Below are 60,948 nucleotides of genomic sequence, written 5' to 3' on the forward strand. Positions count from 1 at the left end.
CAGCCTGTAACGCCCGTGTGTGGTCTCTGATTCCACCTCTAGATACTGCAGGGAAGACTCTGTAATTGAAAAAGCCTGCCCAAGCAGAAAGTCTGCCTTGTTTAATAAACAGTGTCCTCTGAAGAAGTTCAAAATTTACCAGAGGAAACATACAGCCTCCCATGTTCCCATCAGTGTTTTAGAACTAGCTGAAACAGATCTAGGTTCCAGCTGCATTCTTTCCCTTACAGCTCATTTACCCATGCAATTTGGCAGCTAAGTAGATGCTAGAATTAAACATGCCTGCCATCAATCCAATGGTCAGAACTTTTTTGGCTTCAAGGTAAATGATCGATGTGCTCTTTCTTTATCCCTTTTTCTTCATCGCCACCATCTCTAATCATGCTTAGGGGGAAAAAAGGAAGAAAGAAACAGAGGTGTTTATCTTCACTCAGCAATTTCGTGATTTCTATCAGATGGTAGGAGCAAAAATAATAAGTTGGAAGATTTCAAATGAAAAAGTTATAGAGCAGAACAAAGGCAAGATCACATGGTTGCTAACGCTTTTGGTAAATGTTGGGATGTGGGAATTATGCATGAATACCAAATTCCCATGATAGGAAGGTGAACAGCTCGTTTAAGGACTGCAGATTCAATGCTGGAAATCACATTACTCTGAACAGGTATACAGTATTATATTCCAATTGAAAAAGGAATAGCATGTGAAAGCACTGGGCAAAAAAGGTAGCAGAAGACTATTGCATCTTTAATAGGATTTTTGATTCAAATGTGCTGAGCCAAACCATTTAAAATTGCATTTGAATAGTAAACAGATAACATCATCATTTAAAAAAAAAAAAAAAAAAACCTGCCCACTTGTGCCAGATCAACAGAGGGCCTACAAAATAAAAAGGGGGAGAAGGAGGTATCAGCTCTGGATAGAAAATAAAATTAGATGTGACTTCTCAGCCATGAGGCCTTCTTCAGGCCTCAAAAAGATAAATCAATGTGAACACCACCCTTTGTTAGCACAACTCCAAGATTTCAGAGCCTGGAGGTCCTTCCTCTTCAAAGTATCATTATCAAAAGTGGACTTAATTTTGGCGACGATTTATCTTGCTTCCTCCACAAAATTGTTTTAGTCTTATTCATCAATTTGCATTATTGGTATTGAATATGTGAGATCGGGAAAAGGGAAGGAGAACATATGATCAGGGGTGGAGAACAATGCAACCAGGGGCAGACCCTCTAGCATTAAAATGCCCATGATTCAAGTGTAGAAGGTGTCTGAGGAAGCCCAATGAACCATAGGAACCAGTGCCCCTGCTCGCAAACCCTCTGTTTCCTCCCAAATGAATCTTTCTGTCTGGCCAACTTGCTGCCTAACTGAAGGCTAGGCAGCTGGTTTTGGTGTGCTGACTTCCCTACAGTCTGTGTTTTCCTAAAGTCATTTTTGAAACAGTATTTCCCCATGCAGAGCACGCAGATCCAGTGCTCTGGGACCTTTGTCTACTTTAATTAGCATTCTTCATGAGAAATTCATACAGAAGAGAAAGAATTCCTTGAGTAAGTGAAAGCATAAATGGCTGTCAACTGAGAAATTCCTCAGATTTTCAGTGGAACTTCTGAGCCTAGGATTTTCTGATCTGCTCATTAGGCAACGTCATTTTTCTCTTCTCTGCTTAGAGTATCTCACTGGCTTGCAGTTAAGGCTTATGTCCTTGAGAAAAGCATCACTATTGAGGGTTGGAAATTTACTGGAAAGACTGACATGGAGGTCTCTGGTGTATCTCAGGCAGAAGACACACAGTCTGAAGCTTTGGGAAAACTATAGCTTGCCCATGAAACAGACAGAAGCATGATCAGAATCAGCACAGCAGAGACATGAAGTCATGTTTTTCTTACATGATTTTAACAGGGAAGAATAAATCTGACTCCATATTGGAGTCACATGCTTCTTATGCACACTAAGTGTCAAAATATGCTGGTACCAGCTACTGGGTGGTACCAGGTATCCACCTAGTTTAGAAACCTAATGAATTTCCTGCTGGATTAATCTTTCAGGTCCTAAAATATATTCTTCAGAGGCTGATACTTGGAATCACAAGAGTTCATCCAGCCCAGTGATTTCTATTCCAATAGATTCTGGATTCACTTGACCCCAGAAACACCTACAAAAGCAGCAAACAAGAATCAGTATTGTTAACAAAAGCCCCTTAGTGGGCATTAAGCATACAACTTGCACTAGTCCTTAATCCATCACCTAATTACCAAATAAACCCCAACAGTTGAACCCTGCACTTGCTTTCATGAAGTCTAAAGATACTACTTCCTAATGATGGCTCAGTCAGCAAAGAACCCACATGAAATGCAAGAGACCTGGTTTCTATCCCTGGGTCAGGAAGATCCCATGGAGAAGGAAATGGCAACTCCCTCCAGTATTCTTGCCTGAAGAATCCCATGGACAGAGGAGCCTGGCAGGCTACAGTCCATGGGGTCACAGAGTCAGACATGACTTAGCAACTAAACAACAACAGAAGAGGTATAAAGAGTATTGTATTCCAATTTTGTCATATATATTTTATTTTCAGCCCCACAAAACACATTCAGGCTCTGTGTTGAAGAGCTATAGGGTTTAGATCAGCATGTGTGTTCCATAGAATGATATCATTCCCAAGGAGGCAAAATTTGATTCTTGAGAACACAAAATCCTTATATATTACATTGGTTTGTGGTCCTCTAAAGGGCCACAGTACATAAACAGATACATAGCATATCCATGGTATTAAAATTTTATGGAGATGGGGAAGTAATTAGAAGGCGAAAAAAATGTCTCCAAAGGTTTCTTAGAACAAAACAATTAAAATGTTTAAAAATGTCAGGAAGTTGAAGAACTTGGGTATAGAAAAATGCAACCATTTGTAGCTACAACTAAGTTGTGCCTGTGTTAAAATATGGTATGGCCATAATGTTTCAAGACAAAGCATAAATCTAGGTATTTAGAAACAATTTCCCAGTTTTTAAATGTTAGTTTGTTTTGAAAGAAAATCAACAAGAGCCCTTTGTACTTTGTAAGCCAAAGAAAATATATCTCCAGGGCCATGTGGCCCACCAGATGTCGGTGTACAGTCCATATCCTCAGGGGAAATTTGAAGGAATGGTTATGTCCTTAGAGCATTTGGTGGTTACTAATCAGTTAAATTAGACAAAGAGCAAAAGCATTATTCATGTTGTACTCTTTTAAGAAAAATGTTCACCCTTTACTCCATAAGTGAAACCATTTGTCCACTGGCAAATTTTAAGAAACATTTTTCTGGCTTCTCAATATTTACCAAGGTGTCAATAATCTTTGCAAAGGGGCCTTAGTCATTCCAAAGCTATTTTAAAATGAACAGAACAATTCTCCCATGAGAAGCATGCCTTGATCCATTCAAGCTTTGAAAGTTCTGCTTTTCAAACTAGCAAACCCAGCTCCTGCATAAGAAGAGATTTGTTTATTCTGCTTATCTCAAGCCACAGAGAATACTGTCCCTGTCTTTAAATGGTCAGATTTTTGCATACCATATCTTAATTCTGCATTAGAAAGATAACTCCAAAAAGTTAGAGACTGTTTACTGAAGTTGTTATAGTCACACAAAAGGATGTTAAATATTTGATGATAATCTTCCCGCTCTTTGAATTAATATGAGTGCCAATCTAAACAGCACATGTTGAACAAAAATTTTATTTTAATTGCATTTCCCATGTTCCCTTCCCTTCACATATATTCTAAGAAGAAAATTAAAGTCTGCTCTAAAAAGTATGTCTTCCCGCCTCTAAATGACATGAAGACATTAGTTTTGCTTTAATCACTCTTCATTTGAGCAGCTTAGGAAGGCTCAGCATGAATTTTTTATGTATCAGATCTCTTCCTCCACCTCCTCAATCCTTTCCTGCTGTTTTCTGCGTTTCTCCCCCCATTTATCCAAGTCATCCTTGACTTTGGATAATCTGTTTCCTCCAAGATATTTGATGGGTTTGTAAAGTCTTTTTACTCCCAGTTCGCTGGAACACAATGCTGAGTATATAGGAATATTGGTAAACTCAGCAATTCAACAGGCAAAAATAGAAAGTGTCAAAGTCTTGGAGGATTTGGGAAACTCCCCTGATGCATTCCCACTGGGCTCCAAGAGGCCCTGACGAGTCCGAGGAGCACTTTCATATCCAAGATGGACAAGAACTTTGTTATTTCCGTTGTGTGCTCACCTAGAGGAGTTGAGTTTGGGAATTAAAATTTAATAAAGAATGAAGTTTGAAATTCTGTACCGTGTCTAATACTTATAAATACACTGCACAGATATTATCTGGGTATTATAAATAATACATGTAATGTTGATTAAAATTTTGATGTAAATTTCTAAAAACTTTATTAAAGTTGTAAAATAACTGACATGGGCTGTTTACAGTTGGGTGACAACTTAATTAATCAGTTGCTGTCTCCCCTGCAATAAAGATGAGAAGTACACATTCTCCACTTTATATTTATCCCTGAAGAACGAGCCAGAAAACACAAAATTATCTCCCTTTCAAAACACCAAATTACCTTCCTTTCAAAACAATGTGAGTATTAACTGTGAAGCATGATGGTACATAATCTTTGCCTAGACCAATAATTAGTCTGGAAAATACGACTCTCTGACATTCGACTGGTGAAGAACTAAGGGGCTAAACAGGGAACACTTATGCACACTCAGTCCAGAAATGATCCTTTATGTCCTGATACAGAGAAAATTTTCAATTTTCAGGTCACTAAACAATTTAATTCTGTGTTAGAGATAAAAATTAAGAGCACAAAACATTAACACAGAGGAAAAAAAAACTATATATACAAATACATTGTACACTGCTAGTTGCAAAATTCTTGCTTAATGAGACTTTTACCTTTTTAAATGAGAAATCCTAGAGCAACACTGAAAATATGATGATGTTGAAACTAATATAGATAGTTGTTTGTTACTTTATTATTGCCTTTTTCCAAGAGTTTTGATACAAATAAAATGCTGTTGACTTAGGAATTATAAAATACTAGTTCTTAAGGGAAAGTGTCATCATTGAAGCAGGATCCATCCATTCATTCATTCATTTATTCAATAAGCTTACTACAATAGTAGGCATCAGGAGAGTTATGAGGGTCAACTAGGTGCAATTCCACTGAAAGGAGTTTACAAAGTAACAGGCAAGATGCATCATGGACACAGAAAACTTTGTAGCACAGAGACTGAACCAAACACACCTGAAATGAAATGCCCCCTCCATTTGACCTCTCTGATGCTCAATTTCCTCATCTATAAAGTATGAATAGCAATATTACTTACACTGAAAATTTGTTATGCAGTTTCAGTGAGATAACTCATGATAAATATGGAGCTCAATATCAAATATATATTAAGTTCTCTACAAAAAGTTCATTCTTCTTCATCCTGGAATTGTAGTGCTATTGAGAATGTGGTTGTTGTCCAAAGAAGTAATTGCCAGGTCTTGAGCTCTTAGCATATCACGAGGAAAACCTGCTTAATCAATACCCAGATCTACATCCTTTCAAAGCACCATGATTATCCTGGCTTTCCCTCTGGGCTCAGCCATGTATAATAACTATCTCCTTAAACCTTCAAATCTGATTCATGTTGCTGTCTACCAGCATTAAACAAGAGACGTGAATTCACCATTAAACAAAATAAATATGTGCTTAGGGTACAAAGGGAAGGGAAGGGAGGCACCTCGGAGCTTTTCTCCCTAGCTGACGTGTCCTTAACTCTTTCACAGTCAATCTCAGCTTTACTGGGGTTTTTTCTTTATCATTGTCTTTGTCATGTTTAACTTTATCTTGCTTTAAAAAAAAGTTTTGGGGGACATGGTGAGTAATTAAAGTTTAAAATTTTGGTTTGAAGGTGTACTTAGACATAACGTTGTTTCCATTTCATGAAATGAGAGTTTCCACTCCCCTTTGTTTGTAAACACAGCTGGCTGGGTCTGGCTAGCATTTAACTCATCAGCTGATTGTGTAACCCGTACTTAAGCTTCTTATTGTAAGTGATGGAAGGGTAAAGGAGAACCCTTGCTGATCTGGTCCTGGGGCATCACTTGACCTTCCTCCAGCTGTGTTGTCAAACATGGGGCTATATAGCCTCTCTTGTCTTGACCAGAGATAATTTAAAATCATGATAAAGATTTTCCCATATACATGTGAGTCTGACTCTTCTTGCCCAGAGGGAGGACTGCATTCACTGTTTTCATGAAGTTCAAATTTTCAAGGACCACTCAACATTATCCAATCCAACTGCCTGTTGGAGGTCTAAATCCCCTTTCTCTTTTTGGTTGCCTTATAAACTCTCAGCTAATCCTGCTGTGTTCTGCTCTTTACTGTTACTACAGCATTTTGAAGTGCCTTTGAAGTCCCTCTATTGTAGCCCTAACAGTTTATCCTGTCACTATCAGTTTATGTCTTTATCCCTTCAAGATTACACCACACTCATCTTTCTGTCTTTAACAATTGACTCACACATACAGAGTGAAGTCGCTCAGTCATGTCTGACTCTTTGCGACCCCATGGACTGTAGCCTACCAGGTTCCTCCATCCGTGGGATTTTCCAGGCAAAAATACTGGAGTGGGTTGCCATTTCTGCTTAATAAATATTTGGAACAAATGAATTAGTAATTTAATTCAAAAATCAATCAAAGTAGCTGAAAGCATATTTAATGCTTTTTATCAAGGTTCTAATTAGATTGAGCCCTAAGAGTCTAGTCAATCACAGAGATATTCTCTTAGCAAAATCCCTTCATCACTGAAGTTTCAAGACCTGAAAGTCCAAGTTTGATGATTGATAAATCTCAGAAGATTCATAGTGTCCAATATATCCATCCTCTCAGACAACATGAAAAGCAGTTAGAATATCCTGGGTCACTCAGATTGCCACCTTCTCTTGTAGTTGATTCTGATGACATTAGTTAAATATCAATTTACCTTAGAGTCTCATCTTCAACTATCCCACCTTCTGCATTTCTTTCCAGCAAAACAGGTCAATGCAACTGTCTATTGTTGCAGATTTTTATCAGTTCTCCACATTTTCGTGTCCAAGGGACAGCTCTCAGTCCTCATGTGTATCTAAGCGCAGGATGTGGCATAGTTTATTACTTTCTGCTCCTTGAAACATTTTCTTCATTTAATCACTTCTTTTTTGGCTGATTTCTCCTTATTCCCCCTACCCTCCAAACACAGGAAACTCTTCCCTATCATCATTCACTTTAGACATCTCATTTATTCTCATGGTCTTAAATACCAACTATATATGGAACCTGGAGGAGGAAATGGTAACCCACTCCAGTATTCTTGCCTGGGAAATCCTATGAACAGAGGAGCCTGGTAGGCTACAATCCATGGGGTTGCAAGAGTCGGATATGACTCAGCAATTAAACCACCACATGTAGGTAAAATATCTCCACCTAGACACCTAACGGGCATCTCTAACCCATCATGTCTAAAACTAAACCTCATTCTTCCTGCCTCATCATAGCAACTCTCTTCTTTTTTGTGATTACTCAATTCAAACTCCTTGGAATCACCCCCTTACTCCTGTCTTCCCCTCATCTACTCTCCTCATCATGTCTATTCTAACTGTAAATCTTATTGATTCTACCTCCAAAATACATCCAGCATCGACCGCTTCTCCCTACTTCCACCCTGGTCCAAAAAGCATCACCTCTGGCTTAGATTATTATGATAGTTCCCTAGCTAGGCTTCCTGCATCTGTCTGTCCTCCCTCTAGAGTCTATTCTCAACGTATTAACAAACAAAATGATACAGTGAACTAGATGATGTCACCTTGCTGTTCAAACCTTCTGACAGCCCCACAACTCATCAGAACAAAAGGTGATATTTTTACAATGGCCTCTAAGACCCTGCAAGATCTTGTTCACTGTCACCTCTCCACCTCTATAGCCTCATCTCCTACCATCACCTCCTTACTCTGTCCCAGCCACACTGACATTCTGTTCTTCCTGAAAGTGTGTCTAGAGCAAGATTTGCCGACTGTGGGTATTTGATAACTATTTGTGGAAGGAAGGAAATAAGAAAGGGAGGGAGGAAGGAAGGAAGAAAAGAAAGCAAGAAGGAAGGAAGGGGAGAAATGGAAAATTGTTCAAACACAAACACAAAATGCACTCAAAAGCAAAGTGGCTGTTTCTAAAATAAAACGCTCCATTATTTTAATAGTCAATAGAAATACTCTTTAGAATATGTCTTAGCAGAATTTGGATTTTGATACTAGCTTTAAGACTAAATTGTGGGTTTGTAACCATCCTTACTATTCAGGGTTTTCAGAAAATTATTTAAGTGTCCAAAGGCAAATGGAAGGTTCACATTATAGATCCTCAGAATGATTTCAGAAATAATCAAGGCATTTTATAAAACAGGAAAAAATATTCTGAAGGATTATGTAGAGGAGCACAGACCTTTATTTCATGGACAAATCAAAACTGCAGTGCTGAAGAAATTGATGTTACGTCAGGGAAGAAGTATACAACTTAAGGGGAAAAAAAGAGGTTAAGAGAAGACAAATGAACAACTTCTGATATCAGATAAAGAATTCAGAATAAGTATCTAGAAATTTGTAGTTGACATAGACTGTGTCAAACCTCGCAGACGGACTTTAAAGGCATTCTCATTGTGCTACAGAAAACTTGTATCTAGATCTGTGAAAGTTCAGTTACTGAAATCTTAACAACCTTGATACTATTTTAAAAAAAAGCATCATGACCTCAAATCTCATAAACTGGGGAAATAAAGTAAACATGCGGTCTGAACAAGGAACTGAGAGATTCTGCAAAGATCCAAGACACTGTGAATAGATCTCTACTGAGAATGAGAAGCAAAGGGCTGATGTCACCTCTTGAGGGACAAAATTAAAAGTGACTTTTCAATATTTGATGTAATTGCTTAGAGGGCACCTACTATGACACAGCATCACAGTGGCTCCTTGTTTCTGTCTGTCTAGTCCACTTAAGTGGTTTATCCAGATAACTAAAGCTTACATGATTAGGTGTCAGCGTTTTGCTTAAATATGCCTAAAGTATATTAGTTCCTTGCCTACATTTTCGAGCAGAATTCACTGAACATAATTTAACTTATTTCTGATGGCTTAGCTGTTGTCAAGGAGACATTTTGATGTGTGTGTACTCACATGCACACGTGCTCAGTTGCTAAATCATGTCTGACTCTTTGCAACCCTATGGACTGAGCCTGCCAGCCTCCTCGATCCATGGAATTTCCCAGGCAAGAATACTGCAGTGGGTTGTCATTTCCTTCTTCAGGGGATCTTCCCTACCCAGGGATTGAATCTGCATCTCCCGCATTAGCAGGCAGCTTCTTCACCACTGAGCCACCAGGAAAGCCCACAGTTTGACATAGCAATAAAGAATTGGACTTTTTCCAGCTTTATTAACATGTAATTGACAATTAAAACAGTAAGATATTTAAAATATACACCATGGTGATATGATATACATATATGTGATATAAATACACATTGTGAAAGGATTCTACCATCTAATTAATTAACATATGCATGTTGGGGGGGTGGTTTTGGTGAGAACATCCAAGTTCTACTCTCTTAGAAAGCTTTGATTATATAATACAACTTATATATAACAAAATATCATGTAATAAGTTATATATAGTATGTAATACAAGATATACAATGTTAGATAGATATATAATGTTACCAACTATAGTCACCATGTAATATGTTAAATCTGCCTCATTATAAGCCAAAAAGTTTATACCCATTTACCAATCTTTCTCTATTTCCTCTACTTCTGATAAACCCCAATCCCTAAGCTTTTGGCAACTGCTTTCTACTCTCTTCTTAAAAGTTAGACTTTTTTTTTTCTTTTTTTTCTTTTTTTTTGGTTTAGTATGGTTTATTAAGATGTGCCTTAGTACAGACGCTGGGGCTTGCCCATGGTGCTCTTAATGTACAAGACCCTGATGTTCTGCCAATTTTTCTTGAGCAATGACACCAGGAAGTTGACAGCTAAGTGGATGTTGTACACAAGCTCATCATGTGTCATCTTCACGTGGCCAACAACCACTGCCAGATACAGCACCTTCTTCATCTGGAACTTGATCGTGGACTTCATCAACTTTGGCCACCATGTTCTCATTGTGGGTCAGGAAGGAAGGGAACTTGCCAGCCTTGTTCAGGCCTGGGCCCAGGATTCAGGGGATCTGCTTGATCAGAGACTCTGAAGCCAAAAAGGCATCGTATTTCTTGGCCAGATTCTTGACCAGTTTCTTATTCTTGTTGAGCTTCTTCAGCGCCTCAATGTCCATGTGGGTGATATCCACAGCCTTGGTCTCATCACAATGCTGCTGGTCCCCAAGACACACATGGAGAACTTGGGGCAGGGAGTGGACTTAAGCCTGATGGTGCCCGAGAAGCGTTTGTCCTTCTGAGGGTCATAGTTCTTCAGACTGATCTGAAGCTCCAGAGTCTCCAAAAACTTCCTGCACTTGCACTGGTTCCCGTGCAGGACTTCCCTCACCGCCTCGTAGAGGGTGTCGCGGGAGACTTTGCTGCTCGTGGTTCCCTACACTGCGATAACCGGAAAAGAGCTTTTTTTTTCTTTTTTCTTTTAAGAGTCCACATATGAGGATTTCCCTGGTGGTCCAGTGGATAAAACTCCATACTTCCAATGCAGGGGGCTGGGTTTCAAACCCTAGTCAGGGAACTAGGTCCCAAAGGCCCCAACTGAGAATTCACATTCCACAGCTAAAATCTGGTGCAGCCAAATAAATAAACAACCTTTTTTTAAAGTCCACATATGAGTGATATCATGCAGTATTCATCTTTCTCTGTTTAGTTTCTCTTAGCATAATGCCCTCAAGTTTCATCCATGTTGTCATAAATGACAGCATTTCTTTTTTTATGGCTATATAAATTCCACTGTGTGTATATATATATATATCTTTCTTATCCATTCATCCACTGATAGATCCTTAGGTTTCCATGTCTTGACTACTGAGAAGATACGCATGAAGTAAGGTGGCTCAAGAAGTTGCCAGGATCTGAAAGGATACTTTGCAACAAGTAACAAAACAAAAGTTTCCACTAAAAATAATGTCTCCAATTATAGAAGGTTCCTGATGGTTTATTGATTCACAGGACATCCAGTCAGAGGCTGGAGATGCCACAAGCAGGTCCCTCAGAGGGAGTGAGGAAGGAAGGGCTCATCCTTGATGCTTAGGATTCTGTGACCAAAAAATGTCCAGATGCCACCAGGCAGAGAAACTCAAGTTGTTGATACATTTCCAGCCCAGGTCTGAATGAGCTCAGAAATTGACCGAAACTGAGGGTGGAGGAGGGAGACCAAGGAATCAACCTAGTCAACTCTCAGGAAGGCACAGGTGAACATAATACTTCTTCCCATGGTCCAGCATCTTGAAAACTGTGGCCCTGCTGATAAAAGGTGGTATCTCCCTGAAAAGGAAATCAATTAGTACATGCAAACAGGGTCTACGCCACTTCTCAGCACACTGGAGTGGGCATTTCTCCACTACATGAGGAACAGGAGCATAGCATTCACCTCTCTATTCCACTAAACAAAACCCAACATGTAGCTTTGCTTAAAGTCCCTTCAAGACTAGAACCCTCTGGGACTTAACTGGTGGTCCAGTGGTTAAGACACCATCATTCTACTGCAGAGGGCGCAGGTTCCATCTCTGGTCCTAAGGACTAAGATCCCACATGCCCTGTGGCTTGGCAAAAAGAAAAAAATAAATAAATAAGGGAGAATGAAAGTTTAAAAAAGAAAAAGACTGGAGCCTTGTCACTGCAGGCCCCCTCTTCTCCATCACAGCACTTTCCACTGCCTCTAATTCACATTAATCCATCTTGGCTCCAATGTAAGTCATGAAGTCTTAAATCACAGAGCTTTTCACCATACTTTCAGTCTGGCAATCACCCTGTCTCTGTGGATAATTCTACTTTTTGAATTCTGCAAACTTCATCTGTGCAGTCTTTTGCAGGAACCCACACCTCATTTGGTCCTCATTACTGGCAAATATCAAACTGGGAAGATGTGTTGGCAACTCTCGCTGGATTTCTGGCTCCATGCAAAACCACTCATTCCCATAGTGCCTGGATATCGTCCCCAGGTGCCAATCACATTATCACAATGGAACCCGTCATAGACTCGAAGTCTAGTGGGGGAAATGCCCAAGAACTAAGGCAACATTTTGCAGTCTGATGTTTATTTAGCCCATTCTAAGGTATCATCTACCTGCTATTTCCTCCTATCCTGGGTCTCCCCTGGTGGCTCAGTGGTAAAGAATCTGCCTGCCAATGCAGGAGATGTGGGTTCAACCCCTGAGATAGGAAGATTCCCTGGAAAAGGAAATGGCAACCCACGCCAGTGTTCTTGCCTGGGAAATCCTACGGACAGAGGAGTCTGTCCACAGAGTCACCAAAGAGTCGGCATGACTTATTGGCTAAAAAACAACAAAGGTATTACTTGCCAGCTATTCTTCCTATCCCAGGTCTTGGTTTATTTTTTAAAGAAGCCTCTCGTCCTCTGACCTTCTTTATTAATAGCTGAGAATGTCACCCATAAAACTTTTTCCCCACCCCTGCTTTGACCAAATAATGCATCCTCCCAACATCCTCCCTTGGCATTCAATACCATATCAAATTCAAATAAATCACAGTTGACTTTAAAGCCCTCCAGCAATTCATGTCTGCCTATATAACTCCTACACTCCTCAGCTGCTCTTGTCACATAAACCATCTCACAGCCTCTTTCCTCTACTACTTGCAATTCTTTCCTTTCTCCCTTGCTCTCTCATCCACCTGAATCAACCACCTATCACCAACTATCGAATTACTTATTTTAGAGGAAGCAGAAAAGGTTGAATAAGGTATCTTGGTTCATAGCCTCATCCTGCTAATTCCTACCTGTGTGACTTTGTCAAACTGCAATAATAGTGATGAGAACAACACAAGTCTTTAACCAACACTTTTAGCTGTTCATCCAATTAACCCTATGAGGGAAAGCCTAGCATTATCGCAATTTTGAGGATGCAGAAAATCACCCAATTTTATTAAATACATGTTTTCTTATGTGAAAACTAGAAATACTAACATTTACTTCTCATGGATAAAAGTAAAGCATGACATGCACAGCACACAATTCATGTTAATTTCCTTTCCCATCACCAAACCCACCTTATTCACCATTTCTGCTCTTAATAAAAGAAAGGATAGAGCTCTTCTCCAGCAATTCAAGATGTCCCTTTCTTCTTGTCTTCACAAGGCATAAGAGCTAAGTACCAGAAAACAAATGGTATAATCTGCTGTGAACCAGAAAAGTAATGACCTTCAACTCAGCACACTGCTCCATGACCATTGGTTGGAAACAGAAATTGGACTTTACCTTTAGGAAGGGCAGGTAATTCCTACTAAATGTGAATTGAGGCTTTTTACCCTCTGCTTCTCTCTCTGGAGAGAAAAGTTCTTTCCCACCTGTTTTGCTGAAATTCTTTCCTCAGAGGGACAAAGGTTTCATTCCACAAAGCCAGGCTTAAAATGCAAATACCATTGGATGAGCTAATACTTTGATGTGCTTCCAAGTTACTGGTTTCATATCTCTTCTTGCCAACAGGACTTGGCAGAGATGATGAGAATCAGAAAGGGAAAGAGGGCACCAAGATGACTGTGTCCACTTAGCTATTTGACCCAGAATAACAACATTTGTCACCATGCCTAGTATAGGAAAAGGCTATGGTAATAATCAAGCTAAAAGATACGAGTTTTGATGTGACTTCAGAACAAACAGAAGATCGATAAACTGTGATTACAAGCTATCTGTAGCCAACCAACAAGACTTAACTCAGTTTATAAGGTGGCACATCTGTGCTTCTCCTCTACATCCTTAACATCAAATGATAATTAATTTTCATATATTGACAGTCCTCTAAAGTCACTGCAATTGCCAGTATTTCACATGTTTCAAGGTAGGGCTGGAATTTACCTTCCTTAAGTAAATAGCATCTTGTTGTAAAGATTACTGTTTTCCTTTAGTTAGAGACACAGAATAATCACTTTCTATATCCTAATTCACTGTCCTGAAGTAAACAAACTAGAGGAACATTTGATGTTGTGGGAGACAGCCTCTAAGATGACCCCAGTGACCCCCATCTTCTGGTTTAACAGCCTTACATAATCCTCTCCCCTTAAGGGCAAATTGAAATTACTAACGTGCTTCTAATTAATGTAGAAAAGTAATGGGATGTCCCTCATGAGATCAGGTTATAGGAAAACTGTAGCTGCTGTCCTGGATGTTCATTTTCCTTCATTCACTCACTCACCTTGAGGAATTCAGTTGCCACGTTTTGAGCTGTCCTACGAAGTCCTCAAAACGAAGAACTGAGAGAAGAAATTTCTAATCAACAGCCAGCAGGAAACTGAAGCTCTCACTCCAACAGGCTGCAAAGTAGGAAATCTTTCCTACCATCACTTAAGAGGTTCTGGACATAAACCCTCCCTTAGCTAACTTTCAGATGGGACTGCGACAGCATGGCTACAACCACACAACCTTGAACCAGAGACACTCAGATAAGCCTCATCCAGACTCCTGACCCCTGGTGGTGGTGATTTAGTTGCTAAGTCATGTCTGGCTCTTGAGACCCTATGTACTTTAGCCCATCCGGCTCCTCTGTGCTTGGGATTCTCCAGGCAAGAATACTGGAGTAGGTTGCATTTCCACCTGTAGGGGATCTTCCCGACCACCCCAGCTGTGAAATAGTCAGTGTTTCTATTTTAGGAATCGAATTCACTTCTCTGGCATTTCCTGCATCGGCAGGCAGATTCTTTGCCACTGAGCCGCCTAGGAAGTCCCCTGTATCTCAACAGGAAATAGCTCACTGCTTGGCCAGTTTGCCAACAGTCCTGATTTCTCAAGTAGATTTCATGGGGCGAGAGCACTCCTTGGGGTTAACTTGCTCTTCGCCTAGGTTAATTTAAATAGCAGTTGAAAATTTAACTTGAAAAGATAATTACAATATTTCACCTTCTTTTATCTCAGGTCGTGTAAATGAGGCTTCTCACAGTTCATATTATATTAATACAGGGAATAAAAAGGCCTCAGTATATTGTGTGCTGTCAATCACTTTAGAAGAATATTCTCCAATAATCATAGTGGGTACTAACTGGACAAATTTCCATCATCATGAGCTGTGTCTATTATCAACAAGGAAACACATAAACTTATAGCTTGGCAAAGTTCTCACCTGAGAAGTGAAAGGTGTCAATTTTATCAGATTGCAAAGTTGGAGGGGCTTTTTTTGACATTTATCAAGTATTAAGAACATTTACTGTGTAGCTAGGAATAGCCCTGAAGAAGCAAATTCAACTTCTACCCCCTTTTAAACTATGATTTTCATATCCTGCTAAAGGCGGTGAAAGCACTAACCCTGAGTGACGGGTCCTAGACCGTAGCTTTATCCTCTGCTTTGGACCTCAGCTCTTCTGGGAGACGCTGTCATTCACAGTATTCAACAGTGAAATGTGATGGTTAGACAAATGCAGCATCGTCAAGTTTAATAAACATCAGGAGGAAGCTGGCAGATAAGTTTCAACCCCAGGGCATTTTTAAAAAATCAAAATACTGTTCTTTGTCCTCCTAGCGTTAACACAATACCATGTGTTTAAACTAGAGTTTAGAAAGAAAAGAAAAGAAAAAAAAAACTAAAGTTTTTCTGTTATACCTAAGGCCAGGCTCAAGGTCTTATTCCTCCAGGAAACCTTCCATGATTATCTCAACTCTAAATAATTACTCCTTCAAGTGTGGGATGAGAGGACATTACTCATCCCAGGGAAAGGCAGTGTACAGTAGTGGTTACGAGAGTAAGTTCCATGAGTAGACCATTTGGCTTCAAATTTCAATGAGCAGGGGCTCACTAGCAATGGATGTTGGAGTGAACAACTTAACCTCCATAAGTCGGTTTCATCAATAAAATGGGGAGAGTATCTGTGCCCTAGATTGCCTTAGATAATCATGCAGAGAGACTGGCGCTGCATGGGCCCTCTAAAAACATTTGCTCTAGAGCAATTACTGTGTGCCAGACAGAAACATTGACCTATTGTATCTCCGTACCTCTCCTGTATGGTAAAACCCCTTGTGGATGGACCTAGGGTCTGTCATACAGAGTGATGTAAGTCATAAAGAGAAAAACCAATATCATATATTAATGAATGTATGTGGAATCTAGAAAAATGGTACAGATGAACCTGTTTCTGAGGCAAGAATAGAGACATAGACATAGGGAATGGACATGTAGACAAAGGAGGGGAAAGGAAGGATCAGACAAATTGGGAGATTAAGGTTGACATATATACACTATGATGTATAAAATAGGTAGCTAGCAAGAAGCTGCTGGATAGCATAGGAGTTTCAATTCGGTACTCAATGATGACCTAGAAAGGTGGGAGAAGAAGGTATATCCAAGAATGAAGGAATACGTGTATACAAAGGACTGATTCACTTCATCATACAGCAGAAACTAACATAGCATTGTAAAGCAACTATATTTCAATTGAAAAAAAAAAAACCTGAGTTAAATCTGATTACCTCCATTTTGCAAATGGGAAAGTAAGGCTCATAGAGGTTAAGTAACCAGTTCCCACATACACAGTTGTAGAGGTAACATATGAAACATGGCATCTGGGGTCCAAAGTCCACCATTACAAAATATCACAACTCTTGTACTTCTGGAAAGTACCATCTTCAGTTTTCAATAATTTATTATACCTGAATACATACATATCTATCTCCCTTACTGCACTGTTGAGTTACCCTGGGGCAAGCATTGTTTCTCATTCTTCTTGGGATTCCCAATGCCTAGCATAAAACACTTAGCCCATAATAGATGCTCATTACATTTTCTTGAAATAAAATAAGTTGGTAAAGTTGCAGCTGCTCTAGAAGAACTGTAACCCTTCTTTAAAGAAAAAGTTTTACCAAAAAGGAAAGGCCACAAATTTCTCTCAGCAAAGAAAATTGTTGAAAAATGAATAAACACAGTTGTGGGCCCTGAGCTGTCAAAATCAAAATGGGACTTAGATTCTACCAGGGGCATCTCCCCTCAAGCCCATCAATCAGTGTATACATACTGATTATCTTCTGGGTGCTAAATAACCTCATGATATCAGTGACTTCCAAACAGCCAGATCAACCTTATTTCTGACATCCAAAGGCAGAGTACAAGTGACTATCTAACCCTAGAGGACCTTGGAAAACCACAAGCCACACAGTCACCTGGAGAGGGAAAAAAAAAAAATCACTCGAGGAAAGACTTCTAGAGCTCCAGAAACTGACCACAAACCTGAAGTGGCTTTCAGAAATAGAAGACTTGTGTTGAGTTCTATGGGCTTCCCTGGTGGCTCAGACTGTAAAGAATCTGCCTGCAACAGAGAAGACCTGGGTTTGATCCCTGGTTTGGGAAGATTCCTGGAGAAGGGAAGGGCTACCCACTCCAGTATTCTTGCCTGGAGAATTCCATGAACAGAAGAGTCTAGCAGGTTACAGTCCACGGGGTCAGAAAGAGTCAGACATAACTGAGTTTTATGGAGCTTTGGGCTTTCAAAATGTCAATCCCTTTGTTTCTATCACTTTCCTTCCAAATGTTAAGGGTTTCATCCGGCCAACATCCATATCCTGCCATGCTTGTAACCTAGACAGGTTCATGGCAAAGAGCATGAGGAAGACGGGTTCTCCATAACATGATTTGGTATAGTTCACAAGAATAAGATGTAAACCAAATTAAATCACAGCAAGAGAAAATAAAGATGTAGCAGGAAGATAAGATCAGGAGATAAATTAAATAAAGCCATGAAAGTGACAAGTTCTTAGAGGAAGTAATACTGAGCCAAAAATAGAGTTGTGAGGTTCTGGTGGCCAAGAATTTACCTTTTTAGATAAACAAATTTGATTATAATATCCAGGTTTTTTTTGAGAAAAGAAAAAATATATACAATTTTCATCCAAGAAGCAAAGCTTTTTCCTGAAACTTTAATACGTACCAGTGCTGTCCAACAGAAATATAATGTCACATATGCAATTTTAAATTTTCTAATAAATACATTTAAAATGTAAAGAAAATAACATTAATTTTCATAAAATCTTAATATATTCAAAGTATTATCATTTCAGTATATAATCAATATACAAATTAACCATGCAGGGTTGTGGTTTTTTTTTGCATGCTAAGTCTTTAAAATATAATGTACATTTTACACTCATAGCATTTCTCAGAGGCACTAAATTTTCATTGGAAATACTTGATCTATTATGTTGGTACAAAATTCATTGTGGTTTCAGACCGTGATTTTTATTACAGCTAGGCTCAAACACACCCTTATTAATCAAAATAGGAACCATTATAATCAACACATTTTTGCCAAAGAAAAATAAGTTTGCTTATCTTGTAGCATAAAAATTCATACTTCAGGATCTGACTAACTCTTGCCTCCTGCCCATTGTGGAAGCATTTTCCCTGCAAAAAATTGTTAAGATGTTGAAGTGGTAGTCAGTTGGCGAGAGGTGAGGTGAATAAGGCAGATTAAGCAAAACTTTATAGCCCTATTCATTCAACTTTTGAAGCGGTTGTGTTAAATTGGGCCCTTTCTGTTGACCAATGCCAACTGTAGGCATTGCCGTTTTTGGTGCATTTCACTGATTTGCTGAGTATACTTCTCAGATGTAATGGTTTCACCAGGATTCAGAGAGCTGTAGTGGATCAGACCAGCAGCAGACCACCAAAGAGTGACTATGACCCTTTTATTGCGCATATTTGGATTTGGGAAGTGCTTTGGAGCTTCTTTTTGGTCCAACCACTGAGCTGGTCATCAGCAGGTGTCCTATAAAATCCACTTTTCATCACACATCACAATCCAATAGAGAAATGATTCATTGTTGTTGCATAGAAAAAAAGACAACATTTCAGAAGTTTTTTTTTTTTTATTTTTGGTCGGCTCATGAGGCACCCACTTATTGAGCTTTTTCACATTTCCAATTTACTTTACCTGCTGAATGACCATAGAATGGTCTATGTTGAGTTCTTTGGCAACTTCTCGTGTAGCTGTAAGAGGATCAGCTTCCGTGATTGCTCTCAATTGGTCATCATCAACTTCAGATGGCTGGCCACTGTGTTGCTTATCTTCAAGTCACTCATCTCCTTTGCAAAAGTTCTGGAACCACCACTGCACTGTATGTTCATTAGCAGTTCCTGGGCCAGATTCGTTGTCGATGTTGAGAGTTGTCTGTGCTGCTTTATGACTCATTTTGAACTTGAATAAGAAAATCACTCAAATTTGCTTTTTGTCTAACATCATTTCCCAGTTTAAAATAAATATTAAATGAATAGCAAATAATAAGTCATTAGCAAAAAACATAAAGTGAGAAATGAGTATTAAAATGATCTATAAAATAACCACACTTAAGAATGTATTCTGATATTAAACAGCAAATTTCAACAATGCAAAAACAGCAATTATGTTTGCAGCAACCTAATATATCTCGATTTCACAAACTGTACAGTGGGTTCCCTGGGTTCAGACAGTAAAGAATTTGCCTGCAATGCAGGAGACCAGGGTTCGATCCCTGGGTTGGGAAGATCCCCTGGAGGAGGGCATGGCAACCCACTCCATGGACAGAGGAGCCTGGAGAATCCCCATGGACAAAGGAGCCTGGGCTACAGTTCATGGGGTCGCAAAGAGTTGGACACAACTAAGCGACTAAGCACAGCACAGTGCAGTGGAAAAAGTAGATTCACATAAACAAATTATTCCAACATGCGTAAAGCTTTTCCAATCGCTGAATATTCATCTTTAAATTTAAATTAATTAAAAATTAAATAAAATTTATTTTCTGAATTGCATGAGCCATATTTCACATGCGGACAGCACAGTTCTAAATGAAAGAGTTGTCTAGGTCTACCTAGAGGATACAGAGTAACACAGAGTACAATGTCTTCAGCAATCCCCCTACAAAACTTTGATTACATCTGTCAGTGTAAGCTGGGGGCACAAAATCCAACTCAGTGTCAAGCAGAAAGTCAAGGCTTTGAGGTCCACTCACCCCAAACTCTGATGATTTGGAACAAAAGAACCCCTCAAATGCCCTTCACTCTATTTTCTGTCTGCATTACCTCCCTTGACTGAACTTCTGATTCACAGACTAAAGAAGATAATGTTCATAGGCAAGAGTCTAAAGTTCAAGTAATGTTTTTCTTTTAAGTATCTATTTTTATTTATTTTAATTTTAATTTTTGGTCACTCCCATAGCTTGCAGGACCTTAGTTCCCTGACCGGAGATTGAACTCAGGGCCATGGCAGTGAAAGCATCAAGTCCTAACCATTAGACCACTAGGGAAGTCCCAAGTAATGTTTTTCTTGATTAAGAATAAACCATGTTTTTTTAAATAAATACAATTTTTTAGAAAAGAAAAATCCATATATTTTGAAAGTACTATGGTAGGAAATTGATAAGTACATCCAAGAACAAAATATACAAAGTTCTTTTGAGAATTAAAAAATTACTTTTTAAAAGCTCATGAGTCAAATAGAAATACCTAAATCTAATACTATTTAAGTACTGTTTAAACAAAAAAATATATATATAGAAAGCATCCTTGTTTATTTTTATTAAACCACCAGAACCCTGGGGCTTCCCTGATAGCTCAGTTGGTAAAGAATCCACCTGCAATGCAGGAGACCCCTGTTTGATTCCTGAGTCGGGAAGATCTGCTGGAGAAGGGATAAGCTACCCACTCCAGTACTCTGGGCTTCCCTTGTGGCTCAGGTGGTAAAGAATCCGCCTGCAATGTGGGAGACCTGGGTTCGATCCCTGGGTTGGGAAGATCCCCTGGAGAAGGGAAAGGCTACCCACTCTAGTATTCTGGTCTAGAGAATTCCATGGACTACAGTCCATGGGGTTGCAAAGAGTCAGACACAACTGAGTGACTTTCACTCACTCACTCACTCACCATAACCCTTATAACAAATCCTTAAAAAAATATTTCTTAAATTAAAAAATTACACATACTGAATTAAATTTATAATGCCAATTTCTTTTGAGAATAGGTCCAGGAATTCACTAAAGAAATTTGAAAATCCTTTATACTAGTTTACTCTTCTCAATTTCCTCATCTCTCTAATTCAGTTATGGAAATAGATAAATTCAAGTATATTTATGTCAAGAATTAACAGTAGAGAAATTACCAAAACATAAGCATAGTAGTAAACAAATAAAAAAAAAAGGAGCCTTAATCAGAATTTCCTAAGAGAAAACATAAAGAAAATTTCCCCCATATTTTTCATTTGCCATAAGTTTTAAAATGCCTGTCCTGTGTTAAAATTACTTTTGTGAGAAACTTTCCGTTTAAATCGACACATCCATCTCTTGAAAAGAATCCCATTGGAAAAGGGTACTCAGGTTCCATATTGACTCTAGCAGGTCTCCTCCTCTGGCAGCCAGAGATGATTATCTACACCACAGGGTGCACAGAATAAATAAAGATTAAATGATTATCAAAATGTGACCAACATCTGAGCAAACAGCATGCACCTTGGCAGGAGGGATACCAGCATTAAGGCAAATCACATCCAACTGTGGAAATAAACTTGTCAGATACAGGCTCCGGCTGCATCCCAAGCTACAGACCTTCGAGGGCGATTCCAAAATGGTTCAACAGCACCGGGCCACCTCCCGCTGCCGCCTTTGGCTTCCCTCCACAGGCTGCCTCTGCCCCCTGTCGGTCAGTTTCACTGCTGTATGTGTCATAGACAGCCTGACATTTGAACTCAGAAGTCCTAATTGAAAGGGATTGGGAAGAGCAAACGGCAGTATTTGTGTATCTCAAGTGTGAGGTCTAGGGAAGAAAGAATCTTTGATTTGTTGGACTCCACAGTCAGGCAGGGTGAGAGCTATTTGGGGTGCCAAGGACTGTGTGAAGGGCATTGTCTCATCCATGTCCCTATGTGTGATGTGATGTGAAAGTCGTGCCCAGCTCTTTGCGACCCCATACTGCAGCGGGTAGCCTTTCCCTTCTCCAGAGGATCTTCCCAAACCAGGAATCAAACCGGGGTCTCCTGCATTGCAGGCGGATTCGCTTGCAATGCAGGAGACAAAGGAGACCCAGGTTGCATCTCTGGGTGGGGAAGAGAGGGAGGAAATGGTAACCCTCTCCAGTATTCCTGCTTGGAAAATTCCATGGACAGAGGAGCCTGGTGGGCTACAGTCCATGGGGTCGCAAAGAGTGGGACATGACTGAGCGCAGCACAGCAGCGTAGCCCTATGGAGTAGGTTCTATTATTATCCACGTTTCAAATAAAGAAACTAAGATACAGAGAAAGTAGGAAACTTTCCCAAGGTCACACAGCTAGGAAATGGCGGAGCTGAAATGTTAACCCCAGGTGGTGACTCTAGAAACTTCCCTCTTAATAGCAAGGCCACACTGCCACCCCATGGCCTGCTGGAAAAATCCACTTGCCAAGGGAATCCAGTTAAGTGAGAGTTTTAGCAAATGTTAACCTCAGGGATGGCAGAGGGCCAGCAAGAAAGGACTGATGGTGGGTAGGGACTCCTTTTAAAAACAAACCCAAAAAAACCAAACAAACAAACCAAAAAAACCACTGGACAATTGTTTGAATTACAGATAATAAAGAAAAAGTAAGCTATGAACACTATAAGAGAAATAACTTTAAAAATCGGGAAAGAGGGAATATGAGAATACTAATCTTTTATGGCAGAAACTCAACTCCAAATGTAACTTTTTCAAGAAATGATAGTATTCCAACTTGTCAATATCTTGCATAATCTCTTTAGTGGAATATTTTAGGAAATAACATCTCTTACAGTAAAAAAAAAAAATCTGTTTAAAATTTCTCCTTTTATCTTCATTTTTTTCTTCTGTTCAGTCAAATGAAATTAAACTTAAAACACTCTTAAAAGAGCACTGCTAGTCGTATCCTATTTTAATAGAAATATGTATAGATGATTCATTGAAAAAGACCCTGATCCTGGGAAAGACTGAAGGCAAAAGGAGAAGAGGGTGGCAGAGGGTGGCTGGATGGTTGGATGGCATCACTGACTGAATGGACATGTGTTCGAGCAGCTTCAGAGAGATAGTGAAGGTCAGGGAAGCCTGGAGTGCTTCTGTCCGTGGGGTTGAAAAGAGTCAAACATGAATTAGCGACTGAACAACAACAGCTGAACAGCAGCAAGGGGGCTTCCCTGGTGCCTCAGATGTGGCTCAAAGAATCTGCCTGCAAGGCTGGAGACATGAGTTCGATCCCTGGGTTGGGAAGATCCCCTGGAAAAGGGAATGGCAACCCACTCCAGTAATCTTACCTGGAGAATCCGAAGGACGGAGGAGACTGGCGGGAAAGAGTTGGACATACCTGGGCAACTAACTCTTCCACTTTCACAGCAGCAACAATATAGAACAGTATCTGAAATGAGATGGATCCCTCATATTAATGGTGTTTATTTTCTGGATGAGAGTACTTGGAAAGTTTTTCTTATAATTAATATTGTTTCTTTCATTAATATTTCATTGATTCAATTGTTGTTTATTTATCGAGCAGTTACAGTATACCAAGAATTGTTCCTGGCTCTGGGGGTATGGCTGTGAACAGAACAAGTCTGGTCCTTCTCCCGCTCCACAGGGAAGACAGATGTTAAACATGTAAGCACCTGCTCACGTGTCAGTACTTTAAAAAGAGATGATAAAGTGATGACAGGTTGAACTATTTTTAACAAGGTGATGAAAGAATCTCCCCATGGTAGGAACACTGAAATCAAGAATCAAAAAAAGTTCAAGAGGGAATCACTGCAAATACCTAAAGAAAAACATCGATGTAGAAAGAAAGGCAGATATAAATGTACTGGGGCAGGATATAACAAGGCAAAAAAGGATGTCCGTAAATCACAGTGCTGAAGCTTTCCAATTTGAACCAAGTATTTGGTAAATCAGATGGCATGCTTAATTTCATGCTAGGTAATACATGACTAATGTTCAACTTCAGTCTAGCTCTTATTTATTTTCATTTTCCTGTATCCTCTCCCAATTTCCCCAGACTCATCGAGCAACCTCTTTACACTTGGATCCAAGTTCTTGTCCCCATAGAACCCTGAATTTAGCAGATAGCCTGCTTCGGTCTTTTCCCAGAGCAGTGAGGGCCCAAGTGGAGTTGTTAAATGCTTACTTAACTAAACTAACAGCTACATTGAAATTGTATTGACATTAAACCCTTTCAAAGGTATCTGACAACCTGGCTAAAAGCAAATATACTGTGTGAATCTCCCTCATTAATGAGGCAATTAATCCTGAGAATTAGCCAACTTCACTGAGGACCAAGTGAGCTGCTATAAAAATGGAATTTTGGCTTCTCCCAAAATGCCCAGTCAGGAAAGGCAGCCCCTCGCAGTTGAGGAAGCCTGGGAAGATTGATAGCTCAGCTTATTGATTTCGCATGTCAAGAACAACTCCCAGGGGGCTGGTATCAGCCAGTCAGAAGCAGAATTTGATGAGGCAGATGGGACCCTGAGGGAAAACATCGCAAGGCGGAGCAGCCAAGTGCCCCTTTCCTGACCCTCTCAAGCACGATAAGAGATGGCCTGGTTCTCATTTTTACAGGATTCATTCCCACCAGGCTGCATGTGAAGAAGATGTCAGCCCAGAAGAGTCTTGCTCTTTAGAAAAAAAAAAAAAATTAAGCTTCTTAAGTACAAAGTTTTAAACTGCCACCAACTGGCGTGTGCTTCAGGGAAGAAGGTAGGAGCAAAACGTCTCGTGCCCAGACCCACCCTGCCTCCAGTTTGGATTGTGCTACATGTATTAAAGCATGTGTGTGTGTGTGTGTGTGTGTGTGTGTGCGTGCGTGCACACACGTGTGTGCCTTCTCCAACCTGAGAACGGCTTCTAGCAGCGTTTCTCAGGATATATCCTTGTAAGGGAGGCCCCTCACCTCGCACCCCACGACACCTGCCATCAGAGGCAGGTGGTGGGATTATTCTAAGCAAATGAAACAGCAGGTCGTTCCCGTCTCCTAAACAAACAATTCTCAGACACACTCGGGTGGAGGAGAGCCTGGGAGCTGTCAGGGTTCTGCCATGCGAAATAATGATGTGCTTCATTCCAGCTTACAAGAGAGAACACGCTTCCTCTGGCAGGACACATAACTGCATGATGTGTATTTGGAGTGAAATCTCAACCAGAAACACATAGGCCCCTGAAATAAAATGTGAACTGTGAGGGTTGTATGTGGCTAGGAGAGTTTTTCGCATCAGAGCATCCTCTCAATGTGTCAAGTGTTCATTTACTTTCTCATCTCTTCACTTTATTTGCATTTAAGCCTTGTTGTTGTTGTTTAGTCATTAAGGTGTGTCCATTTGCAACCCCATGGACTGTAGCACTCCAGTCCTCTGCCCACAGGATTTCCCAGGCAAGAATATTGCAGTGGGTTACCATTTCCTTTTCCAGGGGATCTTCCTGACCTTAAGCCTTAGCAGATGCCAAAGTTTTCATGCAAAATTACCAGAAGACAATTTTAAGTCATCAGCATTCTAATCTCACTGCTAAATTTGTTGCCTCTACAAATTAAGTTTCCTTTGATCGTTTGATTCTAGAACAGCTCTGTTCAAGGCGGTCAGCAGGAACATAGTGTAAGCTTCACACCACAGCTCTTGATTCTGTGAAAGATCTTTCCTCTTCTCACTGCCGCACACTTCTCCCTGCTCCCAGCGAGCCCACTGTCACTCCCAGTAAAGTTTAAAATGAGGGAAGGAAGGGTCTTGGCTGGCAATCCAGTGGTTAATTCACCTTCCAATTCAGGGGGTACCAGTTCAGTCCCTGGTCAGAGAGCTAATATCCCACATGTCTCACTGCCAAAAAGCCAAAACATAAAACAGAAGCAATGGTGTAACAATAAAAACTTTTTTTTAAAAGGAATTAAGGAAATCACTGGGATGGCTATGAGGCTGCAGCTTACCCCACATCCACTCTCTCAACCTGCCAAGCTGAATGAAATGGAATCAAGGAGAGCATGTGGCAGCCTAGCTAGACTGCACACCAGCCTCTTTTTGTCCCTTTGACCTAGTGTGGGGCATGGAATGTGCCTCCTCTGTGTTCCCCACTTCCCTTTCCGATGGCTGGAACCTGAATGTGGCATCAAACCAGCTTCATACATGCAGAAAATGGCAGCGCTCCAGACCACAGCAGACCAGCCCACCTGGACTGTTCGCAACAGGACTGTTTCATAAGAGAGAAAAAAAACATCCCTTATTCATTAAGCCACTGTATTGTCAGATCTCTGTTATAGCAGCTTGTGTGGGCTCAGTCACTCAGTCAACCCCATGGATTGTAGCCCACCAGGCTCCTCTGTCCATGGGATTCTCCCAGCAGCCTTGCAGTGGGTTGCCATTTCATTCTCCAGGGGATCTTCCCAACCCAGGCGTTGAACCCGTGACTCTTGTGTATCCTGCATCAGCAGGCAGATTCTTTCCCACTGAGCCACCTTATAGCAGATTAGTCTTACTCTAATCTATTATAGGAATTAATCACAAGACCTATGCTGTAAATGAGCTTCCCTGATAGCTCAGCTGGCAAAGAATCTGCCTGCAATGCAGGAGACCCTGATTCAATTCCTAGGTCGGGAAGATACCTTGGAGAAGGGAGTGGCTACCCACTCCAGTATTCTGATCTGGAGAATTCCATAGCTATATTGTCCATGGAGTTGCAAAGAGGCAGACATGACTGATTGACTTAAAAAAAAAAAAAAGTGCTGTAAATACACAAGACATGCAACCATTAAGGCTACCTGATCTTAAGTCCTTCTTTAATATTTCTCTTGGTTTGTTAATCCCTCTTTTCACCTATTTAAATCCCCGTCCTTCCAGGTTAATCTCCAACATCACCTCCTCCAGGATGGGAACCAATCATTCCAGCAATCTGTTCCACTGAATCTCATTATCTCGCCTCGTACAGAGCCTGGCCTGTAGGAAGTACACAGTTGGTTCCCTTTCTGGTAATTGTTTAATATCATCCAATGCAAGACATCAAGTTCTTCTTGTGAATTTAGATATACCTTTGAGAATTTTGGCTTGAATGATCACCTGGCTAGTGTACCACTTAACTAAGATAAAGAACAAAACTACAGAGAGAAAAAGAAGGTGGGCTAGAGTGGGAAGTTTGGTCACCTAAGCAGTCCTCCAGGAAACTAGCCAGTTATAGAAGAGAAATTGAAAGATGCTCTAAAAGAAAAAACAAAAAGGAAAAAAAAAAATGTTAAGCCATGTTTCAAAAATAGTAACCAAGACTAGTTGGGTCAAACAGCCCAGAACTGGAAAGGAGTGGGAAAGAGAGGGAGAGGCTACCAACCCCATTGCCCATAATGTAATGAAGCAATTTGCAGACAATTGTTATTGACTCCGAACAAAAGATTTAATTCCAAATACAATCTCTCTCCCTTGGCCTGAGATCCCCAGTTGATCACCTTTATCTCTATGTATTTGCTTTTTCATCTGAAAAATGGGAATAATTTGCATCTTAAAAAAATAGGAGCAATGAGATAACTAAACAGAATAATATACATGAAAGTAACATATAAGAAAGAAAGAGGCGTATGCGTGTGAGTTTTTATGCTTTACATTGCATTCAAAATGAGTGGGAATGTGGGTAGTATCTCTAGAGATAGGATGGTGCAGGCTGGGGAGTGGAATAAAAATAAGTTTAGAATGTTGAATAGGACAGTGTGAGGTGATGAAATAGGACCCTAGAAAAATAGAACAGTACTGAAAGCAGGTATTTTTTTATGAAGCACAGCCCTTACTTCTTTTATCCCCTGCTGCTGTCCTCCCAGCTCTACCACACACACACACACACACACACACACACACACACACACACACACACTTATGTGCACAATCCATTCTCACCTGATGAGTGATGGAGCTTAGAGAGGGACCCCACAAGAAGTAGAAGTCAAGCTGGCAAAGCACACACTTCAAACAGAAGTTGAACAGAGATGTTTTATGGGATCATACAACTTAGCAGGTGCTATGGATCGAGAATAGATTTTCACAAACGGAGGATATAGACTTTGGAAAAATGAATTGTTCACTGGACATAAAATTTCAGTTATGCTAGATGAATAAGTTCTAGAGATCTGCTCTACAATACTGTGCACTCAAAAAGTAAAGAGAGTAGATCTTGTCTTAAGTATGATTACGACAACAACAAAAAAATACTCAATGGGGGAAAAGGACACAGAAAGCTTGGGAGGTGTTAGACTTGTCTATCACTGTGATTGCAGTAATGTGGTTGCCGTTGTTCAGTCGCTCAGTCATGTCTGACTCTCTGCGACCCCATGAACTGCAGCACACCATGTTTCCCTGACCTTCACTATCTCCCAGAGTTTGCTCAAACTCATGTCCATTGAGTCAGTGATGCCATCCAACTATCTCACCCTCCGTCGTCCCCTTCTCCTTCTGCCTTCAATCCTTCCCAGCATCAGGGTCTTTTCCAATGAGTCAGCTCTTTGCATCAGGTTGCCAAAGTACTGGAGCTTCATGGCCCCTATAATTACTTACAAATGCTTCCTCTATCTTAATTTCTTTACTGTCTGTTCTCCCACTAGCTTTTTTAAGCTTTCAGGTATTTTATTAATAGCGTGGGCATTTTCTTGGCCAAAGGTGGCTATTCTCTTATCCCCTTTAGTTCCTGGTTCCCTTTAAAATTCCTAAGAAAGAGAAATTATGTAATTTAAGGTAACCAGTATCTAAATAGTTCATTACTTTCTCAAACCATATACAAAATTAAACTAAGAATAGATTAAAGACCTCACTGTAAGACATGAAACCATAAAACATCCAGAAGAAAACATAGGCAATATGCTCTTTGACATTTGTCTTAGTAATATTTTTTTTGAATATGTCTTCTTAGGAAAAGGACACAAAAGCAAGGAAAAAAAAGGACTACACCAAACTAAAAAGTTTTTGCACAGCAAACAGAACTACCAACAAAATGCAAAGGTAACCTACTGAATGGGAGAAGGTATTTGCCAACAATATATTCTATAAAGGGTTAATATCAAAATATACAAATAACTCTAGGATGCGGACAAAAGGGAATCCTTATGCAGTGTTGGTGGGATTGTAGATTGGTGCAGCCACTATGAAAAATAGAACTACCATATGAATCAACAATTGCACTTCTTAATATTTACCCAAAGAAAATAAAAACACTAGTTCAAAAATATATGTGCTCTCCAATGTTCATTGCAGCATTACATACAACATGTAAGATATGGAAGCAATCTAAGTATGTGTGTATGTGTGTGTATCCATACATATACAATGGAATATTACTCAGCTTATAGAAAGGTATCTTGCCATTTGCAACAATATGAATGGATCTAGAGGATATTATGCTAAGCGAATCAAGTCAGACAGAAAAAGACAAATTCCACATGGTCTCACTTATATATGGAATCTAAAAAACAAAACAAAGTGAAAACAAACTCAGATACAGAGGAAAACTGGGTGGTTGCCAGAAGGGAAGGATGTAGGGAGTGGACAAAATAGCTAAGTGGGATTAAGAGGGACAAGCCTCCAGTTCTGTAATAAGGAAGGCATGAGCATGGAATACACAGTGTAAGAAATATGATCAATAATATTGTAATAACTGTGAATGAAGACAGATGGCTGTTAGACATGTGGTGGTCATTTCATAATGTATGCAAATATCAAATCATCGTGCAGTATGTCTGAAACTAAGCTAATATCAGACATCAACTACATTTCAATACAATAAAAGAATAAACAGTAAAAGTTACATCTAGCTGAGTTTTAAAAAAAGAACAACACAAAGAAAAACCATTAAGTCACAAGTCACCAGCAGTACTAATAGGGTATCACAGATTTACTTGAATACAGACCATTTGAAATTTTTACTTAACTTAATCGTTTTATTTATTTGCAGAAAGGCTATTAACATCTTGCTAAACAGTGCTCCAGAGAGCACCATTTGCAAAATGGAGCTCCAAATAGTGTTTCGTGACCACAGCTATGAGCTGTGACGTCAACGGTGGCTCAGAACTTCTGGCAGAGCACAGAAAACCTGAGGGTTGTGAGCTGTTCCCTGTGTGGTCCCCAGACCCCGCTCCCCTCCTGCCCTGTTACTGGAGGATGTTGTAACTCCTGTGCCCATTCCGTGCAGAGTCACTTGCTTAGCACAGTGAGCATTATAAAACAAAGCAAGAACTTTTTTCTCTTGCTCCTACGGTGCTTACAGTCCAGCGAGGTCATGCAAATGCACTCACAACCCCAGTGAAGGGCATGATGGGGTAGTAAACACACAAAGTGCTCTGAAGGCCAGAGGAAGGGTGAAAAGTGAGCTCTTGTATATTCTGTGTGTGCATACACACACACACACACACCCCTACACTTCACCTGGGGTGTCTCCATGGTGCTCAGGATAACATTTGAGACACCACTCCACTGCAAGTCAGCAGAATTATGTGATTCTGTTACCAGCATCAGTATTGATTTACTTCCCACCCTGAGAGAAGCTCTATAACCTCCCAGGGACATAATCCCCCATTTTCTCTGAAGGAAAGGCCCCTCTTGACAGAGGCCTGGGGAGAGTCTATTAGCTCGCTGTCACAAGCCAGGGCTTCAGACCAAACACAGACAGCTTAGTTTTCAGCCTTTAGTTCCCAACTAATGAGTCTGCAGCCTCAACCTCAGGCTTAAGTTCTTCATCCCTGGTTTAACAGGACCCAGATGGCTGAGCCCCTACCCCAGTGCTCTGAGATGACATGCAGTTCGGGCTCTGCAGCTTAGTTAAAGCTAACCCCTGTGAGTTTCTGTACTGTTCTTTTATTGAGTCAGCAAGGTATAGTCCTCTGTTATTATCCCTTTTCTTGTTCCAGAAGGAAACTACTTTGGATCAAGAGACATACACAGTCTTGAACATCATCTGGTGTGTGTGTGCTTAGGTGCTGTCTTGTCCAACTCTTTGCAACCCCAAGGACAGTAGCCCACCAGGCTCCTCTGTCCATGGGATTTCCCAAGCAAGAATGCTGGATTGGGTTGCCATTTCCTTCTCCAGGGGATCTTCCCAACCCAGGGATCAAACTCACGTCTCCTCTGTCTCCTGCAGGTGGATTCTTTACCTGCTGAGCCATCAGGGAAGCCAGGGACGCTGATTATCTACTACAATAGTCAAAAATGTTGTCCACTCTCTCTTCTCTCACAGCACTTATATCTAATCTAGAGTCCTCCCTGTCCACGCTCTGCTTTTGACTGAGGCTGTTTGGGAATTCCCTGCCTCCACCACCAGACTATTATTCCTATATTGGTCCAGTGAAGGGTCCTGAGTTTCAGGTGGCAATGGGGACCAGGGGGCAGTAATCTGATTAGTAAGGCTCTTTCTAGGGATTTACCTAGAAGCTCCATTTGTGTAGCAAGCACACTAGTTCTCCTGCAATTCTATATATTTCTTTGGAGTTGCATGAAGCTGATTACATTTCAAGCTCCCAGTGTTTACTACCACTCTCTGATGGTATTTTTATGTGTCAATTTGGCTGGCCATCAGATGCCCATATAACACATTACTTCTGAATGTGCCTATGAGGGTGTTTCTGGATGAATTTAGCATTGGAACCTGAACTCAATAGACAGCCCTCTCCTATGCAGGTGGGCATCATCCATTTCATTGAGGTCCTGAACAGAATGAAAAGTACAGGATGGAGGAAATTGCCCTTTTTGCTTCCTCCCTGCCTGCTTAGGCTGGGACATCTTGTCTCAACTTCTCAGCTCTCAGACTTGGATTTAAAACATTGGCTCCCCCAGTTCTCAGGCCTCTGGACTCAGACTGAATTATACCACTGGCTTTCCTGGATCACCAGCTGGTAGATAGCAAATCATGGGAATTCTTAGCCTCCATAATCTCATCATCCAATGTCTCATAATACATATATACATATAGTTAGATAGAAAGACTTTTATTCTACCAGTTCTGTTTCTCTAAAGAATCTTGCCTAATACATACCCTATGTTGAGTTTGGATGGATTTGGGAGAGTGGTGAGAATGAGGTGGACAATAAAGCCCTTTCCCAAGGTCACCCTTGGAGTTGCCCATGGCCGGAACTAAATCCCGTTCATTGTAGTATCTCAAAGAATACCTAGCAAAGTAGAGACAGGAGTTGCAACATTTGGCTTCAAAATGACACCTGAGATGAGCTATGATCCAGAGAACCACACAGCAGAACAAAGCTGGAGAAGGCACAGGCCCAGAGAACTGGGCCTGAGCAGGTGGAGTCCAGACTATTACAATAAGGCAGTAGCCAAGGCAGCCACATGGCAGCCTGCAGAAATATCAAACAATAAAAGAAACTCAGCCTAGCATTAACAACAATCCCACTGATCCCCAGGAAACACAGTGGGTCACCTCTAGGCAAGTGCTCTAAAAATTAAGAGAGAAATGTCAGTGCTACCAAGTGGCGGTCAGACATTAGAGCAAATTTAAGTTCTTTGGCTCCTGAGTGCCAAGCTCTCTCCAGAGGCATCTTGCCCATTAGCCTGCTGGTGTCTTGATCTAATACCCTTGAGGTCTCTAAGTAGCAGTTTTACAAGGATAATTGAAAGGGTATTACTGGCTGTCTATTTATCATCTCTTGATCACCCAATACCATGGTACCTATTCAGATGAACTAAAGGCTCCTCAGCTAGAAGCTTAGGCAGCTTCTCCAACAGGAGACAAAACAAGATTGTCCTCAAATCCTCTCATTTTGGACCAATCCTGTGTGCTAATTAATCATGATTACTCTATACAGTAAGCATATTTGAGGAGATTAATCTGCACTAGCCTCGGGTAGTGTCCTAATTAACAATATGCTGAAGCAGCATTCTCCTTGTGAGTGTAAATACAGCTTTAACACCATTTGCAAAACAACATGACTTTAAAAAACTTTCTGTCTTCTGACTTTTCTGCCTTGTCATCTTGGCTGGATAATCCTATACCACCCAGAGGCAGCAGAATATGTGGCTCAGCATCTTAGAAGATCTTAATCAAAGAAAGAAAAGAGTGCAGGCAGGAAAATATCAGAGTTAGGAAATCTTAAAGAGCAACATGGAGCAGAAAACGGCAACCCACTCCAATATTCTTGCCTGGGAAACATGGACAGAGGAGGCTGGCGGTCTACAATCCATGAGGTCACAAAAGAGTCAGACACGACTTAACAACTAAACAAGGCAACGACAAAGCAAAGAGCAACTATTCACCCTTTTCTATCAGGTTGTAAGAGCTGAAACATCTGGAGTTGGGTTAGATATGATAGATAATGCAGACAATACATTTCTTCATCCATGTTTAAGAGAAAATGAAGCAGAGGCATTTGTAGGAATGGGTTGACCTCCATCCCATGCATCCAAGCTGCATGTGGCTCTTGGCCTTCCTTTAGAGCCCTCCCAGCTCCCAACCCTCCCTCTACATCTCACTTTCCCTGTGCGCTGCTTAGTCGCTCAGTCCTGTCCGACTCTTCAGGACCCCATGGGCTATAGCCTGCAGGCTCCTCTGTCCATGGGGATTCTCCAGGCAAGAATACTGGAGTCGGTTGCCATTTCCTTCTTCACACTCTCTCTCTACCCCAGCTGTTTAAGTTGATCTCAGACTCCCATATCATGGAGAAACACATGGTTACTTTAATAACTCACTGAGGCTCCATAATATGGATGCCCCATAATCCATTCATCAGCTCCCTTACTGATGAGTATTTAGATGACTTCAAGCTTTTCCATTGCAAAAATATTGCAATTAACATCTTTGTACACATATGCTTAGCTAGTTTGCTTTTCTTTTTGTAGGATGAATTACCAGGAAATTGGAAGAGATTTCTGGGTCAAAGGATATGTTCATTTTTAAAATACTTTTTCAACAGTATATAAAAATTCATAATCCTATTAGCAATGTATAAGATGTCCTATTTCCCCACATCCTCACCAACACTGATGGCTACCAACTTTATAAATTTCTGCCAATCTTCTGTCCAGTATGGTCTCTCACTCTTTTTCAGTTGCATGTTCTTGATCAACTAGAGACACTAGGCAGCTTATCATGGCTACTGTCCACATATCATTTCTTTTCTGAGTTGCTCATTCAAGACTTTTACCTAGTTTTCAGTTGAGTGATATGTCATTTCCTTATCAGCTTGTAAATTATGGCTATTAATCCTTGCCATTCATATGTGCTGCAAACATTCTCTCAGCCCATTGTTCAACTTTTTATTCTGTTCATGTTGCATTTTTCTGTGCAGAAATTTGAACTTTTTTAAAGTCTTTTTGTGTATTTATTTATATTATTGGCTATGCTGGGTCTTCATTGCTGCATGCAGGTTTTCTCTAGTTTCGGAGAGCAGGGGCTACTCCCTAGTTGTGGTGCGTGGGCTTCTCATTGCAGTGGCTTCTATTACGGAGCATGGGTTCTGGGCGCGCGGGCTTCAGTAATTGAGGCACATGAGCGCAGTAGTTGTAGTACCCAGGCTTAATTGCTCCGTGGCCTGGGAACTCCTCCTGAACAAAGGATCAAACCTGTTTCCCTCTCATTGGAAAATAGGTTCTTATCCACGGCACCACTAGGGAAGTTTGTAGTTTTAAGTGATCAAGTCCATCAATATTTCTTTTAAAAACTCACAAGGTGAAATTTAGGGGTGATAAATGTAACTATTGTCATCCCTTTATCAACCTCCAAATTGAAGCTCAGCAAATCCTTATTGCCAGAGATTTTGAGGTTGGGAAATTAAGATAATATAACAGAAATCAAGAAACTGAAATCAGAACTGAACCTATGAAAGCTTCTTTAAATATATTTTGCATTTATGAAAATAAAAGAATAATTATATTATTATTAGATTAGTAATATGGATATTATGACATTAATTTCCATTTAACTTTCTTGAAATTTTGAGTTTCTTAAAATTTCAGTGAAGCGCTTGTAAATTCTATTTCTTTTTTTCTTTGCCTGGTTCTCCATTCAAATGATCAATGCCTTCCTGATTACATGACTCAGAAGTTGCTTTCTCCCCCCTCCCTGGATCACATGCCTGTCAAATATTCTCTCTCACATCTCAGCTCTCAATTCCTCACCTCCTCCTCACAGATGTCACCTGAATATCCTGAGTCTGCTGTGCTTCATTTTCCTTTGTCTTCCCCAAGGATTCACTGCAAAACTCTCCATCCTTCCTCCGCCATCTGCTCTACCTCCCCTATCTATTCCAACTCCCAGTTTCCTCTCTTTCTGATTATCCTCAGCAGAAGTGACTCACAATCCATGCAATTCTGTTTTTCTGGAACCAAAATTCCAACAGTTACCAAACAGGTGTACAGAAGGAGATTTCATTCCAATTTAGCATTTTTTGAAGTTGGAGAAAGATTATCGCACTTGAATTAAGTTCGAAAAAATCATAGGCACTAGTGTGGAAGAAGTAATCTAGTTTAATAACTGTTCATGTAAAAATTATCTAGGGGTATTAGCTTTATACAGGTTTGAGCTGACAAAATTACAATAGCAATAGAGATGGAAAAATTAGTATACCTCAAGAGAAATATATGTCCAGATGAGTATTCAGTCCTCAGTGATTACAGTGGAGGGTAGGGAATTATCTTCATCAGTCTTCATGTTCATAATCCAAACATAGCTAACTGGAATAGCACTAACAAGACGGGCCCAAACTGGTTCTTTACAGTGAGTGAGGATTAGGGCTGAGACAGCATTTCCTGAAGTAGCTGGTCATGGAGACTGAAAATCCAAAGTACTGTTTGAAAATATGAAGAAGAATATTTGTTTCCCACTCCTCATGTTTCCTTCCATGTTGTAGGGAGCCCCTTTAGTATAAATCTCCTGGGCCCTCTCTACCGCAAGTCTATTCAATTCAAAATGATGGGAAGAGGAGTGGGATGATATATCTGACTGGTAAGTTTGGAAGGATCAGCTGGCCAGTTGATTTCCATACCTCTCCCCTCAAGCCCTTCTTGTTATTTGAGAGGCATGCAATCTCCTCTGCTCCTTCTGACTCTTCATCTGACAACAGCAGTACTCCACACAGGAAATAATATATTTTGGTGAGGGGATATGCCTGGTGGCTCAGATGGTAAAGAATCTGTCAATGCAGGACACACAGGTTCAGTCCCTGGGTTGGGCAGATCCCCTGGAGAAGGAAATGGTAACTCAACAACAGTATTTTTGCCTGGAGAATCCCATGGACAGAGGAGCCTGGTGGTCTATAGTCCTTGGGGTCACAAAGAGTCAGACCCATCTGAGCAGCTAACATTTATGTTTAATTCAGGTGACAGTGAGCTTCTGGTGCACGAGTCAGGAACCCTGGGAAATAGAAAAGGTGTAAGATGTGGGGCAGCAAAGTCTTCATGAACCTGTTGAAGCTTCTGACGTACAAGGGCTCCCAGTGTGGGGCTGTGGATGTGAACATGTGTTATGGTCTTGTTGGTTCCTAAATGTTTCCTTTGATCCACCCATACAAGTCTTTTTTACAGATGTGCAGTAGGCATTAACCATCAGGTCAGACCAGAGGCAATAAACATCTTGGCAGTAGTGCAAATTACTTTGCTCAGAGCAGCCTCTTCGTTGTGGCAGTTTCTACACAAAAATCTTGAGCAAAGTCTTCTGAGTCTCATCAAAGACAGGGAGCCAAGGGCCTCAGCAAAGGCAGAGGCCATAGGTCTCCAGCGAGGAGAGGGACCTCAACCAGCACTGACCATTCGGGGTTTAGGAAAAGAGAAGCCTGCCCTTTGCCCCTGAGCAAATGCCTGCGTCATCATCAGGCATAGAGACTGCCTTGGATACAAGTTACTTGCTCTTGACCTTGAACCTTGTCTCAGCTTTTTCTCAGCAGGCATTATCTTAGGTCAGGTTCCTCAAAAGCAAACCCTTAACACAAGGATTCACATGCAAGCAATTTATTAAGGAAATGCTTCTAGAAGAAATTGATAGGGGCTTAGGAGATTGGAGAAGCCCAGCAAAGATGCCGTTTCAGGTCAAGCCCTAGCCTCAGTCTGAACTCTCAGTGTTGTCTGGACTACAAACTGTCCTGCAGAATTTGTCCTGGCTTAAGGTAAGGATGCTGGGCAAGCATACTCTCCAGCACAAGTATGAAAGCCAGCATTCTTACAGTCTGTGAGGATGAGATGTCTTATTGAGGATCTGATCTTGATTCTGTATAATTTCTGAGACCTGAGTTGAAACTCTGCTCTACCCAGTCATTGAAAAATCTTCTAGGTAAAACTGAGCTGAATAACAAGCTGACAGTATGAGACAGCATACAGCTGTATCCCTACTAGCAGGATCTCCAGCAGCCCTCTGATAACCTTGACAATGAAAGCCACACGCTAAGGATGGCTTGGACAGAAAAAGAGAAAAGGTTTGGGTACCTGACAACTTCATAATGCTGCTCCAGCTGGTATGAATCCCCTAACTTGGGGTTTTGTTTACAGGAGAACGCAAACTCCTAATTCATTTAAGCCCCTACAATCGGTCCTCAGTTCCTATCAAACAAAATTCCTACCTCGTACAGTTGATGAACTACTCCAGGAATTATTAAATCCAAAGTTACAAGAATGTTAGAAATAAAGCATTTCTTTTGCATTTTGGTTTTGGTGTTTTGGATGTTCAGAGATTGTCATATTTTTAATTCCCAGAATTATGCTCAATCTTTTATGTGCTTCCCTGGTGGTTCAGATGATAAAGAATTTGTCTGTGATGCAGGAGACCTGAGTTTGATCCCTGGGTCTGGAAGATTCCCTGGAGAAGGGAATGGCAAGCCACTCCAGTATTTTTACCCAGAGAATTCCATGGACAAAGAAGCCAGGCAGGCTGTAGTCCATGGGGTTGCACAGAGTCAGACACAACTGAGTGACTATTTTTTTTGTTGTTATGTGCATGTTAATTATTTTATTCATACATTTATTTACTCATTCCCTCAGCAAATATTTATTGAGCATCTGTAGCCTGCCAAGAACTGTGCTCGGCTCTGGGGATGTTTCACAAACAAGACAGAGTCCCTTCCTCTAAAAAGTGCAGATTTAGTAGGAGAGGCAAAGCAGGGGGAACGATAATACAGTGCAAAGTGCCAAACACTATGATAAATATCTGAACAAAGAGGCTGTGGTATCCCGGAGGAGATGGTTTGTTTCTCCGGTAGCTGGAGGGAAATGTGCAAATAGCAGCACGCTTGGCAAAAAAACCACCAAGGAAAAGCTTATGTCTGCCCTCACTCAGCTCTGAGGGCCTCCGAGTCATCAGCTGGGTATTGCATCTGCCCCTTCTGTTAGGAAAGAAACTCCTGGAACAACCACATCTGTAGGCATAAGAACGAATAAACCAGAGGCAAGAGGTGGGTCTGTGGTGTGATAAAGCCACCTGCCACCAGCCACACACATGATCGTTTCTCTTAGCCTCAGCTTCTAGTTCATTAAAGGAACTGCAGACAAAAATTGTCCTTGAGAAACCTTTGTAGTCTCCTTTTTTCTCAGTCTTGTTTTATGGCATCCTTGTGGTTTGGGCTTTTTATTTTTCCCCATGAAGATGTCCTTGTGAAATTTAGCCCCCAAGATTAAATCTTACCTTCTAGTCATATTTAATGTTTTCAAACCCACAGTGAGTTTATATTTAAATGACAGTACAGTTATGCCCTAAGAAGAAGATTTTTTTCTGAATCAATTAAAGAAGGTTATTCTCTTGCAAAGTTTTCTCTTTAAGGTCTCTGTTACAAGAACCAGTTACAGATGGTAAGGTTGGAGGAATAGACTCTTGGAATAGACTTTCCCAGGACTCAAGGAGGGAAGGAGAGGGAATGAGTCATATGATCTTTCCAACCAGATATTTTCCCCAAGTGGGTCTGTGTGTGTGCATGTATCACTTCAGTCATGTCTGACTCTTTGTGACCCTATGCACAGTAACCCACCTGTAGCCCTATGTCCATGGAATTTTCCAGGCAAGAATACTGGAGTGGGTAGCCTATCTCTTCTCCAGGGGATCTTCCTGACTCAGAAATCAAACCAGGGTCTACTGCACTGCAGGCAGATTCTTTAACAGCTGAGCTACCGGGAAAGCCGGAGATAGTATGGCAAATATGGTCTAAACACAGTCTCAGAAAGAAGACAAAATGAGTTTGATGAACAGCTAGACAGTCTCTTCCATATGCCTCTTTAAAAAAAGTTACTAGCTTCCCATCCAGGTAACCAAGAAAAACCAGGAAATCAAAAGAGAGAGATTTATAAATTGAAATTACAAATCTTTCTCCTAGTCAATCCTCTTCCAAAGTGAGATTTCTCATTTAAGGAATTGCAATCAATCAAGAAAAGATCAATGGCTGTATTTTGAAACTCTGTCACTATAGCTTACCAAATTGAGGCTAAGAGTGAGAAAGAGAAATAGAAGCCCAAGAAAAACATACACACACACACACACACACACACACAATATTATCAGCCAAAGAGACAGCAGTTGTGTACCAGAACCTAGGCAAATCCACTCTTGCAAATTAAAATGCTAATAGGTCCTTAACTCTTGATAAAATATTAGCAGTGCTGTAAGTACACTCACTCATCTCCAGGAGATCACGCTTAATGGGTATAACTCCCTGACCTTTAAGGTTTCACATGTATTTTTCAAGATGCCCCTGAGAGTCCTTATTCTGTTGCCATTTAGCCATTGGTCACGGGATAACAATGTTCTTAGATATAAGTAATTGCTTAGAACAGTCAGTGCTCTCCAGGGTTTCTTTCTTCTCTAGAAAGACAGTGTCTCCAGGTTTGAAAGGACTTAGAGAGGTCATTTAGTCTCTTCTGACCTTCAGGCTGAGACGTACTTAAAAGCTGTCCCAAAAAATTAGAAATCTGACCTTCACTCACTAACCCTTTCAATTTTCATCCACTCTCCCTAGGAAGAATTCTGCTTTCGTTTATGGAAGGATGTCTCATTGCAGTTAATTTACTTTCCTCTTATTTTGTCATCAGGGAGACAAGAGATATTTAGATGCCAGTATTCTGAGTTCAAGAGCCTTTTGAAAACGTGAAGATCCAACATGTAAATTCACTTTATTGAACACCACTTATATGACTGACACTTGACTTAGCACTGGAATTATAAAGGCAGACAAGTCTATTGACTGGAAAGTAGAAAATTACTTGTTAGCAATAATAAAATACCAAAGTTTCCAAATAATATTTCTTGAAAAGAAATACATTCCATAGGTCTTTTTGAATTGATGTATAGTTGATTTTGGCTTCCCTGCTGGCTCAGATGGTAAAGAACCCACATGCAATGTGGGAGACCTGGGTTCAATCCCTGAGTTGGGAAGATTCCCCCAGAGGAGGGCATGGCAACCCACTCCAGTATTCTTGCCTGGAGAATCCCCATGGACAGAGGAACTTGGTGGGCTACAATACAGTCCGTGGGGTCACAAAGAGTCAGACATGACTGAGCAACTAAGCACAGCCCAGCACAACACACAGTTGATTTACAATGTTGTGCCAATCTTTGCTGCACAGCAAAGTGACTCAGTTATACATATCTTTTTTAAAAACTATTTAAAAAGCTATTCTTTTCCATTATAGTGTATCACAGGATAGTGTACATAGTTCCCTGTGTGATACAGTAGGACCTTGCCATTTATCCATCCTACATATGATAGATAGCTTACCATAATTCCTTTTTAACAAGGAATCTCAGAATGGTATAGACACAAGGTGCTAACATGAAGCTCTTCCTACGAGAAGTCAACCAAAATGGAACCTCAGGATCTGGAAGGACAGCCTCACAGCTGTCTGTGAACTGGCTGTGCTTGGCTGCCTTGGCAGTTAGGAAGCCATCCTCAGCCTTCTCCCACCCAGTGCTGTTCCCAACAAATCACTGAGCAACACCTCGGGTTCAGAACTAAGCTAAGTGCTATTGCAAATACAAATAAGGGCAAGACTTGATTTCTGCCTTCTGGAAACTGAAAGAGAGGCAGTCTATTTCAGAAATGGCAATTACATTTCCCTGGCACGTCAAGTCTTATTGACTGATGATGGTTGAGCTAAGTGCTATGTTGAAAATTATAAAGCTTGATCTAAAGTCAATGAGAAAGTACCAAGTCTAATTAGCAATATGTGCCAGGACATGGACTGTGGGGGTGAGAGAATGTTTTCTAGGTGTTTTCTTTCCCTATTTAGTATAATAGACTCAGACTTTTACCCAGATGGAGGAAAATTACTTCCCCAACCTACCACTTGCCATTATCAAAGTTTCCTTCAGGTCCTGCAGACAAAGATAAGATCCCAAAACGAGGACCCTGAGGCCTCAAGAACTTGGCAGTTGGTCCTTATATTCCTCCTATCACTCACAAGAGGGACTCAAGTGTTTCTGTTACTTTTCCTTCCTCTCTCAAAAGAACACTTCTATCACATAGAATCTAATCTTCCCCCATATATGTTTGGTGTGATAATGCCTGAAAGCAAAAGCAGGTGCAAGTTGGAATTACAGAAACAAACATTCTCAATAGCCAAAACTGCATTTATTTTCCTTCCAGTTTTCTCACTCTAACTCACCTCCCATAGAAGAGGCCCCCGTGGCCCTCTCTTTAAAATGGTGACCTGAAAATGTATGCACACGTCATTCCTGAGACGGCCTGACATTTTCATCAAGAGCTTTATTAAAATCTAACAGAGAAAAAAGAAATAATTACAAAAATGCTAATGGTGTTAAAATAGTTGGGTCTCCAAAGCACGGATCTATGATCCTAAGCATACCAGCATATCACAACTAAGAACAAACAATCTTCAAAATTGCTCACCCTCCAGTAATTGCCCCCAGTCCTGTTGCTGTTGTTAAGTCACTAAGTTGTGTCTGACTCTTTGCAACCCCATGGACTGTAGCACGCCAGGCTACCCTATCCTTCACTATCTCCTGGAGTTTGTTCAAATTCCTGTTCACTGAGTTGGTGATGCCATCCAACCATCTCATCCTGTGTGGACTGGCAAAACCAATAAGAGCCTTTGCTGACTCCCTCCTCAACTCCTAGAAGGTGACTTCAAGTGACTTTTGCTATCCTGACCCTGCAATTTTTTCCAAGTGCAAATTCCTGCTCTTTTCCTAGTTCCGCACTCTCCACTCCTAGGGCCCTCATCTTCAATTTCAAATCTTAGTCACATAGGCTTTTGTTCCTAACTCTGTCTCTATGAAGTAATATGAAGTAGGAAAAAACTGTAGTCTTGGTATATTTTAATGCCAGACACAACTACATCAGAAAGACTGTAAAAAAAAAAAAAAAGGCAAAAGTTATCTCACATATTGTTAAACACCTTCAGGTAGAAACAGAAACTATGAAAAGTGAATAAAAAAATACGTTTTTCAGTGCATGTAGCATGTATCAATACCTTATTAAGAATCTCAAGGTTTTTAGTATGTAAAAATAAATGCCTATTAAACTACATGGTGGAGGATAGACTAGGAACAGAGTGATGAAGGAAGCAGCTACAAGGTTGAAGAAGTTTCCCTCACTATTGAGGCAAATTCTTGATATATTTAGTATATGAGGTTCTGGTGAGAAATTATCAAGAAATTAGAAATAAGGAAAATAAGATTGGAATTATAACTTAAAGACTAATAAAAAAGGGATCAGAGAAGAGATAAGCAAAGTCAACCTAAAGAAACAGAATAACTCATGCAACTAATTCCCTTTATTCAGAGTCCATGTTGAACAAACAACATTTTGACTGTCATTTGATTTCCCATGTAGTCTCTAGTGTATTGAGTTTTATCTCATAAAAAGTTACTGACATATACACACTACTATATATAAAATAAACAATAACTAGAGTATCTAATAAGGACCTACCAAAAAGCACAGAGAACTCTACTCAAAACTCTGTAATGGCGTCTATGGGAAAAGAATCTAAAAAAGAGGGAATATAAGTATATATATAACTGATTCATTCTGATGTATACCTTAAATTAACACAACATTGTAAATCAACTATACTCCAATAATTTTTTTTAAAAAAAAGGTATTTCCAAGTCCTAACAGCGACACTTAACAGTAAGTGTGACCTTATTTGGAAATAGGAATTTTTGCAGATGTAATTCAATTAGAAGTCTTGAGATAGAATCATCTTGGATTTAGAGTCATTGGATTTAATGTCTAGAATCCTAGATTCTAGTGACTAATGTCATTGGATTTATAATGAAAAAGAGAGAGAAATTTGAGACACTCAAACACACACACAAAAAAGAAGGCTATATAAAGATGGGACAAAGATTTGAAGCTATGTTGCCATGAACCAAGAAATACCAGAAGTCACCAGAAGCTGAAATAAACAAGTGAAGATCCCCCACAGAGCCTTCAGGGGCAATGGGGTCCAGCCAAGACTTTGCTTTTGGACTTCTGGTCTCCAGAACTGTAAGAGAAGAAATTTCTGTCGTTTTAAGCCTTCAGTTTTGTGCTAATTTGTTGCAGCAGCCCTAGGAAATGAACACCTGATCTTCCTTAAGGAAAGAAACACTGACCTAAGGTCTCAGATGTGCAGCCCTTTAACACTGACATTTATCATTCCTAACTTTAAAATCTGCAGACATTATATATATATCTGTATATATATGTATCTGGAGAAAAGCTTCCCTGGTAACTCAGACGGTAAAGAATCCACCTGGAATACAGGAGACCCAGGTTCAGTCCCTGGGTCGGGAAGGTCCCCTGGAAGAGGGCATGACTACCACTCCAGTATTCTTGCCTGGAGAATCCCATGGACAGAGGAGCCTGGCGGGCTACAGTTCATAGGGTCAGAAAGAGTCAGACATGACTGAAGTCGCTTAGCACACACACACACATCTGGAGAAAAACATGGTCTGAAAGGATACACGCACCCCAGTGCTCATTGCAGCACTCTGCAATAGCCAAGACGTGGAAGTAACCTAAACATCCACTGACTGAGGAATGGATGAAGAAGATGTGGTACACACAATACGGTATTACTCAGCCGTTAAAAAGAAAGAAATAATGCCATTTGCTGCAACATGAATGGACCTAGAGAATGTCACACTGAGTGAAGAAAGTCAGACGGAGGAGAAGCATCCTGACATCCCTTGCATGTGGAATCTAAAAAGAAATGATACAAATGAACTTCCAAAACATAAAGAGGCTCACAGACTTGGAGAAAGAACTTCTGGTTGCTGGGGGCAAGGACAGTTAGGGAGTTTGGGATGGACATGTACGCACTGCTGTATTTAAAATGGATAACCAACGAAGACCCCTTGTACCGCACATAGAACTGGGCTCAGTGTTATGTGGCAGCCTGGATGGGAGGGATTTAAGGGGAGAAGGGATACATGTATACGTATGGCTGAGTCCCTTCACTGTTTGCCTGGAACTATCATTACATTGTTAATTGGCTATACCCCGATACAAAACAAAAGGTTTTTTTTAACGAATCAGCACTTGATTTCTATACAATGATCTCATACAGTTAATATATTAGGTGGAATTCTGCTGCAGTGATAAACCCAAAATCTAAGTGCCTTAACTTGCTACAAGTTCACAGGGCTAGGGGTCGGGGGAGGTGGGGTGGGGATAACGCTCTTACTTATTAACTCAGAAGTTGAAAATCCACCCAGTTGAACTGTACGGCTTGGTAGAACACAAGGCCTGCGGAGTGATAACAGCAAAAGAGAAGGCACAGGAATTTCACACCTACTCGTCTACCGTCAGGAAGCATTTAACAAGAGGCTTCCTGTGTGCTGTTTTGGATCTGTCAGGAACCCTCTGGCCCTTATTAATTCCTGAATATTCAGGAATTAAGAGGAGAGGCCTGCCTTCCTTTCCCGGGGCTGAGGAATCCAGGCATTTCTCATTACGGTGATAAGTACCCTCTTCCTTTTCATGAACCATAAGGTAAAAGGTGATTGTTTGCAACTCTCGCTTTGAAGGGATCGTCTTATGTTTTGTAAGTCTGGAATTTTAATCTTTATCTTTGCTGAGAATAACTACCTTGTAAGACAGTATATATGCACACGCCATGTTGATTAAAACACCTTTGCTCCATCAGACCTTGGGTCCCCGTGTCTTTCTTTCTTTCTCTTCCTCTCTTTCTCTTTATCTCTCTATTTCTGGCTGATTCCCTGGAACGTGAAAGCCGGCTGCGTAACCCAGGGAATATTAGCCTCTTTTCTTCTTTCACTTTCTCATCGTGGACTCCGGACCTCAGGTTCCGGTCCATTAAAGGACCAACAGTCTATGTCTTAAACCAGAAGAGGAAAATACAGAGCCCACCAACAAAAACTGATCCCTCGGCCTTGCCTTCCTGCAAGACCAATGGAAAATGTAGCTGACTACATGAAATATTTTGCGTGCATTACTTTTACTGCCATACTCTTTAAATGTGAATGTTGTTGCTGAGTCACTAAATTGTGTCCAGCTCTTTGCAACCCCATGGGCTGTAGCCCACCAGGCACCTCTGTCCTTGGGATTTTCCAGGCAAGAATATTGGAGTGGGTTACCATGCCTTCAACAGGGGAATCTCCCCAAGCCAGGCATCAAACCCACATCTCTTATGTCTCTAGCATTGGCTGACAGGTTTTTACTACTAGTGCTGCCTGGGAAGCCCTAAAATGTAAATACACATGGGTAAAAAACAAAACAAAAAAAAAAAAACAATTTTCTTTTAGTAGATTCAGAAAAGGAAACTACTATGTTTACAAGATTGAAGGTTAGTTCTTAAACTGCAGAAAATTTCTCTTATGCTGCTTACGGTGGCTTTCTCTGACCACATGCCATCCACTATTTTAGCACTATGTGCAAAGAAAATATCTTTTTTTAATATTTTTAATTTCATAGTACAAAAATACTGAAGGAGATCCTCAAGATTCATCCCAAATCTGACACTCTGAGACTTTAATTTCTGACATCCTACCGCTTCTGGTACCCTGGTACATAAGTGCAAGCCATTCCACCCACCACCACCCCACCAGATACCTAACAGCTTGGATTCCCTGGGATCAAGAAAGAAGGTATGCCGGGATGCTGAAATTCTTGTCAATTGCAGGACCAAGACCAACGAAATTTTTATGCCAAATTTTTACTACAAATTCTTTAAGAAGTCTCCATTGACCATTATGACTTGCAACTTACTAAACTGAGTCAATTAAGCATAAAAGAATCTTTGATGTTCTGACTCATATAATACCTAAGGGTCATTCTTAAGATATCCCTCCCAAAGACTTTATTTTGAGGGGCCCAAACTACAGGAACTCTTTCAGATCTGTTCTCTCCTTCCAGAAATCATTTGGAATCACACCTTTCCTATTTCATCAGGTCTCCAGAGTCTGAACCCAATCCAAGTTTACTTCCCACCACTTTCAGACAAGAACAACAAAATCCGGATCCCAATAATTACCACTGAGTGTGATTTAGAAGAAAAAAAGTAAACATTCTTCAAATTGCGATCTGCTGCAATTTCCAGCTGAGGTAAACAAGCTCCACAAATACAAACGTTTGCAGAAAATTCTTCCTGTGCTGGTAAAAACTCTTTTTAAATTGATGCAGGTGGTCCTGGTGAGAATCCAGTATAGCATTTGGGTATTCCCTTAAGGGCAAACTTCCTTCTTGCTACTTAACTGTTATTTTTGTCTACAAATTAATAGGCACAGTTAACCTGGATTTGGAATTTAACTGGTAAATGGGGAACTGGGACCTCAGAGACTGCTACACAAAGGAGATAAGCTAGGTCTTCCCCAGAAGGCACTGTCAGTTCCCTGTAATGACGCCTTAAGGTCAGAAATAAATGTCTTGCCTTGCAAGGGAATTGGCCTAAAGGAAGAGCAAAGGAGGTCTCATTTAACTTACAAAAACCATCCCAAAGTGATGGAACATATTAGAAGAAGTGTCAAGTCCTGTCACCAGCCTTGCAGTGTTCTGTTACCTATTTGAAAATGAAGACTCTAGAGACCTCTACATAACTACCCTCATTCAATAGCATTGTTCAACACCACCATGATCCAAGTTCCCAATACAATTGCATAAAGCAAAGGAAACCAGTTTCTGTCCCTCAAAGTTTGGCTAAACGGGTGACACTGGTCTAGATAATTGATTAACTGCACGCATCAGTGAGTAACATTCTTAAGATTAATTTAGACTTGAAAACAAGGCTGTTAATACAAAAGTTTTTGAACAGTCCTGCATTAGCAGTCATTCTTAGGAATATTGACTTAATGAAAATAAATATGTTGCTTTGTCCTCTTAACAGTTTCTGATGAGGGTTTGAGAAATCCAAATGACAGTCCAAATTTAAATGATTCAGATTCATCTGTCAGTAAATGATTGCCAACTATCTCTTTTGATAGACTAGCCAGCATCCCTCACTCATATACAGAAATAATAGCCCAATTTTGTTCAGTGAAATACTCCTTCTTTCACTCTCATCTGATGATGCTTAGATTATATCAGTAATAATGCCATACCTGGCCTGGCTAATGAGAACATTACATCCTCAGCTACCATGATGGGTCAGGGATGGATAAGCAATTAAAACTAATGACTGTTGCCACAGAGAGAGACAGAGACAGAGAAATATGGAGAAAAGCTCTCTTATCCTCTCATCTTCTGGCCTGGATTAGTTGGAGCCAGGTTGCCACCAAGAGGAGAAGGCTGAGCTGACAACCATAAAAACAAAATGGGAAGTAGAATGGAAGGATGGAGAGACCCCAGGACCTGACAATCATTTGTGACATCACTTGAGCCTGGAACCAGCCACGCACAAAGGAGACAACCCCTTAGCTTTTTAGGTACTTAAGTCAATGAATTCCCTTTTTTATGTTTGTTTAAATATTTTGCTAGGGATTCTTTTACTCAATATTGAAATAATAAGACTTAGACATGGTTCTAACATAGTGAAAGTATTTTTAAAATACAAAACACATAGGCTATTCCCCCAAGAAATTTACATGGTAGATAAAATAGTACATATGGTACCCAGGGGTAGACATTCATTGTTATGAATTAAACAACCTGCCACTCTGATAAGTTTTCATGAAAATGAAGAATATAGAGCCTGACAAGTTCTCATTGTTTCATAGGAAAAAGAACTGGGATTACCCAAGGTCTCACTTTTAATCCTGGCTACTGAGTACAAAAAGAACCCATTTCAATGATGATGTGAGAACCTTGTTAGAGCAGATTTAGAGAGACCTTGAAACCTCCACCCACCACCATTTCTGGCTTTATTGTTCACAGTGCATGGAACTTTAGATTCTGAATTCTAAATTCTTCAGAGTAAAGACCTAACACTGGAATCTCAGCTACACAAAGCGCAAAGACTGTCAGAGATGCTATATAAATTATACACAGCAGCAGTGATGAGAGGAAGGCATTACAAAGAAATTGTGCTCCTCGGAGTTTTATGAACATAATATTTCAAGTCAAAACTAGACAATCTGGGAAACAATTTGTACTACATAAGAATGGTAAAACTGGGGAGTTAAAGTCTATGTTTCTAATATGTTATGATTAACCTAGGAATGGAAATAGAAATTTTATGATCTGTATCACTCTCCCTCAGTGGAATAATGCCTCGTACTTATTTTTGTAAACTATATGGAAACTAATCTTCAGATTAAAAGCCCAAATCTTTCCATGGAGCCATTTCTTCTATGTTCTATATATTTAGAAAATTGGCATGTAAACTAATAAGATAAAAACTTTACAACATTTTGAAAGGTATTCAGTTTTGATGTTCTCGTTTGGAGAAAAATTGAAATTACAAAGATATGCTATTTTTCAAAGTTTGGCAGAAAACAGTACAAGCAAAACTGGAAGATCATAAAAGATATGTATAAAAGATGAACAAATGAAAGGTATAGACATAAATCAAATGACTTTGCTATCCTCTAAAGCAATGGTCCCCAACATTTTTGGCATCAGAGACCGGTTTTGTGGAAGACAATTTTCCACAGATGAGAGGTGGGGAGTATGGTTTTGGGATGATTCAAGTACATTACATTTATTGTGCACTTTATTTCTAATATTATTATACCAGCTCCACCTCATATCATCAGGCATTAGACCCCAGAGTTTAGAGACCCTACTCTAAAGCTTTCTCCATTTTCTCCCTCTACTTCCCCCTAGCCAAAAAAAAAAAACATTGAAATGGCCCATAATTCTTCCCATATGGTCCCATCACTTCATGGCAAATAGATGGGGAGACAATGGAAACAGTGACAGACTGTTTGTGGGGGGCTCCAAAATCACTGCAGATGGTGACTACAGCCATGAAATTAAAAGACGCTTGCTTCTTGGACGAAAAGCTATGACCAACCTAGACAGTGGATTAAAAAGCAGAGACATCACTTTGTGACAAAGGTCCATCGAGTCAAAGTTATGGTTTTTCCAGGAGTCATGTACGGATGTGAGAGTTGGACCAGAAAGAAGGCTGAGTACCAAAGAATTGGTGCTTTCAAATTATGGTGCTGGAGAAGACTCTTGAGAGTCCCTTAGACAGCCAGGAGATGAAACCGGTCCATCCTAAAGGAAATCAACCCTGAATATTCACTGGAAGGACTGATGCTGAAGCTGATCCTCTAATACTTTGGCCTCCTGATGTGAGGAGCCAACTCATTGGAAAAAAACCCTGATGCTGGGAAGATTGAGGGCAGGAGGAGAAGGGGACGACAGAGGATGAGATGGTTGGATGGCACCATTGACTCAGTGGACATGAGTCTGAGCAAGCTCCAGGAGATGATGCTAAAGGACAGGGAAGCCTGGCGAGCTGCAGTCCATGAGGTCTCAATGAATGGGACATGACTGAATGAACAACAAGAACAACAAAGGGCAGTTACTTTTACCCTGTAACTTGTCCAAGTGACCACTCACTTTTTGTGGCATTTAATAAAGTGAGATAAAGAGAAAAGACACTCAGAAGCAAAGGGGGCAAAGCATGTCAGCAACTTTCCTATCCATTGTCTCGTCATAAAGTTCAGCCCATCATAAGCATTAACACTGGTTTGACAAAATTATTTATGTATTAAAATTTTTCAATGACATCCTCCTGAGAAAAGAAGGAGAAATCTTATTTTTATTTCAGTGTGGGGATAAAAAGAACATGATAAGATGACTGCTTATTGGAGGTCAGATAATGCAGATGACTTAAGATGAGTTATCCCCCATCTCCCATTGACAACCTGCACCTTCTCCTGGGTTTGATACCTCAGTTAATATCACACCCACATGTCCCCTCTTGCTGAAATTGTCAGAGTTAAGCACAACCCCCCTCTGCTCCTTCCAGTCCTATACAAGTTATCACTAACTGCTACTGACTTGGCCTTTCTCTGACCCCACAGTCATAACCTTGGTCCATCCTTGTATCTCAGCAGGACATCAGAAAGTCAGTCAGTTACCAACCCATCATACTTCTGAGCATCGCATTGTGCCAGATTCTGAGCAAAGGGCAAGCAGTTCTAGAAAAGAAATTACAGGATTTCCTGCTCCAAAAAAAAAGATGAAAAAAAAAATTTATAGTCTCAAGGGGAAGATAGAAAGTATACGAAAGTGCTACAATAAAAGTAAAAAGAGGTTGCTGTGACTGCACAGAGTTCAGGCTTCCATTCGTTTTTTCACTGACAAATATTTTCATGTTGAACAAACTATGCCAGGCATTAGGCTAGCACAACTGGAGAGCAATTGTGATCAAGACCATTAAGTTTATATTCTACCCATGAAGCTTATACTTTCATGGAGGTTACAGACCAAAATTTGCATAGACAATGAGATAGATAACAGGTAAGTAGGTAGGTAGGGATGTGTATGTATGTGTGAGAGAGAGAATCAAGTAATATTAATGTCTCTAAAGAAAAATGCATCAAGGAGAGAGATCAGTGCAGGTGTTAGTATAGGCAGTGATCAGAGAATGCATCTCTGAGATGGTCCAATTGGAACTGAGACCTGGAAGAAGGGAGGGAACATGCCAGACAGATACCTCTGCAAAAACTTCCAAGCAGAGCGCACAATAAGTACACAAACCTGGGATGGAAATGTGCATTTCCCTCCAACCAGGACCCAGGGACCATCTCAGGAAGACGAAGCACATGCTAACTTGAAGAATGAGTGAGTTGCCAGATGGAAATGGAGATGGAGTGCATCATAGCCAAGGGCAGATGCGGGCAGAACTCAGCCAGGAAAAAAGGAACATTTTATTCTGCTGCTCCAAGTGCTTAGAATTACCTAGGTACCAGATAATCTTGGTTCTGAGCCACCAGCTTCCTACCCCTATGAACTCTCCAGGGTTTATGCCTCATCTTTGCTCGATTTAAACTGTCTTTCTACGCCAGCACATCACCCACAAAAGCTGTGATCAGATGCTTCTTATTAAAAGTTGACCCAGTTAGGCTCCACGGTTAAGGCTTTGGCTCTTTTCTATGTGTTTGATTGGCCTGAAGTTCTTGATGAAGGTAAGGGGCTGGACAAACCTCAGACCTGGCCCACAGCCCCCCAATGATGTGCTGGGCACTTCCTTGAGAATGGCCACCCTCCTTTCTGAGCAATAAGTCAAGGCAAGGGGTCAGGCCTTGCTTTGCTTCGCTGATTCTTTACAAGAATAAACACAGCCTCAGTTTCTCCTTCTGTTATATAAGCACCAATGGTTTGTGCCCTCCTCCAGCTTTCCAGCACCTGAGGATGGTAATTACACATAGTCTGGAAAGCCTGGTGAAGTCCTGCCAGCAAGGCTTCCTGTAAACACCACACTAAACCTTCAGCAGTGGGCAGAGGGTTGCTTTCCATTTAAACGTCAGTGCTCTTTATTTTTTGCTACAGAAGCAATTCAATTGCATCAGAATTCATGACTGGAGGAAAAAAATCATTCCTGATTTTGCTTCCGTGTAATCAAGAAACAGACAGCCCACAGATCTATCCCAGAAGAAGCCAGAAGGGGCCAGGGGAAGCATCACTAGGCAGAAGGAGCCAGATGGGGAGGTGGGGGTGCTGCTGAAACAGCATGAAAAGGAAGATGTGGTTCAGCCAGGCCACAAGAGGGGAAAGGAAAGCGGGATCACAGCGTGACTAGGCGAACACCCCTCATTACACCCACATTCCCAGGAACAGGAGGCCTGGAGAAGCATCCATAATACCCTGAGCAACTCATCCTCATATGTCTTAAACCAATGACTTCTTCTCATGATCCCCTTTAGTCAACAGAATCACCCACATCACTGTCACCTTGCTAAGTGCTTGAGTGGCATCCTTGATTCCCCCTGTCCCTCAAAATCAATCAGCCACTAAGTAAGGAACTGGTGATACATGAGGTAGGGCTTTAAAGACAACTTGTAACTGGGCAAATGGGACCGTTCTGCCCAGAAAGTAGCTGAGCCAGATGGCACCAGACTCCTGGAAGGCACCTGCCTGCCCAGAGTTGGCTCCAGTCTCTGACCACCTCACCTGTTCTCCAGACCCTGCTCTAGGCTCCCATTTTCCCATCTGAGGTGGATGCCTGCTTACGAAACCCTGGGCTTCTCACCCAGGGGCCAAGCCCACTGGATGCATTTCAGGCACTGACCCCGCTTTCAGTCTCCTGTCTCACATTGAGGAAGCACACCGGCTCCTCCTCCGCAGTTTGAATGAGTCCTTAATTCATCTCATCATCTGCAGCTAACAACTAGGTACGGTGCTGCTAGGGATTCCCTGGTAGCTCAGCTGGTAGAGAACCCACCTGCAATGCAGGAGACCCTGGTTTGATTCCTGGTCCGGAAGATCCCCTGGAGAAGGGATAGGCTACCCACTCCGGTATTCTTGGGCTTCCCTGGTGGCTCAGGTGGTAAAGAATCTGCCTGCAATGTGGGAGACCTGGGTTTGGTCCCTGGGTTGGGAAGATCCCCTGGAGGGCATGGAAACCCACTCCAGTATTCTTGGCTGGAGAATCCCATGGACAGAGAAGCCTGGTGGGCTACAGTCCATGGGGTCACAGAGTCAGACACAATTGAGCAACTAAGTACAGCACAGCAGCTCAGCACTCCTATGTGTGCCCCACGCCGTTCTGAGCACCAGGGACACGGGTGCATGAGATGGAGATTTCCACTCCCAGGAAGCACATGTGCTGTAAACAGTAGAAGCGTCCATAGAAAAGAAGTGGTGATGGTGTGTCTGATGACTTTAGACAGGTAGTCAAGGAAGACCTCTCAGGAACAGCATCGAAACATGGATACCATCAAGTGTGAAACAGATCGCCAGTCCAGGTTGGATGCATGAGACAAGTGCTTGGGGCTAGTGCACTGGGATGACCCAGAGGAATGGGATGGGGAGGGAGGATCGGAATGGGGAGGGGGGATCGGAATGGGGAACACGTGTAAATTCATGGCTGATTCATATCAGGGTATGGCAAAAACCACTACAATATTGTAAAGTAATTAGCCTCCAACTAATAAAAATAAGTGGAAAAAAAAAAAAAAAAGGAAGACCTCTCAGAAGAGGTGGCATTTGTAAGATGAGAAGGAGCCAGTGGGGCAGCAATGTGGGGGAACGAAGTGCAGGAGGCACAGGTGGGGAGAAGAATTCAAATGCCCTGGGGCCAGATCAAGTGTATGTGAAAAGCAGAGGGAGCTTGTGTGGCTGGGGCAGAAGGAAGGGGGGCCTGGTAGGGGGCAAGGTGAGAAGTTCCTCAGGCACCAGATGTGCTAGGGTCTCCTCAGCTATGGTAAGGATTTAGGGTTTGCACGTGAAATGGGACGGGACTCAAGTGTCTTGCCACTCACACTGTTCATTGATCCCAGGGTAGATAAGGCGCAATCAGGGAAGCTGGAAGAAGACTTGAGGAGGTACGTGGACTGCAGACATGATTATTCTCTCCAGGCAGCAGCAGCGAGTCTTCAAAGACTGCTAAGACAGACAAAAGTGGCCCAAGGCCAAGTGGGCACGCAAGCCCAGTGCTACCAAGGTCAGCAATATTGTTTACAGAACATAAGGTATGAGGCCGTGAGAGAGTGGGACAGGAGATCCTGACTGAGCCCGTGCTGTCTGTTAATTTCTCCACAGTCCACCCCTCAGGGTCTTCTGTCCCACTGCTTACACAGACCCAGCCCCCTGTGGCTTTTTCCTGGGGCACATTGCTGCTTGCACCCACATTCCACAACAGTAAGGGCTAAAACAACAAGCCACTAGAGTGCAGGCTACACAGCTACTACAGAGCAAAACCCAACGCCAGGTACTGGACAGGCTGGCCCACCTCTCCTGCACTGTGTCTCCAATCAGGCGTCGCACGTCATGGATTTCTTACTTCCTGTGGCTCCACGTGGAGCATAACAGGGAAATCCATGACAGGCCGCAGGGAGAGTACAAATGCAGCTTTCAACCCTGAGGCCGCTACCTGTGGTCCTGGCCAGGTGACATGCACACGAGGGGGCCAGGGGCTTGTCACCCAGGGTACAACCTGAAAGTCATGTTGCAGCCTCTGCCCCCATGGGGCTAAGAGAACTACCCAAAGCATGGGGCGGGCCTTTATCTTCCATGGCCAAGTCCAGTCCACCATCTGTCCTTGTGCAATCTCCGTTGGGGCTGGCAACAAGATATTACCTTGGGTTCCATAGCCAGGTTTTAGGAGGATATCTGCTATTGCCATCTGCAGCAGCACGATGCAGAAGAGCGTCCACCAAGGCTACTCCACCCCTGCATGGTTTTTCATTGAGGACCCGTAAAAGCCCCCATAGGCATCAGGTCCACCCCTTTAAGGAGAGAGGGAATCAATAGACAGCCACAAGCCTTGTTTTAACAAACCATTGTATCGCTCAATCATGCCTGATGCCTGGTGGGTGATATGGGACATGAAATACCCATTGAATTCCCAGCCTCTGTGCCGAGTCCCGCACTTCCTTTCTGGTGAAATGAGTACCCTAGTCACTCTCTGTAATCAGAGGATGGTCATACATGGCTATCAGTCAGTCAAGCACCTTAAGTGTACAGCTTTGGTCAGCAGCCTTGCATGGCCAAACAGCAAACCTGTAGCCATATCTACAGTTGTTAAAGTGAAGCTGGCATTCTCTGATAGTGGCAAAGGCCCTACAAAGTCCACTTGCCACCGAGTCAAAGGAACTCTCCCCCTCACCACCTGTCCGTCAGTGGCTGCCAGCCTGCAAGGATGAAGAGCTTCCTGGGCATGTGTGGAACAATCATGGCAGGCATCTGCTATTTCTCTCTGAGAAATAGGAAGATCCCACCCTCTGGCAATCGCCTACTTGGTTTTTGTCCCTGCTTGATGCTAGGTGCTGGTGTAGCAAAGGCGTCACCTCATTAGGAGGGACTTGTTCTACCCACATGATTACATTTTTTTAAAATCTGAGGATACAACCTTTACAGTACACTGTCTACATCATAGGATACAGCCTTTATAGTACACTGTTTTATATCTGCAAAAGAATCAGAGATTAGTAGCATATCATCAGTATGATGAAACAGTTTCATTGATGCAGGGCAGTTCCATTCTTCCAAATTTCTTGCAACCATGATATATTGTTGGGCTATGCAAATATCCTTGGAGCAGGACTTGGAACGTACACTGATACCCTTCCCAAGTGAATGCAAACTGATCTTGACTCTCAGCAGCTATAACTATGGAGAAGCAAGCATTAGTAAGTCCACCACATAGTGATGAGTGCCCAGCGCTGTAGTTAACTGGCCCATCAAGCCATGGATCAATGGCATAGCTGCATGCACTGGTGGCACCATTTTATTCAGTTCCTGTAGTCCACAGTCATCCGCCAAGAGCCATCAGGCTTCCGGACAGGCCACACAGGGGAATTAAATGGGCTCTGTGTAGAACATACAATGTCCACTTTTGTTAGCTTGGCAATGGTGGCATCTATTTCTTTGTAGCCACCTAGTAGACAATATTGTCTCATGGTCACTGCCCTCCAGGGTGTCGGCAACACCTGTGGGGGATGCTTGGCATATCCCCTCATGACTGCCTTCACAACATGTACTTGGAGACAGAATTCCCCGACAGAGGTCCACAGCACAAGACCTTGCAAGACTTCTATCTCCAAAATATATTCTGGAACTGGGGACACATACACCATGTACACTTGCACAAAAAGTCGCCCAATTTCCAATGTCAAGGACACAACTTTTACTTCAATGTTTTGGCCACTGTAGCCATCAACATGTGCACTGTGGCCAGGAAACTGTTCTGGTTTGCCATGTAGCAGGCTGCATTCAGCACCCGTGTCAACCAGGGCCATTACTCTTTGTACACTGGTCGGTGACCAGTGAATTACAAATTCCACATGGGGCCTCCAGTCCCCACTTGGGCTCCCTAGGCAGGCACCTTGGTTTGAGCCCTATTCAGAATGAAACGGCATCAGCAGAGACATCTCCAGTTGGCATAAAGCCCCCTATCTGAACCGCCTGTTCCTCATGCTGTGGGTGCTTTCCACATTTACTAAACTGCTGCTCTGGTCTCAATTGCTTCCACAGCTCTAGGAGGACAGCATTAGGTTGCTTGTCAATTTTATTTCTGTCAAGTCCTGCGGCTACCGTTATCAGCCCACATTTGCGCCTGTGTCAGCCAGGCAGGGCATTTGCCAGCTTGGCTGCCCTTTGGGGTTTTCACAGCCCTAACCCCTTTAGCCTGACACAGCCCCTTTGTGTTTCTCAAGCTAAGATGGGGTGCCCCAAATAGGGTGTCAGCACAGCAGGCAAGGATCCAAAAGAAGTGGGCAGAGCACTGGTTAAAATGGCATCTTGAATACAGCCAGTAAAACATTCATCATCTGGGCCCCGGGCATTTAGATTAAACATTCCCTGTCTCATGCCCAGTTCTCTCACCACTTGGGTTTACTCAGCATAAGTGTGCCATTTACTCACAGAATCCAGGAACTCTCCCGCTTTCATCCACATGATGCGGATGGCAGCAGCAATCCATTTCATCAGGCTGAGTGTTTGATTAGGTGCACCCTGCAGGAGTGGCCTGGCATTCTGTAATCTCAGTCTGAGACACCGTAGTCCCCAAGGCCATGCAGCTCTTGTTCTAGCAACTGCACCTGTTGCTCTAAATCCTCTGCCCATCTCTCCAGTTTGCACACTCACGTAGCATCACGGAGAGCATTCTCCATGTTCAACAAAATCCACCCCATAGTGTTGGCGGCAGCGCATGCTGCTTTATCTCGCAAGTGACAGCTCGCCGCTTGTAAGGCTTTTTCAGTACTCTTTGTACACTCACGCAGCATCAGGGAGCGCATTCTCCGTGTTCGCCTTCAAGGCAGTCAACAGAACCCACCTCACGGTGTTAGCCGCAGTATGTACGGGCTGCTTTGGCCGGCAAGCGAGAGCTCGCTGCCTATAATGTCTTTTCAATATTATCCGGTGACCCATTCACCGACTCCCAGTCTTCCACTGGGACCCAGGCCGAGAGGACAGTGGCCGCCGGGTATCACACTCCCCGTGGCAGCCCTGGCTTCCTCCTTCCATTGGAGCCTCAGGCTCCCCTACCTGCTGGATATCCTGCCGACTGAGCCAGTTGTCTTGCCATTCAAATTGTTCCCTGATCCCAGGGTAGATCAGGCATGACCAGGGAAGGCAGAAGAGACTCGAGGAGCTGCGGGGACTGCAGACATGTTTATTCTCTCTGGGCAGCAGCAGCAGCGAGTCTTCGAAGACTACTGATACACTAAGACAGACAAAAGTGGCCCATGGCCAAGTGGGCACGCAGGCCCAGTGCTTCCAAGCTCAGCAATATCGTCGTTTGCAGACCATGAGGTATGAGGCCGTGAGAGAGTGGGACAGGAGAGCCTGACTGAGCCCGTGTTGTCAGTTAATTTCCTCACAGAGAGTCACTTCTCCTCGTTTGGATGTATGTATTTTCTAAAGATCATTACGGCTGCTGTGTAGAAGGCACAAACAGAAGCAGAGATGTACCCGGAGGCAATCACAGGGTCCACATGAGGGCAGCTGGGGGCTTGGGGATGTCGCCATGAAGATGGGGGTCCTTTCTATAGCTGACCTGTGTGGCCTTCACCCATCCACAAGGACATCTTCCTCACTTTTGCCCAGACTATCAGAGCAGCCTCTGAATTCTGCCTTTGTACTCCCCAATCACTCCCACATCGGATCAACTCAGAACACCACCTGGCAATACATCCCGAATTACAGCTGTGAAGACTCTGCTCAATATCTATCCCACCCCAGGCTCACCTCACCCTTATTCACACATCCCCATGACCCAATTTGGGTTCATGAGATGCACAGGGTATGGCTTCCCAGAAAGCCATTGCTTTTCTGAAACAAACAGTAACAGACTCAGCTGATACCAGATCTTTGCCCAGTTTTGCCTGTGGTACACACCCCATGCCTGGGGTGCCTGGGGATGGACCCACATGTTAAGGATGGTGGTACATGGGGCTGGAAGGGGCCTGGTTTCTGGTGGCATCGCTGAGCCCCCAGAGCATCCCTGGATAGCCCCCCTTTGAACATACTGTTAGCAAAGGAATATAAACCTTGATCTGGTTATGCCAGTATCACTGGATTTCTATCAAAAGCAGCGGAACACGTCCTCATCAAAGCAAGGAACCTGGGGAATTCATTCACCTGCAGTGATAGGAGGCTTTAGTTCCAAGTATATGGCCCGAAAACAAAGAGAGAATCAGGCTCTGGGGGACAGGTAAGTCACTCTCTCGTGAGAGGTTTCAGGGCTACCGTCTCGTGACTTCTGGAGGGTTACTGCTAGGCTATTGCACATACAGACACCATGCTAGAGAAGACCATTGGGCCAAAGCCCAAGGATGCAGGACACCAGACGGGTTCAATCTAGATGCCTGGATTCCCTCCCTTAAATTCAGTGCATCCAGGAAGCATCTAGAGATGGCTCCGAGTGAGTTCAAGCTCCAGAGCAGTCTCCTAAAGACAAACCATTTTCTTCACCTGCGCTGCATCAGAGACCAAAGAGAGTCTGAAACACAGACACAAGATTCACCCTACAGGGTCCAGAAGACCTTCAGAGGGGGAACCACAAGCAGGATGGAGGCTATTGGGCAGACCAGAACATAACAGACCCTGGGTATTGGCCCAGATGCAAGGCAAGCAGCATCCAAAGAGCCTTTGATGGCTGGAAAAGGCAAGGTTTCCCAGCAGGAGGAGAGCAGCACATATGAAAGAATAGAGATCACGTTCAGATAGATTCCAAGTCAGTTGGCCTGGGGTATAGCCTAGGACTCTGCATTTCTAACAAGTTTGGGGTCTACTGGGCCCTTGACCACACTTTAAATAGCAGGAGGTGGAGCCCAGGATTTGGAAGCGGAGCTCTGTGGGGGTAACGGGAGGTGCAGATGTCTTGTGTGTATCTGTGTCTATGCGTCTGCGTGTGTTTGTATGTGTGTCTATGTGTGTGGTATGCACATAGGCAGGCTCATGTTTTGATGGAAGGGGTCAGTGGTAAGAATCAGACAAGTGAGAAATAAAGAAGCTGTAGTTTTAGTGGTCATTCTAATAGTGGGCAAGTTACTTTCATAGAATCTCAAGAACTCCCTGAGGAAAGAGACACCCTTAGGAGACCTACTGGCTGACATCACCGCAGTGACTGAGGAGAGTGCTCTGGTTCCCGCCTTGGTCTGGGGGTCACAATCCACAGATTCGACTAGAGGCTACCCATACCTCCCCACGCCAGGCAGCTGTAACCAGGACTGACAACTTGGACCAAGTCAGTTTCTGGATTCTTGGCCTTGACACAGGAGAGAAACAAATAGACCCCAGGAAAGTCGATGCATTTCTGCAATAGCAAGCTGGTGCCAAGCCATTTTACCTAAATATAAAAAGAAACTTGACCTCAGTCTGAATTCTAAGCCAGCAAACCACCCAGATTGCTTACCTCTCCAATCAGTGAAAACAATAAAGCTCTTTTCATTTGAAAGAAAGTAAAACTGCAGAAGGGGCCTGGCATTCTGAAAATTGTTTCAGATTGTCTGCGATACCAAGCATGCCCACACTTCTCTAAAACTTAACCTGTACCAGCCGTTCCAATACTCAGTCACAAGAATGCTTTTTTTTTTGTTGTTGTTGTTCTTAAATGTGGACAGGAAAAAAAAAATGAGTAAGAGGAGAGGAAATGGAGAGCTGGACTGGGCTTGTCCTCTGCTTTTGCAAGCCTGTCTGAGACTCTGAAGGAAACACCCTGGTGTCTTCCATCTGCCCTTCTGCTTTTTTAAAGCTGCACCGAAACAGTGTTTGAATCAACAGAGATAAACAGTACAGAGAGGTGCTTTGGGATGGGTCATGTCTGCTGGATGGAGCACACAGAGCCCAAAGCTGGGACACCTTGAGGTTCAGGATTAAACCTGAATGTCCTGTGAAGCCTATATTGCCTTTTCTTATTTTGTTTTTCTTCTTTTCCCAAATTCTGGCATCCTCACAGGAGTCAGCCCGGGATTGAGGCCCAGGAAGGAGTTCACAGGTTCCCTGACTCCATCCTGACTGTGGCCAGAGAGCCAAGTCCAGACAGGAAGACGCACCTGGTTTCTCCTCCAGCCTCATCCAAGGTGCCCCTGGCCACAGACTCCATGCTGGGATAGCAGAGGTCTCGGCTGGTTCTCAGGGGGCATTGATTTCTTCACAAGCCAAAGAAAGTCCCTTCTGTTCTTACCTCTCATTACGGGCATAAATCCATCTACCATGCTGTCAGCAGAGAGCTTGTGCCCATCCATCTTTGTGAAGGAGGGAAAAAATTAAACTTTGTTACATAAAGAAAATGTCGGAAAGTTAGGGGGGGTTCAAAGCACATGTACCGAAAAGTGAAATGAGATGTTTTCAAATAGTGTTTCTTATCACACTTGTGAATGTGGAACTGCTCTGAATCAAAGACATGTTGGGAAAG

At 41.9% G+C, this 60,948-nt stretch overlaps 1 pseudogene; it reads right to left on the minus strand.

Moving 5' to 3' along the window:
- Nucleotides 1–9,911: 9,911 nt before the first annotated feature.
- LOC122422024 lies at nt 9,912–56,326 on the minus strand (annotated as a pseudogene).
- Between the last annotated feature and the right edge of the window lie 4,622 nt (nt 56,327–60,948).

This window comes from Cervus canadensis, chromosome 19 (assembly GCF_019320065.1).
Source record: "Cervus canadensis isolate Bull #8, Minnesota chromosome 19, ASM1932006v1, whole genome shotgun sequence".
Lineage (NCBI taxonomy): Eukaryota > Metazoa > Chordata > Mammalia > Artiodactyla > Cervidae > Cervus > Cervus canadensis.